At 37.4% G+C, this 72089-nt stretch overlaps 1 protein-coding gene across 2 annotated transcripts; it reads right to left on the reverse strand.

Annotated features, from left to right (window-relative positions):
- Nucleotides 1–1137: 1137 nt before the first annotated feature.
- On the reverse strand, nucleotides 1138–52254 carry SLCO1A2 (solute carrier organic anion transporter family member 1A2). 2 transcript variants are annotated; one of them, XM_043441516.1, is made up of 15 exons: nucleotides 52150–52254; nucleotides 51680–51801; nucleotides 46760–46901; nucleotides 44647–44779; nucleotides 36329–36435; nucleotides 32258–32404; nucleotides 27890–27988; nucleotides 26579–26794; nucleotides 24499–24663; nucleotides 21585–21780; nucleotides 16907–17069; nucleotides 14516–14688; nucleotides 6950–7014; nucleotides 6289–6406; nucleotides 1138–1420 (listed from the first exon to the last, which is right to left on the reverse strand). In XM_043441516.1, exons 2-15 carry the CDS (start codon nucleotides 51737–51739, stop codon nucleotides 1204–1206), a joined length of 2001 nt encoding a protein of 666 aa, XP_043297451.1. In that variant the 5' UTR covers nucleotides 51740–51801; nucleotides 52150–52254; the 3' UTR covers nucleotides 1138–1203. The 2 variants fall into 2 exon arrangements, with proteins under 2 accessions (XP_043297451.1, XP_043297452.1); XM_043441517.1 differs by lacking the exon at nucleotides 52150–52254 and adding an exon at nucleotides 51916–51940.
- Between the last annotated feature and the right edge of the window lie 19835 nt (nucleotides 52255–72089).

Genomic DNA, 72089 nt, shown 5'->3' on the forward strand with positions numbered 1-72089 from the left:
CCTCTTGAAAAATTTTCCACAGTTTGTTGTGGTCCACACAATCAAAGGCTTTGGTATAGTCAATAAAGCAGGACTAGATATTTTTCTGGAACTCTCTTACTTTTTTGATGATCAGTGGATTTTGGCAATTTGATCTCTGGTTCCTCTGCCTTTTCTAAAACCAGCTTGAACATCTGGAAGTTCATGGCTCACATAGCCTGGCTTGGAAAATTTTGAGCATTACTTTGATAGCATGTGAGATGAGTGTAATTGTGCGGTAGTTTGAGCATTCTTTGGCATTGCCTTTCTTAGGGATTGGAATGAAAACTGATCTTTTCCAGTCCTGTGGCCACTGCTGAGTTTACCAAGTTTGCTGGCATATTGAGTGCAGCACTTTCACAGCACCATCTTTTAGGATTTGAAGTAGCTTAAGTGGAATTCCATCATCTCCACTAGCTTTGTTTGTACTGATGCTTCACAAGGCCTGCTTGACTTCACATTCCAGGATGTCTGGCTCTAGGTTGGTGATCACACCATCATGATTATCTGGGTCATGAAGACCTTTTTTGTATAGTTCTTCTGTGTATCCTTGCCACTTCTTCTTAACATCTTCTGCTTCTGTTAGGTCCATACCATTTCTGTCCTTTATTGTGAATAATCTATTTTAAAAGAATCATGTCTGGAATAAATAGGAAGAGTTTAAGAAAAATTCCAAAATAAAATAAAAATATCTAGGCTTCTTTCCCTTAAAGTCTTTGACTTTGTTCATTTCTTTCACTCTGTTCACTTAAATTTGAACAAAATCCTTAGATATTCACATACGAAGACAGGAATTTCAGTCTCCTAATAATCACGATATCAAAGCAGGATTTCAATAGAATTAAGTAGATTTTCATAATAGGAAATTTTTAAAAATCATTTGGAAGATACGTGGGAAATATTTTGCATGAGTTAAAAGAGAAATTGTTGTTTTAACAATTTAACATAAAAATAAAGCTGGTTCTAATGTCCTATTTTATTTATAAATGTCTCTCTGAGGAAAATCTCAAATGCCATTGTTGCCTCAGATATACTATCATGAATTTTTTTTCTCCTTGAGTTAAAAAAAAAAATGTTGAGGTTCTTAAAAATAAGGAAAAGTTATCTGCAGTACCTCTATTGATTTTAAAAATGATTAAGTTGTATTGTGTTCTCCAATGTTGGAAAGCATGATATAAAAGAGCATTATAGCTTTGTTTTCAATTCACCATCATTCAAAACTTTGGCATTTTGATCCATTTCTTTGCCCTCATTTTCCTTCCCTGTAAACTTTGCCACAAGCATAGTTTCTGAAGAGGCATTTTCCTCAGGTAGTCGATACTTCCTCAAAATAAAGAGGATCAAAAAGGCTGGAATATAGCTTGATCCTCTTAGTGCTGCTGGTAATCCAAGGTAGATGTATCTATTTAAAAAAAAAATTAAAACGTATTAAAACTTATGAAGATACTGTGGTGAATAATAACTAGCTTTGCATATTTTTAATTATTAATATTTTACCCCATAAGGACAACAGCAGCTAACTGTTTTGCATGTCAGCCTTACGAATGAATCTCATGAATCTTAGGAATGAACCTCATGAGCTTTCATTCGCTAGCTGATGAATTCTAACTTTTGTTAAAAATTATTTGGGAAATTTTTTATCCAGGAAAATCAAAATTTATTTTCCTCTTTTTAATCTTGTGTTTTTTATTTTATCTTTTTACATTAAATACACTTTCCAACTTAAATTTAATACTGACAGTGATAGCAGTTTTATTTCAATGTTAGCAAGAATGCTTCCAAAGAAGCACCACTAATTGTAATATTTACTCCTGTGTTTCTTTAGATGATCTTCATCAGGTTAAGGAAATTGCTTTTTCTTCTGAGTTTGCTCAACGTTTCAGTTTTGAATTTGTAAAATATCACCAAATCATTTTTCTGTATGTAGTTAGCAGAATAGCCAAGACTATTATTATTATTCTGAACAAACTCTATTTGTTAGTTTTTACACATTAATAGATTCAATTCATTAACTTTTTGTATGCATAACTAAAATCAGCTTGTACTTTTTGCCTTGTACTGAACTTGTCTAATGTCAATATCAAGATTGCATTAGCTTTATAAAATGAACAGGGAAATTTGCCCTCTTCTTCCATGTCTGAGAATAACTTGTATAAAGCAGGGATCATCAGTTCATTGAAGGTTTGTAAAACTTGCCTTCAAAGCCTCTGGACTAGATGCCTTTGGAAGATGAGAATTTGTGACTCATTCACGTTTTTTAATGACTATGAAAATATTCATGTTTTCTATATAGTTATAGTAATATTTAGTAATACATATTTATCTAAAAAACTCTCTATTTAATATGCTTCCAAATTACAATGTTTAAAATTCCTAAGTATCTGTATTTATATGTTTTCCATTTTTAATAGTGCTTATTTGTGCCTCTTCTCTTTATTTGCCTTTCCAGATTGCTATTATTATATTTTAATCTTTTCAAAAGCACAGCTTTTTGGTTACTTCTATGGTCTATAGTCTATTTATGAATTTCTGCTTCTTGTATTTATTTTCCTAGTCCTAAAATTTTCTCTTATTAGGAAACATATTAAGAATGAAGGAAAAAAAGAGCTAAACATACTTATACTCATCACCCAGGTTTTTTAAATGATTAAATTTTGTCACTTTTGTTTCAGACCAATTTAAAAGATATTAATACATTTAATTCCTCTGTGTATTCCTATGATCCTATTAGATGTAACACTATGTTGAATTTTATGGAATTTGTTCCTACTTTATTTCTATAGCTTAACAAATTATGCATGTATCCACTCATACTTTATACAATTATTGCATATATTTTACATTTTAAATAATTGGCATAATGTTATGTTTTTATTCTGAAATTTTTTTCTATCAGTCCACCATTTTAAAACGAGGCTTATACATGTAGTTCTACATTGTTGCTTTTTAACTATTTAACTACATTGCACATATGAACATAAAAGCAATTGTTTTGCCCCTTTTCTGTTACCCATTTCTGTCCCCTGTAACTTTAAAAACCTAATTATAGTAAAGAAATCACTAAACAATTGAAACCAGTTCCTGACTTATGCTTTTTTGAATGTACACCATGTGTTGCCTAACCTGTTGATTCTTTTCCTAGATCAAAAGAGGTACGAACGAAGAATTAAATAGTTAAAAAATGATAAGCTCTATGCCCCCCAACAGCCCTTTCAGCAATCCTGCAGGAAGATCATTCAGGCAAGATAACACCTGAAGAGAGTCAGCCAGCCTGCACTCAGTGGAGAACACAGAACCCACCCTCCTGCCTCGATGATTCACTGAGATCCTTCCCCCCAATATTTTTCCTTTAAAAACAGTCATGACTGAGCAGAATCCTTGGAGTTGGTCTCTGGACATGAGTTCACCTTCTCCCAAGATTGGCAGCTTTTCTGACTCAAGCACCTTTCCTCTCTACCAACACTGCCTCTCAAATTCCTAGCAACCAAACCTGAGTTCGGTAATAGACACACCACAGCTTACTATCCATTTTCCTATTGGACACTTTTGTTCAGATTTTTTTCTAATATTAATAAAACTGCAATAAACCTTGGTTGACATGTCTCCTTGTGCATGTGAGCAAGAGTTTCTCTAAAATATGTCTAAGGATTTTAGAGGATGCAACTTAGTAGAAAGAAAGAAAGTGAAGTCGCTCAGTCATGTCCGACTCTTTGCGACCCCATGGACAGTAGCCTGCACCAGACTCCTCCGTCCATGGGATTTTCTCGGCAAGAGTACTGGAGTGGGTTGCCATTTCTTTCTCCAGGGTATCTTCCTAAGCCAGGGATCGAACCCAGAGTCTCCTACATTGTAGACAGACGCTTTACCATCTGAGCCACAAGGGAAGTAGATATCTTTTGATGCCTGCAACTTAGTAAATATTTCCCAAAGTTCTTTTCAGTAGTTTTTATTCACCACCAGCAGTGTATGAGAGTTCCTGATGCTCACGATTTATGTTCTATCATTCTTCATTGTCTACAGTGTCTTTAATTACAAACAAGTTTTTAGTTTTATACGCAGTCACATTTGCCCATTTCTTGTTCTCTAGTTTGCTTTTTTGTTTCAACTCAAACCAAAGGCAATAAGGATCATAAAGATATTAGGATCTATGGTTGTTAATAATCTATCACTATTGGTCTAATCATATTTCTTTATAAGCCATATGTTTATTTCTCTGGGTTGTGCTTATGTTTTTTTCTCAATTTGAACATTTGTAGTTTCACTTTGATATGTCTATTTAGTTCATCCTACTAGGCATGTAAAGAGCACTTTTGATCTGAAAACGTATGTCTCTATTAAATTCTAGGAAATTCTAAGCCATTAATTCATTAGTTTATCTCTGCTGTTTCTTCTGCTCTCTGTCCTGAAAATCTCTGAGATATATCTTTTAATTGCTAATTGATCTTTAAAATTACTAAGGTGGTTATTTTTTGTTTATGAGTTCAAATCATTAATTTTCATTCCAGATAATTTCTACAATAACCACTTTCAGTTCACCAATTCTCATTTTAACTTATGTGGACTTGAAATTTATTATCTACTTAGAATTCCTTTTATTTCAGTGCTATCCATTTAATCTCTAATATTTCCAAGAGTTCTTATTCATATTCTTATTTCTGCTAGAATTTTTTTTGTTATTTCTTATTCATTTTAATGGGTATTATGCTATCAATTTATTTTTAATCCTATTGAGCTAGTTAAACATCTTATTTTAAAGTTTGTCAGACTCTTACATTAAAGTAAATTTAATCTGGAATGAAGTCATGTTTCAACTGGTAATTTTTGTGCTTGTCATTTTTACTATTGGATTTATTCATGTATTTTAACGTTTTAGTTTACAAGCTCTTTTTGAGTATTTTGTTGTTGTTTGTCTATTTTGGTTTTCTTTGCTTGCTCTGTCTCTCTGTATTTACTTCTCCAAATCTGCTCATTTTCCCTTTGTTTTTCCCGCTTCCCTAGGTTCTTAGGCCTTTCCTAGTTTTTTTCATAGTGATACTAGAAATAATCACAGAGGGAGCAGATCATTTAATCTAGTTCTTGGGTGTATCTGTGTCTTATTCCCTCCTTAGTATCACAGCAATAATATGCAAAAGATTTTTTTAAATCTGTTTTACAATGAGATTTCTATTATTTTCCTATGTTTGCTGATAGTTGGGTTAAAAAAAAATCACTATATATATAGCATAGTCAGATGGTTCAAATCTTCTATATCCTCATGAATTTTTCACCTGTATTTTATATTCACTTGTTGTAAAAGTGTGTTGCAATTTTCCACTCTGTAGATTTCTGCTTGTAATTTTGTGAATTTTGTTTTATATATTTGAAGTTATAATAGATTTATATGGGTTCATGATTATTATATATTTTTGGTAAAGTATTTCTTATATTAAGTGATACCCTTTTTTAACTCTGTGATTTTTTCTTACTTTAAATTCTGTTTGCCTTATAGTCAATATAACTGAGGAAAAGGGAACTGATGAAAACATGAATCTCATTCTGTCTGCTCTCTTCACAGTTCTTGATGTATACATCCTTTTACTGATCAAGAGAAGACCTTAGACTCTTTTAAACAATACCAAATCATTTTTTAGGAATTAAAAGAGTTTTCTTACTGCCCATAGTGAGCAGTTAAGACAAATCTAAACAAAATTCAGGTCTCCAACTGGAAAAGAATCTGAAAATAAAGAGAAAAATGAAGAGTTTTGTTCAAAACAGGTTGATATTCGATGAAGTTTCTTCAAAATCAGATCTATATTTACAAAAAATAAGACTTGAAGAAACATGAAGAATACTGTGTCAGTGAAATTTACCAAGGGAGAAAAAATATTTTAGACATCAGAAGTGGATGGCCAAAGGAAGTAAGGATTTAAGCTAGTAAAATGCTGGAATGATGTAGGATTAAACGAGGATACTTGAGAGTAATATAACTTAGATAGGTAGTTACTGCACAGACATGGCCTTCAATAATACACTGATTGCAACGAATTTAAGGAACAACCTTTTGAAAGCCACCTGTGCTTATATTTATCAAGTGCTTTGAAAATATTGAGGAAATAAAATGAATATGTAAATAAGAAATGGAGATATAGTATCAGTACCTATTTTGTAAATAAAACCAAAAGTAGTCCAGTCACTTGACAAAGAAAGTGTTAGACATGTACCATGGTACCATGTACCATTTTATACATCATCTCTGCTTAGAAAGCAATGTTTTTAAATTACTATCTTTACCTGAAGCTGGTGGAATCATATATCCTGCATGCCCCTGACTCACCACACTTCAAAGTTCCCCAGTGTAAACATGTGGAGTCCACCAAAGCTCCAAAATATATAGGTGCAGGAATTCCAGCTACAATTAAAAAGAAGAAAGAAGAATCCATTAGCAAGGTAAGAAGATATGTTGTTTTGTTTGAAAGTATTAAAATTTTCTCTATTTGTAGAACAGTTTAACAGAATATAAATATACAGCTTTAAATTTTACTTTTAGAAACTAGAAGTTACTTTTACAGTCAAGTTTCTAGATTAAAAAAGGTAAGTAATCAGATGGATAAAGGCAAAATAAAAAATTATCAGTAGAGAAAACCATTGAATTGATGATTATTTATACTTTTTTCTGCAATATTTTGGGTGAACCACAAGCACACTTCGTTTTAAAGCATTGCCTCTTTGCTTTTCAAGTGTATTGATGAAAAGTAGAATGTCAGGTAGGTCTTTTTCAAGTAAAAGAAAGAAGTTTTTCATTTCTTCTTGTTCTTTATTCTCATACTAATTACAAAGTGCTATTTACAAGCAGAAGAGATATTTGCTAAATTGTTACTCTGAGGGAGTGACTTCATTTACTTGGTATTTAACAGTGGTCTGATGTGATATTGGGAAAAATAACTATTTTTACCAAGTATTCGTGTACAGAATGCATGTAATCCCACGCCAAGAGACTTCTCTTCAGGCTTGACACACCTAAAAAATTAATGAATTCATAAATTTAAAAACTACCATAGTTTCTTAAAACAACTGTTTGTATGCTAGTAACGCATTGAGCATTAGCAAATTTTCTTGCATACTCAAGTCTTGACTATTCAAGGCCTAATTATTCCATTCGTAAGTTTCACAGAAGCCCCACCTCTGGTCTTTGGCATTTTTATCCATCACTTTTTGCTCACTCATTTCTACCATAAAGTTATCAGAGAAGAAAACATTTAATATCAATTGATTTCTACCCCAGCATCCTCTTCTCAAAGTAGTTTGTGATTCTAATGGTTACACCTTTAACCTCAAACCAAAAAAGAATGCAATGTTAGGTGTGTTTAAATTACTCATATTAACAAAATACAGAAAAGCCAAGGATTTACATAAGTAAATGTAAACAGAAAAGAAAACAAGAATAAAAGTTTTCCAAGGAAAGTGATTTTACAAATCCAAAGCAAACATATTTTAAGTGTTTTGGTATCTATTTAAAAGCTGCACAGATTCATCCATTCTTTCCAAAAATTCCCCCACCTTTTCACCATTGCCTGAAATTCCTTACATAGACATTGTGTGTGTGTGTGTAAGTCACTCAGTCATGTTCAAGTCTTTGGAACCGCTTGGACTGTAGCCTGCCAGGCTTCTCTGTCCATGGAATTCTCCAGGTAAGAATACCAACTCAGGGATCAAATCCAGGTCTCCTGCATTGCAGGCAGGCAGATTCTTTACCACTGCGCCACCTGGGAAGCCCTTATATGTAGAAATAAAGACTATCATTTCCATTGGCATTTTCTATGCTCCACTCACTTTGGCATTAGCATGGCTTTCTGCTCAATGAATTCACTTAGAGTTTTCCTCTGTATTCCCTTCCCTTCTTTGACTAACCAAAGCTGAGAAAATGTAAGCAAATTTTTACACAAAAGGACACAATATATTTTCAGCAAAACATCATATTATTGGTTTTTACCAATTATCTTACCAATTATCATATTATCTTCTTACCTTGCTAATGGATTCCTCTTTCTCCCTTTTAATTGTAGGGAGAAATTCTCCCTTTAATTTAAACTGGAATTTAAATTTAATTTCTCCCTTTAATTTAATTGGAATTCCTGCACCTAAATATTTTGGAGCTTTAGTGGACTCCACATGTTTACACTAGGGAACTTTGAAGTATGGTGAGTCAGGGGCACGCAGGATATATGATTCTACCAATTGGCAGAATAGGTAAAGATAGTAATTTTTAAAATTTGCTTTCTAAGCAGAGATGATGTATAGTTGACAGAGCTGACTGTGGCTCAGATCGTGAGCTCCTTATTGCCAAATTCAGACTTAAATTTAAGAAAGTAGGGAAAACCAATAGACCGTTCAGGTATGACCTAAAACAAATCCCTTATGATTATACAGTTGAAGTGGCAAATAGATTCAAGGAATTAGATCTGATACAGTGCCTGATGAACTATGGACAGAGGTTCGTGACACTGTACAGGAGAAAATGTCCATTGTACAAAAAATGTACAGAGATCAAGACCATCTCCAAAAAAAGAAATGCAAAAAAGGAAAATGGTTTTCTGAGGAGGCTTTACAAATAGCTGTGAAAAGAAGAGAAGCCAAAGGCAAAGGAAAAAAGGAAAGTTATACCCATTTGAATACAGAGTTCCAAAGAATAACAAGGAGAGATAAGAAAGCCTTCCTCAGTGATCAGTGCAAAGAAATAGAGGAAAACAACAGAATGAGAAAGACTAGAGATCTGTCCAAGAAAATTAGAGATACCAAGGGAACATTTCATGCAAAGATGGGCTCAGTAAAGGACAGATATGGTATGGACCTAAGCAGAAGATATTGAGAAGAGGTGGCAAGAATACAAAGAAGAACTATACAAAAAAGATCTTCATGACCCAGATAATCACAATGTTGTGATCACTCACCTAGAGCCAGACATCCTAGAATGTGAAGTCAAGTGGTCCTAAGGAAGCATCAGTACAAACAGAGCTAGTGGAAGTGATAGAATTTCAATTGAGCTATTTCAAATCCTAAAACACGATGCTGTGAAAGTGCTGCACTCAATATGCCAGCAAATTTGGTAAACTCAGCTGTGGCCACAAGACTGGAAAAGATCAGTTTTCATTCCAATCCCTAAGATAGGCAATGCCAAAGAATGCTTAAACTACTGCACAATTGCACTCATCTCACACGCTAGTAATGCTAGCAATGCTCAAAATTCTCCAAGCCAGACTTCAACTATGTGAACTGTGAACTTCCAGATGTTCAAGCTGGTTTTAGAAAAGGCAGAGGAACCAGAGATCAAATTGCCAAAATCAGCTGGATCATCAAAAAAGCAAGAGAGTTACCAAAACATCTACCTCTGCTTTATTGACTATGCCAAAGTCTTTGAATGTGTGGATCACAACAAACTGTGGAAAATTTTTCAAAAGATGGGAATACCAAACCACCCAACCTGCCTCTTGAGAAATCTGTATGCAGGTCAGGAAGCAACAGTTAGAACTGGACATGGAACAACAGACTGGTTCCAAATAGGAAAAGAAGTACATCAAGTCTGTACACTGTCACCCTGCTTGTTTAACTTCTATGCAGAGTACATCATGAGAAACACTGGGCTGGATGAAACACAAGCTGGAATCAAGATTGCCAGGAGAAATATCAATAACCTCAGATACGCAGATGACACCACCCTTATGGAAGAAAGCAAAGAAGAACTAAAGAATCTCTTGATGAAAGTATAAGAGGAGAGTGAAAAAGTTGGCTTAAAGCTCAACATTCAGAAAACTAAGATCATGGCATCCAGTCCCATCACTTCTAGGGAAATAGATGGGGAAACAGTGGAAACAGTGGCTGACTTTATTTTTTTGGGCTCCAGAATCACTGCAGATGGTGATTGCAGCCGTGAAATCAAAGATACTTGCTCCTTGCAAGAAAAGCTATGACCAACCTAGACAGCATATTGAGAAGCAGAGACATTACTTTGCCAACAAATTATGTCTAGTCAAAGCTATGGTTTTCCCAGTAGTCATGTATGGATATGAGAGTTGGACTATAAAGAAAGCTGAGCACTGAAGAATTGATGCTTTTGAACTGTGGTGTTGGAGAAGACTCTTGAGAGTCCCTTGGACTGCATGGAGATCCAACCAGTCCATCCTAAAGGAGATCAGTCCTGAGTGTTCATTGTAAGGACTGATGCTGAAGCTGAAACTCCAATACTTTGGTAGCTGATCGAAGAGCTGACTCATTGGAAAAGACCCTAGTGCTGGGAAATTTGAAGAGGGGAGGAGAAGGGGATGACAGAGGATGAGATGGTTGGATGGCATCACTGACTCAATGGACATGAGTTTGAGTAAACTCCAGGAGTTAGTAATGGACAGGGAGGCCTGGCGTGCTGCAGTCCATGGCATCGCAAAGAGTTGGACACGACTGAGCGACTGAACTGAACTGAACTGACGGACATTTTCTTGGCATAAGTGTTTTACTATCTTAAAAAAACTCTTCAGCACAATAGAGTGAGATACAGTTGACCAGTTCACTATCTAACACCGGTTATTTAGGCAACATCAATGATTTTACTCAGAAGGAAGTAGTTAAAGTCAGGAGACCTCACATGACCTTCTTGCTCCCATGGTTACCATTTAATATAGAAAATATGGTATTTAGATTTTACTGAAGAGTTTTTCTTTCTCCTCTACCTCTAACATACCGCCTATGATCTCACAAAAGCATGAAATCCTTATAGCTAAGAAGTTACAAAACAGTTAGAAATAAAACTTCATAGAAAAAATTAGCTGAGGTATAGCTAAAGCTATGGAGAAGGCAATGGCACCCCACTCCAGTACTCTTGCCTGGAAAATCCCATGGATGGAGGAGCCTGGTAGGCTGCAGTCCATGGGGTCGCACAGAATCGGACACGACTGAAGCAACTTAGCAGCAGCAGCAGCTAAAGCAGTACTTGGAAGAAAATGCATCATTTTATATCTATTAATCAAAATGAGCAAATTATGTAAGTGTTAAACTCAAATAGTTAGATATAGAACAACAGAAAAAAGCCCCAAAAGAAAAAAATTTTAAATAAGTAAAATAAAAAGCAGAAATAGATGAAATAAAGAGCAAAAAAACTAAAAATTGATTCTTTAAAAAAGAAATTAAAAGCAACCTCTGGCAACAATGATCAAGGAAAAAAAAAGGAAAATGCAATAAACAAAATGCAGAAAAAATGGAAAGCCCTTCAGATATATTAGAGAATATCAGAATGATCAAAGAATATTATAAACAGTTATATAGTAACATCTGATATAAGTGTAAATGGAAAATGTAAATAAACACATTAAATTGAAATGTTATAATGAAATATTTATGAAAATAATAACCAAGTTTCACTGACCAAGTAGTACAAGGAGTTTTATGAGTGAGTTCATAAAACTTTCAACAAATAGATATTTAATGTAAGTAGTTCCAGAAATTGAAAAATAGAAAATTTATCAATTCATTTTGTGGGCCTAGAATGATTCCAAAACAAACAAACAGAATAGAAAATAACTTTTATGTTTTACCAACCAACATAGATACAATAATTTTAAATAAATTATTATTTAAATGTGACTGACTATGGTTTTTCTTAGATGTCCAAACAGTTCAACATAGAAAAATCTATCACTTTTTTCACTACACTAAAAGTACTGAATTGGAAGATTATATGTAAATTTTTTCCTAGAAGAAGAAAAATAGTAGTTTGATACTGATTCTGTGATTAAAAACTCAAAAACTAGATGAAAATTATATACTAAAAATCTATAGCAAGCATCATATTTAATGGAAAAATTTTATATGATTTCCATTAAAAGTAGAAAACAACAAGAATACTTATTATCACCATTACAGTTTAACACAGTTTGGGAGGTCCAAGTTGATGTTAAAAGAAAATTTTAAAAATCTAAGATGTATAAGCTTTAGAAGCAAAGAGATAAAATTCTCCTTGCATGCACATATTTCTATAAAAAAACCTAACAAAGTCAGCATGTTATCAGGATAAGAAAAATTGCTGGATAAATAGTAAATGTTAAAAAATCAACAGCATCTCTCTAAACCAACAATAACCAACTAGAAAAGATAAGAGAAAATAGTACCATATTAAATTACAAATAAGCCCATATTTGTGTGTTTGGATATAAATGGGTACATATGTAGTTGTACATGGTACATTTTCTGTGTTTGTGTGTATATATATACATATATTATATATGTGTGTATGTGTAGTATCTATACAGGAAATTTAAAATAAATGGAAAAATATTTCATGGTCACAAATATTTGAGTTTCTTTAATTAATATATATAATCCATACAATCAAAATTCATATGTAAGTATAAAGATTCATGCATCAATAGTGAAACCAATTTGGGGGGAAGAAAGGAAGAATGAAGGGGAAAGTGACGAGTGGATGAAGAAGAGCTACAGCATGAGATATGAACACATGCAGTGTCACTACTTTGAGAGCAGACAAACCTCTGTAAGCATGAAAACATCCTGTGTTATATAAAAACTTTAAATATGATAAAGATAGCACCATGAATCAGTGGAAATAGGACTTCTTATTTGTGCTGTGATGTTGGGAAAACAATTGTTTGGATAAAAATAACATTGAATATCTCTCTCCCTTTCACCACACATAAAGATAAACTTATGATGATTTAAAGAACTAGGTAAAAGCTATATAACTGGTAGGATAAAATTTAGGGGAATATTTTGATAAATTAGTAATATAAAACCTTTTTGAAATGTGATTCCCCAATACATAAACTCTAAGGCAAGGAAATTGTCAGATTTCAGTACAACAAAAGTTAGGATTGAATTTCACAAAAAAAAAAAAACTATGAAAAAATTTGAAGAAAAGATGAGAGATCAGGAGAAGATAATTGTATCAAGTAAACATATTAGATTAACATGTATATTTACCAGAAAAGTATAGGAATTATCATGAAAATGGACAAAAATAATGTATAAGCGTCTTGAAGTAAAAGTACTAGTAGCTAGAAAAAAGTTTAAGGAAACTCCTAAACTCATTGAATTAGGAAATCACATATTAAAACATCAATGAGCTACCATCTAATACCCATTGGAATAGTAAAAGTCAGAAAGTTCAGTAATTCTAAATATTAGTGATGCTATGAAAGTGAAAATGAAAGTTGCTCAGTCATGTCCAACTCTTTGAGACTCTAGTTCATGGAGATCTCCAGGCCAGAATACTGGCGTGGGTAACCTTTCCCTTCTCCAGGGGATCTTCCCAACCCAGGGATCGAAACCAGATCTCCTGCATTGCAGGCGGACTTTTTACCAGCTGGGCCATAAGGGAAGCTCAAGAATACTGGAGTGTGTAGCCTATCCCTTCTCCAGGGGATCCTCCCAACCCAGGAATTGAACCAAGATCTCCTGCATCGCAGGCGGATTCTTTACCAACTGGGCTATGAGGGAAACCCAATAAGGAGGTATGAGCTGATGGTATGAGAATAACTGATAAATAATAGCAGTATTTGGTGAATTTATGTTTGCATGTGCATTTTGAACCAAAACAAATTTGTAGCACAGTACTGTTTCTGTGAGTATAAAACACAATCCACAACAAACAGTATTTTACAAAGGAAAGCATGTATTTAAGACTCTATGTCTATCATATTAATGTGGATGCCTATGGTGATAGGAAGTGGGAAATGGAATGAAAAAAAAAATAAAGTAAAATAAAATAAGAGAAAAACCTTACCCCACCTAGGATAAACTATGAACTGAGAATTACAATTAATTTAACTCTTCTTCAAGATGAAGAAAACTATGGACTTTGTTTACTAGCTATGTTTAAAATTGCTTATGAGTCATGAAGATGCTGTCATTGAAAAAGCTTGTGTGATAAACTTAAGGTTACAATCTAGCTCTCCAATTTCCTAGCTTTAGTAAGCCGTTCAACATTTGTGTCTCACAAAAGCCTCTTAAAACAGTTGAGCATTTGTTATTATATCCATTTTTTTATTAAAAAAAAGAGCTCAGAAAGATCAATTCACCTGCCTTTGTCCTACTGATAATAACTGGTGAAACTGGGACTTCAAACAGCTTTTAATTCCACTGTCCTAATATAATCAAACTACAGGAAATGAACTATAGGCAACCACTCTTACCTAGGAAAATGACCATTTCATATGGTTTACCCTAAAATATAAATGCATCTCTTTTTCTGGTAAGCCATAAGCATTTGCTAATTTAACTCTAAGTAATAAGGTAGGAAAGATAGGGAGGGAAATACCAGCAGATGAACATTTAAAGTTGCTAACTTAAAAATTTTTGTAAATTTCAGCAGTGCTTATTTGGAAAATCTTAATAAGTGATATAATATATTAGAGCACCAAGTTCTTAGATACTGTGAGCTTCAAGTGAAATTTCATAGAAAAGGCTTCCATACTAAATAACCAGAAATAAATCCAAATAAAGAAAATAATTCTTGTACCTCAGGAGAACCATATATCCAGGTATGGCAGATAAAGAATATAGGAAACTACTGAACACGGACAAGATTAAAAAGTACTGTAGCATCATGGAACAGTCTTTTCCTTTGGCACATAGCCCAAGAACTGCAGATGAATTTCCTGGTGTTCGTATGCAGCTACAATTTTGGAACACCTGTCAAAAATAATATATTACCTTATGTAAGGAAGGAAACTCCTGAACACAAATCTTAAATATTTTCTTTTCCCAGTTAGATCAAGATAGACGTTGTTTACTCCCTTTATTCTCATATACTTTATGATCTGCCTCAGGATTATAGCATGTGACAAAACATAGAAGGGTGGTTTCCAAAAAATGGTACTTCTTTCTAAATTTGTTAAGTAAATTTGCAATAACTCAGCTGTCCTAAAGTCATGCTTTTTACAAACATACACTATTTTGACATATGCTAAATATGACAAATAAAATTTGCTTCAGAATGCCCAACTGAAATATTTAGATACTTACCAATAAACAAAGCTTTGTTTAAAATAAAGTTTATTTCACAAACAGAATAAAGTCAACCCTTTTTGAATTCTTACGTTCCCAGGTTTTAATAAGAATCAAAATTTATATTTTATTTTGATCACCAACCAAGATTTTAAGTGACATTTTTTAAGCAAGAAAACATGCCCAATTCCATCTTCTTAAAAAGCTGTCAGGATGTAAAAAAAAAACACAGAAAGCGCATGTGTATATACACAGAAAGAAGGAAAAAATAGCAAAACAATTGACTGGATAACTGAGATCAAAACTGCCAACTCTATCTCAGTCGATAGTATTATTTTTCAGTCTAGATAGTTTTAAATGAAGTTGAGTAATCATGTCAATTGCTATGAAGCTAAACATCAATGCTCAGGAATGCTAAAGCGTTCAAATAAGATCTAGGAAGTTAAAATGTAAACCAAGTGAACATACACAGTAAGTCCCCTACACACGAACCTTCAAGTGTTGAACTTTCAAAGATGTCAACCTGCATTCACACATCCAATCACGTAAGTTCGTTTCCGTGTGTCTGGCTTACACTGTCTCGTGTGTGTATCACCTACAGGAGGTTGTGCTTTTGCGTCCTTTACTGTGAAAGTGAAAGTCGCTCAACTGTGTCAGACTCTTGGCAACCCCGTGGACTATACTGTCCATGAAATTCTCCAGGCCAGAATACTGGAGTGGGTAGCCTTTCCCTTCTCCAGGAGATCTTCCCAACCCAGGAATCGAACCCATGTCTCACGCATTGCAGGCGGATTCTTTACCAGCTGAGCCACACGGGAAGCCCAATACCACACAGCACAGTACAGAGTACAATAGCGCAGTATCTTTATTTCAAGCACAGCATGTCTGGAAACACGCGTAAGAGCAGCGATGATGTAGCTTGTACCGCTAAGAAGCACCACGCAGTAAAGATAGAAACAAAAGTGAAAATAATTGAGAGAGTGGGGTGAGGTTTAGAGATGGTAGAAGTCACTTGTTCTTATAATATTGAACTCCTTTCTGTGCAACACAAGGAGCTTACTAATAAAGACCTGATAGAACTGGAGGCCCAGAGGAAGGACAGAGACAAGAGGAAGAAGTAACTGAGGAAATGAAAAGATGCACAACCCAGGAAATGGCATGGGCATTTTCTTTATTTGAGGAGACACTGTTAGTTTTTGAGGGACGGAACACAAATGTAGAACATTGCACAATCTAGTGCTACTGTGGCATCTCTGATGGGAAACAAGTGCTACTATCCAGAAGTCACTGGATCCGTTTTTCAAGAGGGTAGATTCCATTGAATCCAGCAAGAAACAGGGGCCTGTGCCCCCAACATCAGGTGTGAGTGAAGTCGCAGCTTGCCCTCCGTCTCCTACCGCTGACGGTCCTTCAGTCTACCATCTCCCACCCCCCCTCCCTCCTCCCATCAGTAACTCTTCTTGATTGTTCGCTCACTGCCAGCCCCTGAATGCCAGCTCTTGTACTGGACTACTGTACTTTTCAAGGTATTGTACTATAAGATTAAAAATGTTTATTTTGTGTGCCTGGTTTTTTTGTATTATTTGTGTGAATGTATTATAAACCTATTACAGTACAGTATTACAGAGCCGATTGTGTTAGTTGGGTATCTAGGCTAAATTTGTTGGATTTACAAACATATTGGATTTACAAACGTGCTCTCAGAATGGAACGCATTTGTATGTAGCAGACTTACTATAGAAAGTATCATTTTTTTCACAAAAGTTTCTAATTTGGTTTTGAGGAAAGACTAATTTTACTTTTGTCAAATATGGACCAAGTTCATAGCTGGAATGTACCAATGCAGTGCATAAGACAAAAGTTGTGTTAAAAAAAAAAGAAAAAGGCCAACAGGATGTTTTACCATTTTTCTTCCTGTGCCAGAGGATATCTCACAACCAGCAAGACAAGCTGACATGTATGACAAGCCATTGTCTCCACACACAGGGTCCCACACTGTAGTTGGACAGTTACAATCCATGTTGCAGTCAGCAAGGAAATTTTCCACATGTAAATCTTGATGCACTCTGAAATGATTTAAAATAATGCCATAGATATTGAAAGAATATTAAAGCTTTTTCTTTTTATCTCAATTCACAAGTCTATTTCTTCTGCTCCCCAAAATAGAAACAGAAATCTTTCTTTTTTTTTTCATTTATTTTTATTAGTTGGAGGCTAATTACTTCACAACATTGCAGTGGGTTTTGTTATACATTGACATGAATCAGCCATGGAGTTACATGTGTTCCCCATCCCGATCCCCCCTCCCACCTCCCTCCCCATCCCATCCCTCTGGGTCTTCCCAGTGCACCAGGCCCGAGCACTTGTCTCATGCATCCAGCCTGGGCTGGTGATCTGTTTCACCATAGATAATATACATGCTGTTCTTTCGAAACATCCCACCCTCACCTTCTCCCACAGAGTCCAAAAGTCTGTTCTGTACTTCTGTGTCTCTTTTTCTGTTTTGCATATAGGGTTATCATTACCATCTTTTTAAATTCCATATATATGCGTTAGTATACTGTATGGGTCTTTATCTTTCTGGCTTACTTCACTCTGTATAATGGGCTCCAGTTTCATCCATCTCATTAGAACTGATTCAAATGAATTCTTTTTAATGGCTGAGTAATATTCCATGGTGTATATGTACCACAGCTTCCTTATCCATTCATCTGCTGATGGGCATCTAAGTTGCTTCCATGTCCTGGCTATTATAAACAGTGCTGTGATGAACATTGGGGTGCACGTGTCTCTTTCAGATCTGGTTTCCTCAGTGTGTATGCCCAGAAGTGGGATTGCTGGGTCATACGGCAGTTCTATTTCCAGTTTTTTAAGATATCTCCACACTGTTCTCCATAGCGGCTGTACTAGTTTGCATTCCCACCAACAGTGTAAGAGGGTTCCCCTTTTCTCCACACCCTCTCCAGCATTTATTGCTTGTAGACTTTTGGATAGCAGCCATCCTGACTGGCGTGTAATGGTACCTCATTGTGGTTTTGATTTGCATTTCTCTGATAATGAGTGATGTTGAGCATCTTTTCATGTGTTCGTTAGCCATCTGTATGTCTTCTTTGGAGAAATGTCAGAAACAGAAATCTTTCAACTGTCAATATATGGCCTGGATATTATAAACAGTGGCCTAACAGATACCTTGCTTTGGTGACTGTAGCCACTTTTTCAATGATTTCTTTCAAGTAAATAAAAGCCAGTAAACAAGCATTAACTCAAAACCTACAATACAGAAAGCATTTTTCCAGGTGTTAATCAGAACTCAAAAATGAAGATAAATAAATCCCTGTGTTTGGTCCATGCATGCATGCTAAGTTGCTTCAGTCATGTTTGAATCCGTGTGACTCTATGGAATGTAGCTCACAAGGCTCCTCTCTGTCCCTGGGATTCTCCAGGCAGGAATACTGGAGCGGATTGCCATGCCCTCCTCCAGGGATCAAACCCATGTCTCTAACATCTCCTGCATTGGCAGGTGGGTTCTTTACCACTGGAGCCACCTCCATATGGTGGCAAAATAACAAGAGAGATTATTGCTTTATAAAAGTGATCCCAAAGGCTCAAAATCTGTAAGTGCAATTTATAATGCAGATAATATATTTAGCTCCAGAAATGTAACTATTTGAGTAAACAAATACAGTCTTCTAGTAAGAAAAGCTGTTCAGTGATGATCAAGAAGGCCAATTCGCAGCAACCCTTAAACAGACTCTGCTGTGAAAATCCCAGAACCCAGCAGTGAGACCAAAGCACCCCCTGAATCACAGAGACCAAGAATGGTGACCTCAGAAGGATAACAGGAGCAGTGAAACTCTGACTGGATGGCTCCTCCCCCAGGTTAGCACAGCACCACGTCAAGAGAGCTCCCCTCTGCTTATGGTTTCTCCAGTGCGAAAAGAGAGCCCAGTGCCCCCAGATTGTGGGAAGCTTCCCAAAAAAGCCCACTGAGGGATCACTGGGGGAATCTGCAGAGTCTGACCCTGAGAATATATAATGTATCAAATCATCAGATTATACCTGATGGTTTTTGTCATTTATGTCTTAATAAAATCAGGGGGAAAGGGCATGACACAGAGAAAGACAAACATTATATGATATAACTTATATGTGGAATCTAAAAAAAATGATACAAATGAGCTTATTTACAAAAACAGAAACAGACTCACAGACATAGGAAACAAATTAATGGTTACCAAAGTGGAAGGAGAGGAGGGATAAAACTAGAAGTTTGGGATTAACTGATATACACTATGAAAATAAATGGAATTGCATAAAAAATAGCTTATGTAAAATAAATAAGAACCTACTATATATCATAGGGAACTATATTCAATATCTTGTAATAACCTATAATGGAAAAGAATCTGAAAAAGAATGTGTGTATGTAACTGAATCACTTTACTGTACAGCTGAAACTAACACATTGTACATCAACTATATTTCAATTTAAAAAGAGGGCTTCCCTGGTAGCTCAGCTGGTAAAGAATCCACCTGCAATGCAGGAGACCCTGGTTCAATTCCTGGGCCAGGAAGATCCACTGGAGAAGGAATAGGCTACCCACTCCAGTATTCTTGGGCTTCCCTGGTAACTCAGCTGGTAAAGAATCTATCTGCAATGTGGGAGACTTCGGTTCAATCTCCAGGTTGTGAAGACCCCCTGGAGAAGGGAACAACTACCCACTCCAGTATTCTGGCCTGGAAAATTCCATGGACTATATAGTCCATGTGGTCACAAAGAGTCAGACCCGACTGAACGACTTTCACTTTCTTTCAATTTAAAAACAGATCTAAAAGTCTAGTTACAATAGTTTTCTTGTGCTTAATGTAATGTGATAAAAAAAAGAACCCTAGCATGGGAGTCTAGAAACTGAATTAAAGTCCTGGCTCATGACTAGATTATGCCCTTTTATACATTTGCTCTGGGAATCAGGATAATTGGACATGGAGATAATCTTTAAGATTTTCAGTTCAGTTCAGTTAAGTCGCTCAGTCGTGTCCAAGGCTCTGCGACGCCATGAACTGCAGCACATCAGACCTCCCTGTCCATCACCAACTCCCAGAGTTTACTCAAGCTCATGTCCATTGAGTCGGTGATGCCATCCAACCATCTCATCCTCTGTCATCCCTTCTCTTCCTGCCTTCAATCTTGCCCAGCATCAGGGTCTTTTCCACTGAGTCAGTTCTTCACTTCAGGTGGCCAAAGTATTAGAGTTTCAGCTTCAGCATCAGCCCTTCCAATGAATATTCAGGACTGATTTCCTTTAGAATGGACTGGTTGGATCTCCTTGCTGTCCAAGGGACTCTCAAGAGTCTTCCACAACACCACAGTTCAAAAGCATCAATTCTTCAGCATTCAGCTTTCTTTATAGTCCATCTCTCACTTCCATACATGACTACTGGAAAAACCATAGCTTTGACTATACAGACTTTGTTGACAAAGTAATGTCTCTGCTTTTCAATATGCTAAGTTGGTCATAGCTTTTCTTCCAAGGAACAAACATCTTTTAATTTCATGACTGCAGTCACCCACCATCTGCAGTGATTTTGGAGCCCCCAAAAATAAAGTCTGTCACTGTGTCCATTGTTTCCCCATCTATTTGGCATGAAGTGATGGGACCAGATGCCATGATCTTAGTTTTCTGAAAGTTGAGCTTTAAGCCAACTTTTTCACTCTCCTCTTTCACTTTCATCAAGAGGCTCTTTAATTCTTCTTCACTTTCTGCCATAAGGGTGGTGTCATCTGCATATCTGAGGTTATTGATATTTCTCCCTCAATCTTAATTCTAGCTTGTGCTTTGTCCATCCCAGCATTTTGCATGATATACTCTGATTACATTTGTGTGATGTAATCTAATAAATACTCATATTATGTATTTGACATGATTCTAATCATATAGTCCTTGATAATTTTAAAGGAACCATTTTATGATTCTCTTAATTTCGTCTTAACTAATTACTCCTTTATCTAGATATGTCCTATAAATGAATTTTAAAAATTCACATCAGTATGCAAAATCTTCCTGTGAACCCAGGTAACCCTCAAAATGTGAATCTAAAACCATTCAATGATATAGATATATATATTCAAATAAAATATATAAATGTATAAAAGCATTGCTATACATGTGTTAGGATTCAGTTAAGCTAAATTTAAGCCCATCAAGGAAAGATATAAAGGTGATTGAGACTATATATATATATATATATATAGAGAGAGAGAGAGAGAGAGAGAGAAAGAGAGAGTCAACTCTTAATTTTACCTATTTATGGTTGTATAAAATGTATGCATAACGCATCCTAATACAACCTAAAACCATAGGTAGTTTCTATGATCTTCATTTTACTGTCTACTAGGATATCACAAAGACACACAAACACAATCATAAGTTCACTCACTCTGTGATATATTCCCAACCTTTTTAATAAGATGAAGAAAGACCACAGATTAACTCCAATAGGCAACTAATCTGGTCATGGATAGTCATTGCGGAAAATATTAACAGTTGAAAGAGCATAATATTCATTAGAAAACAACATACCCTTCATAAGATGTGGTGATGCCAGCAACTGAAGAACTATCACAGATCATGAAAAAACACAAAAAATAGAAAAGATACTCAGTAAAAGATAACCAACATCCTATGTGGGCAGCTTGTATGACAGTAATCTTGAACTTCTTCATAATTAAACCGCCAACTATATATCCAATGCATATTGGAGGGAAGTTATAAATACCTATAAATGCAATTAGAATATTATATACAAAGTGACATAGCGAAGGAACAAATATTATAACACATTGATCTACTATGTCTTACGTAAAAAATCATTTAGGTCCAACTTATAGTGAAGAAGTTTAATTTAAACTTATTCCCACTTAGTTACATATTACATACAGGGAGATTTTTAAATGCCCCACAACATCAAAGTAATATTGGAAGACTGTTATTATTATCATGTATTTTTTTTTGGATTTTTTTTTTTTTTATTAGTTGGAGGCTAATTACTTCACAACATTGCAGTGGGTTTTGTCATACATTGACATGAATCAGCCATGGAGTTACATGTATTCCCCATCCCGATCCCCCCTCCCACCTCCCTCTCCCACCCGATTCCTCTGGGGTCTTCCCAGTGCACCAGGCCCGAGCACTTGTCTCATGCATCCCACCTGGGCTGGTGATCTGTTTCACTATAGATAATATACATGCTGTTCTTTCGAAACATCCCACCCTCACCTTCTCCCACAGAGTTCAAAAGTCTGTTCTGTACTTCTGTATCATGTATTTAATTAATAGAAGAAGAATGTAAATTTCTTGTCTGAAAGGGTTATGTTCTATATCTCTTTTCTTAGGATGCAGGTAGAAGTGACAAATCAAAGTCAACCAGCCATTTACTACTTTCTGTTCTTTGGGTGGGATTATATATATAATGATTTGTATTTAATGTATATTGTTAAATCATAAATAGTAATAGTAAATCATAAATAGTATGATTTGTATGATTCTACAGCTGTTTATTCCAACTCTGATTGTTAAGAATTTGGCTCAGCTCAAGGTATTTTAAAGGTATTTTGCTGAGCCTGTAATTGTCAAGTGTCTTTACATTCCATGCCTTACTGCTACTGACTAGCATTCTCCCTCCCCTAATCCCCTAATAAAGGAAAGAAAAAAGGGGGAGAAAGACAGCCCTAGGTTACATCCTTACAATACCAAGGTCTGTCTACTGAATCACATTCTTGGAAGAGCTTAATATCCATTCTTGAGTCCCATACCAGAGAGTCCAATTTAGTATGTTTGAGATGGGTCCTAGGTATATGGACTTTTAACACTCTAGGTGATGTGGATACATGTAATCTGGAAATTCTCCTTTCAAAACAGTAAAAAGATCTCAGGAAAAACTCAAGGTGGAGTAGAACTATGGAGTTGAGAAATAGACTGCTTCCTGCCATAACAGTAAATAAAGGACAGCACAGTCATCAGCAATTGCAGCCACCACAGATGGCGATCTGGTGAGCCCTGAAGGAGCTCAGGAAAGAAAGAATACATGACATCTAGCAGCCATCAGACTGCAGCCAGTCCCTGTGGTGAGCCCTGAGGACGTGAAACTCAGGATGTTAAAACACCCAGAACAGGCCCCAGATAGCTGAGATGTATTTCAAAGGAATGATTTCAGTGAGCCCAGACTCTTGTATCTTTCCATACATAGAAAAGTGCTAAATTCCTTAACTTGCCATATCTGGTTTCTTTTAATTAGCAATCATCTTTTGATGTTCTGACTACCTGCCCTTTGTTGAGAAACTTTATAACCTAGCTCCTCACTCCCTTACCTCTTAGAAGCAGTTCTCTCAGGGGGTTACTTGAGATGCTATTTCCCAGGCTAAAAGTCCTAAAAATTTCTCCTGAATAAGCCATAATTCAGCTTTTAGGTTGTGAATATTTTTTAAGTCCACAGAGATTAGTGTGGTAGCAGGAAATCAGAATATATGCACAGCAGAGATATCTCAAAATACCAGAAGAGGGGCTTCCCTGGTGGCTCAGTGGTAAAGAATATGCCTGCTGATGCAGGAGACATGGGTTATATCCTGGAGGATCCCACATGCCATGGGGAAACTTAACTCTGGTGCCACAAATAGCTTGCGCTCTAGAGCATGGGAGCTGCAACTACTGAGCCCACATGCTTTTCAACTAACTGAAGCCCACACACTCAAGAGCCCCTGCTCCTCAACTAGAAAGTAGCCCCTACTCACCACAACTAGAATAAAGCTAGGACATAGTCGCAAAGATCCAGCACGGCCAAAAATGCATAAATAAATAAATAAAGTCAGAGGAGCTGAGGAGCTAAGTGAGAAACCAAGGAATTAATGGATTGGAGCCAGAAAAGCAAAATCTGGAAGTGAAATACAACTCCTGATGAGTTAACGGTCTTACTTTTTACATGAACAAATTACCAATGTGAAAATTTTATCACACGTGCATTCCCCAAGATTTCTACAAACATTTCAAATTTGCATTCTGACTAGAGAAAGAACTAAGTGTGTTAGTCACTCAGTTATGTCCAATTCTGAGATCTCATGGACTGTAGCCCACCAGGCTCCACTGTCCATAGAATTCTCCAGGCAAGAATACTGGAGTGGGTTGCTATTTCTTTTTCCAGGGGATCTTCTCAACCTAGAGACTGAACCTAGATCTCCTGCATTGTGGGCAGATTCTTTACCTTCTGAGCCACCAGGGAAGCCCAGAGAAAGACCCAAAGAGAAAAAGAAAATCAGGATTCTCTGCCTTCTCCCCTTCCCTACCCTCTCATGATTTCCCTGGAAGCAGAAGGGGGAGAGTACCAGAGGCAAAAATATCCCAACAGATTTCAATTGAGGAGTTTCCTAGATTCATTATCACACTGTTCAGCATTTCATGGGGAAAAAAAGTGAGCTACGAATACAGAGAAGAACAAACATACCCATGAGAAAGATTGCCTCTGAAGTTGATTTTCCATAGTGCTGTTCCATATATTTAGGCATGAAGGAAATCATACAGACAAATGCGTTGAACTGCAGCACACTTATCAGTATGAAAAGCATGTAAATTGGGTTGAATAAAAGACTTTTCATGAAGGGTAAAAAATCTGAAAGGAAAGAATGGCAAAGGTGTCAAACTCACTTGGCTTTGCATTTTATGACTGACTTTTTCTGAAATATCAACCTCCCCTCTAAATTGTGTTTTCCTGTTTTGTAATGCACACTACAAAATGTGCATTACAAAATGATTGATTTTGATTCTTTTTACCCTTTGAAACGTAAAGTTGTATCATTGTTTTGGTAGCTTCTGCAAGTCAGTGAGACTGCTGACTGGACACGGATCAGAACACAAACATTTACCTTCTCTAAGTTACTATCGCACCTTCAGGAAAAAGCGTAACATGAGTAAAATATTGTTCGAGTTCACACCATTTCCTTTTTTATCCTTCTTTTTTCCTCTACTACTATCCTCTCTTCTCTAGATATCGTCTAGCATGAGAGATACTTGTTCTCTTGTTCTGTTCTCTGAAGTCAGGAAGGAAATTAATTTGATAGAGAGCTTCACATTTGATATTATCATTCCTGAGCATTTAAAATGAAGACACATGTGGAAATTCACAGCATAAAAATTTTCTCAAGTACTAGGTTCTCTGCTTCTGCAGTACAATTTTGGTGGTTCTGCTTATGGTTCACAAATAATCTCTTAAAATAGGTCTCATGCCTGAGATCCTGATTCATTTGGTATATACTAAGAATATACCATGCAAATCATTTGGTATATAATAAAGATACACTGTACATACTGTGTAAATGCTTTAACCAAAACATTTTCCTGTTTGTATGGACTAAGAAAGCTCAGAGTCAAATTTGTGGCCTAACCCTGGCAAAGATTCTGGGTCATGCTGCCTGCATTTGGGGTCAAAGTGTCACGGTTTCTTTTTACTTCTATCTTCACGTTCTTCATCTTGATTTCCTTGCTTATCATATACTATCTTAGTTTGCTTCATAAACTGCCTAATAACCAATCTAGAACAAAGGATCAATAAATAAACTGGAAGAGAAGGAAAGAAATGAATCTAGTTGTAGGATTCATATTTGCGAATAAAGTCATGGCCGGGGAGAAACTTGTGTTGGAGCTCTTTGAAGCTTCTTAAGTTACCCATGTTTGTTGACATTCTGTTATAATAGATGAGTCTCAGTAGTTTCTATTTATTTTCTAGATTTCTTATACTGAGTTAAGTCCTTGTTATCCTTTCCTCTATCAAATATAGAGAATTACATGACCTGTCATTTTTCTTTTTCTGCCTTAGCTTCCAAGAAGCTCACAGATAAGCTAGTATTTTTGTCTCAGAACTATATAGTACTTATTTTGATTAACATGTATCTTTCCTCTTTTTATCCTTGGTTTGAATTTCTTTTTTAATTAGATCTATGCTCTCTATCGGAGAAGGCAATGGTAAATCCACTCCAGTACTCTTGCCTGGAAAATCTCATGGACGGAGGAGCCTGGTAGGCTACAGTCCATTGGGTCGCTAAGAGTCATACACGACTGAGTGACTTCACTTTCACTTTTCATTTTCATGCATTGGAAAAGGAAATGGCAACCCACTCCAGTGTTCTTGCCTGGAGAATCCCAGGGATGGGGGAGCCTGGGGTGCCATCTATGGGGTCGCACAAAGTCAGACACGACTGAAGCGACTTAGCAGCAGCAGCAGCAGCATGCTCTATATAAAATAGTTTTTTAAGGCAAATGGGGACAGATTTATTTACTTACTTATTTGAATGCCCAGGTTGACATAAAATTTTATATAAATGCTGATCTGAGATAATTCAGCTTCTAAATAATATCGCTTATTTTCATGTAGTAGCATGTGAAGAATCAGACTAGCTAGAAATTGACTGCTGTCTGTTAATATCAAATTGTCTTCATGTAGCCTAGCACACTGTAATGTTAGACTAAAATACAGACACAATTATAGAAAATAAAAGGAAATTATATAGACTTGAAATGTTTATATTTGCCTTTAGTGATTCCATCCCTTTCCTTCTTGACGTCTCCTTGTTTCTCTTTGTCATTTTTAATGGTCTCAGCATTATCCTCTAGTCCTTCCTTTGGAAGCGTTTTGGGCAAAAAGAAAAAAGGAATGGCAGTGAGCACATTCACTCCTGCACAAATCAAAAAGCCAATCCACCATGCACCAACCCAACGAGTATCAGTGGGAGTTATGGTCAGATCGTCTGTAAAGAGATATACACATTTTTTTATTAGCTTAAGTCATCATTTCCTGTACAAGCTATAGAAAATTATTACCATTACAACTGTCAAGTTCTAGCCAAGTATAGAATTTGCATAAAATTCAGACACTGATAAAACTTGTCTGAAAACATATGGTATTACAATATTGCCTAGCAGTAAACTAGTTTGACTATTTGTCCTACCAGGTAAGGAATTAATAAATAGGTACAAGGGCTTCTCAGGTGGTAAAGAATTCCCCTGCCAATGCAGGAGATGCCAGAGACTCGGGTGTGATCCCTGGGTCAGGAAAATTCCCTGGAGTAGGAAATGGCAACCCACTCCAATATTCTTGCTTGGGAAATCCCATGGATAGAAGACTAGTGGGCTACAGTCCACGGGGTTGCAAAGAGTCAGACACAACTGAGCACACACAAAATATATATATAAATATGTACATATTAATTAGCTATAAGGGGACTTCCCTTATAGCTCAGTTGGTAAAGAATCCACCTGCAATCCGGTTTGATTCCTGGGTCACTAAGATCCACTGGAGAAGGGATAGATTACCAACCCCAGTATACTTGGGCTTCCCTTGTGGCTCAGCTGGTAAAGAGTCCGCCTGCAATGCGGGAGACCTGGGTTTGATCCCTGGGTTGGGAAGATCCCCTGAAGAAGGGAAAGGCTACCCACTCCAGTATTCTGGCCTGGAGAATTCCATGGACTGTATAATCCATGGGGTCGCAAAGAGTCAGACACAACTGAGTGACTTTCACTTTCACTTTCTACTTTGTTATCCACAAATGATTGCTTGATTTTAAAAAATTCAAACCTCTGTGCTTAAATCTCCTGAAAAAAAGAAATATGACTCATGTGATAGAATGAGCATTGGATTCTGTGTTACAACATCAGCATTTTATCATGCTCTCCTGTTCACTGGTTTGAAATACTTGAAAAATTATTTAAACTCCTCAACCTCAACTTGGTCACCTGAAAAGTGGAGATTCTATCTGAGGGTCAAGTAAGCAAAATTTAAATGTGATGACATACTAGATGATGCTTTGTGTATTATAGACATTGTATAGATTTTATGGAATTACCTGTGTTCACCGATTCAGTGTCAACATAAACATTTGCACAGAATGACGCTAATGAAAGACCAATCAAAGGACCAATGATAGCTCCTGTTTCGATTAACCCTAAAAATGAAGGTAAACATAAAGTTATGGTAAAGTACTACACCCACATAAAGAGGTCTAATCCCATGAAGAGTCTGAGGATTGAATTGTTTTTACCGCAGATATTTTTGCCTTACGTATTCAATCTGTTGGAAACTTAAACTTGGTTTACAATAAGTAGCACAGTTGTTTCTTTAAATGTTGAAAAAGGAATCTCATAATTTGACACCACTTTTCTAGGCCTCCAAATTCTCTTTCATGCCAGGTTACAAGTAAAGACTTGTGGTTAGAAGTGACTGGCTGCAGCAGGATAAGGATATTGTATGCAAACTCCCTTCTCCAAGATGAAAATATCCCTTTTCAGTTATGAAAGACTAACTTACTTAAAATGATCAGAGTGTTTGTATGACTCCATTCCTTAATAGTAATTTTGAAATGAAACTAAGGAAATGCGAATCTTTAAATGCTATGGCATCAGATTCCACAATCTCAAATTGACCTGGTAAATTGATAAGACAAAGATTAGATTAGTAGACCGTCTATATTATGATTCAAAACCATTTTCTCTTGTGGTTGGTTCTCTTGTAGGTTGGTTAAAGTGATGGCCTTTTATGGCGAATTCTGTTGTGTTTTGTGAGTAAACCAATAATGTGTCCCATATTGGGATAGAATTTTCAATACTGTATCATGGGTGGATATTTTGATTACAGCTGAGATCTTGCTATTGAAAAAGTCACAATATAGAGAAAAATCCTTTTGATGTTTTCCACAGTCATATTTTTGAATGAATTTTAAAGCAATATCAGGTTATGATAAATTTCTTGTGGCATATTTTCAGAAAAATTTCATTCCCAAATCAACAACTTGATAATGTCCTTAAATGCACAAACTTTTAAATTTTGATAAAGTCTTTATCTATTTTTTTCTCTTGTTGCTTGTGCTTTTGGTTTCATGTCTAAAAACTGTTGTCTAATTCAAAGTCATGAAGATTTACACCTGTGTTTCCATCTAAGAGTTTCATCAGTTTACCTCTTACATTTAGGACTTTTATCTATCTTGAGTTAAATTTTTGTACATGGCACCAGGTAGGAACCCAAATTCATACTTTGGCACCTGGATAGCCAGTTCCCTTTCACCATTTGCTGAAAATAATCTTCTCTCATTGAATGATCTTAACATCTATCTTAAAGTCAATTAACCATAGAGGTTAATAATAGACTAGCACTTCTATTCTATTGACCTATATATCTACCCTTGTGCCAGAATCACAATGATATTATTATAATTTTGTAGCAAATCTTGAAATCAGAAGTGTAAGTCTGTTGTTTTGTGGGGGTTTTTTTTTAAATTTTTTTTATTCATTCATTTATTTATTTATTTATTCATTTATTTTTGACTGTGCTGGGTCTTCATTGCTACACGGGCTTTTCTCAAGTTGTGGTGAATGGAGGCTACTCTTGTTGCAGAGCACAGGCTCTAGGGCACACAGGCTCAGCAGCGGTGGTACATGGGTTTAGTTGCCACAGGCATGTGGGATCTTCCTGGACCAGAGATCAAATCTGTGTCCCCTGCACTGGCAGATGAATTCCCAACCACTAGCCCACCAGGGAAGTCCATTGTTATTTTTTAAGGATGTTTTGGCTGCCCAGTGCCCCTTGCATTTCCATTTGCATTTTAAGATCAGCTTGTCCATTTCTCCAAAAATAAAAAGCAACTGGTATTATAATTTTCCTAGGCATGCACACTGAATATGTAGATCAATTTGGGGAATACTCTCACGTTAGAACACTTGAACTTTTTCTGGTTCTATCCTCACTTTTAATGATACTTCTCTTCCGTCTTACTATCATATCCTTTCTTATCCTCCACATCCCCCTTCATCCTCACTTGACTTTTTACCCATCTGGATTGTTATCATCAGCTATCTCATGACTTGTCTATAATTCTGAGTCTATAGTGATCCTTCCCTGCTTCCATTAAAAATCAAGCCATGAGCTTCTTCAACTTTCTTCCTCTTTACTTCAAAATAGATCTTCACTTATTGCCTATGCCTTCTCCATAGTGCTATGGGTTAGTCCACCCTGTGCACACCTGACTTCCTGATGCTAACCCTGTCTGTCTTCTCTGATGTCTTGTTCAACCAAACACTCTCTCTTGTGCATCTGTTCAATCTCCCTCATCCACTGATTTCTGCAATATATCAAATTCACACTGATTTCTTTCCTGTCATTACACTCTGCATCTACTTCCTCACCACTCACTCTACTCAAATGCTATCACTTTCTACTCAAAACACTCTCAGTGATCTCTTTGCCACTTATCTATGTTAGTTGCTCAGCCACTTACCTAATGTCCTTTTTATGGTCTTCATCTTCTCATTCGCCAGCTTTCTTTTGGCGCTCTTCTTCTTAAGACTCAGAAATCTATACATTCATCTATTGTTCTACTTTTTCCCTTATGACTACCCCTTTTTAAAATTTTCTTCCTTCTACTACCTTCCTTCCTTCTACTTCCTTCCTTCCTTCCTTCTACTCTACAAATAAGAATGTTGCTTAGTGTATTATCCTGGGACCTTTCACTATATAGCATGAGTCATCCTATCATAATCTTATTTCTCCCTCTTGATTTTATTTTTGTCTCTGTATAGATGATTCTCAAATTTTATGTCTAGCTTTTATATTCTTTCCTAAACTCCAGAGACACACATGGAAATTTTTTTCTTGGTATGTAGCTAGTTAAATTATACCTGGCCATATTTATTTCACTTTCCCCTAAGTTCAATGTAATTTTTCAAATTTAATTATATACATATTTATCAAATTTCATTTATTTATAATTATGTAGTTATTTGGTTTCCCAGGTGGCTCAGTGATAAGGAATCTAACTGCAGGAGACACAGCAGATGAGGGTTCAATCCCTGGGTCAGGAAGAGTCCCTTGAGGAGAGCATGGCAACCCACTCCAGTATTCTTGCCTAGAAAATCTTGTGGACAGAGGAGACCAGTGGGCAACAGTCCAGAGGGTCACAAAGAGCTAGACACAACTTAGCAACTGAGCACATGCAGTTATTTATATACTAAATTTTATGTGGACAATGTCTTACTCATCTTAATACATCTAGAGATTATCAGTTGTTTCTATGTATTATATACTCTAATATTTGTTGAAGAAAGAAATACATATTGTAACAAGATATTTGTTAATTTATTGCAGGTGAGCATTTTGTATTCTTCCAATATAAGTATGTAGAGGGATTTGAAAGGATTGAATAAAAAGACACTGAAAAAGATTATTGCAAAATCAATAGGTCATCAAAAATCTCCCAAAGTTGCTTCAAATAATGGTTCCTAAATATTTTAACTCCTCATTATATGTAGCTCTGTTCCTGCTTTCTCTCACCCTCTTTGATTTTTCTGGTTTTAAGAAGCTATTTCAACATTAATAGCAAAATATCCCAGTATTCAAAGTTATGATTTTACAACTAACAACAGATGGAGTAACTAAGAAATATAAACAAATTATGCACAATAAATAAAGACTCTTTAGAAGATTGTAAGGCAACATACGAAGGTAGATGTTAAGTTGCCTATTGTGGGAAGTACTGATAGAATTTAGAAAAGGAAATTTCAGGAAACATAACCAAAGGTCTGAAGACAGATATTTATGAAAAATATTGTAGAGAGGTTGTGATATCATAGAGAGATTGTAATAAAGAGAAACTACATAAGAAACTAAATAGATAAATTGTGGGCAGAGCTAGGAATAAGTGGAGGGCTCATATTTAATAAAGAGTCAGCATGCTTCATTAACATGAGAGAGAAGACATTTAATATATTTGAGAAAAATTATACTGCAAAAATTTTTATAAGAAACTGATTTTAACTACTACAGATCAAGTGAACAATATCAAAGCTAACAAAGACCTGAACAAAAATAGAAGTAATGAAAATAGTGAGAAAGATTTTGAATAAATGACATTTTAGAGAAAACATTGCTAAATTTCTTCACAGATTGGGTATATAGTGGTGCCAAGAAAATGGAGAAGGCAAATAGAACTCCAGGGGAGCTAGATTATTGGTATTTTCAATAGTAAAAAGCAGTTTTAGCAAAGTGGCTTACTTGGAGGTAGCTTATAATTGCTTTATTCAACAAACTTTAATTGATGGCCTATTGCGCCAAAGCACTCTGTTCAACATTCTGGAAATGCCTAAGCATCTAAATAAATAACTCATATCCATGCTCAAGGAAATTACTGTCCTGAAAAGAGGCTAAGGTAGATTTTCCAACTCACCAATATACAAAGGAGAGTTTTCAGATTTGGCAAAATCTTCTATGTAGGAAATACCCAAAGGCATGATGGGAGTTTCACCAATTCCACGTATAATATTTCCAACCAGTACATACACCCACATTAATGATTTAACTTCCTTCACACACTCTGCATTAAAAGAAAAAAGGCATTGCATTAGTGTTTGAGTAGTGAAATATTAGCAATATTTAACTCTGCGATTTTGGTAAGCATGTCACAGTTCTTATGTGACCCCAGCACTTGCCAACAGTTTACTATGCCAGAGTCTGTATGGGAGGGGAGTTTGGGGGAAATGGACACATGTACATGTACGGCTGAGTCCCTTTGCTGTCCACCTAAAAGTATCTCAACATTGTTAATCAGCCATTTTGTTGTTGTCATTTCGTTGCTGCATCATGTCTGATTCTTTGTGACCCCAGGGACTGTAGCCAGCCAGGCTTCTCTGTCCGTGGAATTCTCCAGGCAAGAATACTGGAGTGGGTTGCCATTTCCTTCTCCAGGGGATCATCCCAACCCAGGGATCAAACTCATATCTCCTGCATTTCAGGCAGATTCTTTAGCACTGAGCCACCCCCAGGGAAGCCCATTAATCAACTCTTTCATTGCTGCTGCTTAGTTGCTAAGTTGTGCTCGATCCTCTGAGACCCCCTGGACTGTAGTCCACCAGGCTCCTCTTTCCATGGGATTTTCTAGGCAAGAGTACTAGAGCAGGTTCATTTCCTTCTCCAGGCGATCTCTCTGACTCCAATATAAAACAAAAAGTTATTAAAAATATATATATATATTGAATTCAAAGCAATATTGCATAAAGTGAAAAAAATTTACTATGCCATCAAAGACTCATTGGGCCATCTGTTTTGCGTTTTCTAACAGATACTTAGGTATGGCCAACAATAAGTGGTATCCTGGAGCCGGTTCCTACTGGGTTAGGAGACATGAGTATACACATCTCTTCCCAATTCAGTATTTAGCAACAGTTTGGTGAGAGTATTTACACCACAGAAATTTACAAACACTAAAAGTCATAACCTTTTTTTCCCCTCCAGAGACTTAATTTACTAGCAATTACTAAACTTAACTAACTGCTATAACTGCTACCCAATTTATATACTAACTTTGGGGAGAGGAAAAAACACAAGTATCTCTTTCTAGAATTGTTACTATATTTATAAGATTTAAGAGTTTAAGTTCTCTACAGTTATAATTATTTTATAGAAACTAAAAATATTTAACTGCGTAGTAATATAGAGTCCACTATGTACTTGACCCCCAAATAACTTTTTTTAAAATTGAAGTATAGTGACTTACAATACTATATTAGTTTCAGGTGTACAACATAGTAATTCAATATTTTTATAGATTATACTCTATATAAGGCTACTATAAAATATTGGCTACTTTCCTTGTGCTGTACAATATGTCCTTTTGTCTGATTTATTTTATACCTAGTAATTTGTATCTCTTAATTCCCTTCTCCTGTTTTCCCCTCTCCTATCCTTCTCCCCACTGGTAATCACTAGTTTGTTCTCTGTATTTATGAGCCTGTTTTGGATTTGATATATTCATTCATTTGTTTCATTTTTTAGATTCCACATATAAGTCAAAACAGACAGTGTTTCTCTTTTTCTGACTTATTTCACCAAGCATACCCTCCATGTTGTTGTAAATGGCAAAATTTCATTGTTCTTTGTGGCTAACATATTCCATTGTGTATATACCACATCTTCTTTATTCATTCATCTGTTGATGGATACTTAGCTTGCTTCCATATCTTGGCTATTGTAAATAATGTAACTGTGAACATTGAGATGCCTGTATCTCTATGAATTAATATTTTTGTTATATATATACAGGAGTAGAATTGCTGAATCCTAAGGAAATTGCTACCCACTCCAGTGTTCTTGCCTGGGAAATCCCATGGACAGAAGAGCCTGGCAGGCTGTAGTCCATGGGGTCACAAAGACTCAAACACGACATAGCAACTGAACAGCAATATGTTAGCTCTATTTTTAATCTTTTGAGGGACTTCCATACTGTTTTTCACAGTGGCTACACAAATTTACATTCCCATCAGGGGCCTGCAAGAGTTCCCTTTTCTCCATATCATCACCAACATTTGTTACTTGTCATCTTTTTGAGGACAGCTATTCTGGCAGGTGTAGGGACTTCCCTCGTGGCTCAGAGGGTAAAGCGTCTGCCTTCAATGCAGGAGACCTGGGTTTGATCCCTGGGTGGGGAAGATCCCCTGGAGAAGGAAATGGCAACCCACTCCAGTATTCTTGCCTGGAAAACCCCATGGATGGAGAAGTCTGGTGGGCTATAGTCCATGGAGTCACAAGAGTCAGACGCGACTGAGTGACTTCACTCACTTTATTCTGGCAGGTGTAAGATGGTATCTCATTGTGGTTTTTGATTTGCATTTTCCCAATGAGTAGTAAACTGTGCCACCTGCAGAAGCGAGGGTCCTGAACACATCTGGATCTTGAAATTTCTTGTGAGGCTATCTGTCAGTCATGTCCAGTCCAGAAAATCATAATCTCCATTTCTTGGTATTCATATTTTATCTTTGACGAGCATAAAGATTTATGTCTATAGGTATAAAGCAAACTCTAGGTTTCCTCTGAGGCAAAAATGAATATACCAAAGAATCAAGGAATCAACACACTCTCCTGGAGGCACACCATATTGGGAAGGCTTTGTTTATCTGCTACAAAGCACATGAAGAAAAATAGGAAATAGGACCTGAATCATTCTTTGGTAAAAACCAGCTGAAGGGGAACACAGGCTACTGCTGATGTCACCGTTTCCCTTTGTTTCCCCAGGGGGTTCCTTTAGCTTAGAGTTTCTGAGACAGCTATTCTTAAACTCCTTTGAACTATTTTGAATAAGGACCCACTAGATAATAGCACAGGAAACTCTACTCAATACTTAATAATGGCCTATATGGGAAAAGAATCTAAAAAAGAATGGATATATGTATACGTATAACATTCACTCTGCTGTACATCTGAAACTAACACAACATTTTAAATCAAGTATACATCAATGAAAATTTAAAGAAAAATAAACTATTTTGCTTCCCTCTTATTCCATGCTGGTAGTGAAATTTCCAACCTAGGGGACCACCATAACTTTCACTAATATGAATCCAGCATGAAAATGTCCCCATCACAGGAAAAGAAGTTCTGGTCTGAGGCAAGTCTGTAGGGTCACCTCTTTGCTATAGAATATCAATTGTTTGTTATTCAGTCGCTCAGTCATGTCTGACTCTTTGTGACCCCATGGACTGCAGCACATCAGGCTTTCCTGTCCCTTCACTATCACCTGGAGTTTGCTCAAACTCATGTCCATTGAGTCAGTGATGCCATCCAACCATCTCTACCTCTATCATCCCCTTCTCCTCCTTCCCTCAATCTTTCTCAACATCAGGGTCCTTTTCAGTGAGTCAGTTCTTTGCATAAGGTGGCCAATAATATAACACAAATCTTAAGATTTTTCTTTCTACCTCTGTTTCCTATTTAGAAAATTGTATAGACCAAATCGTCAGTATAAACCTATCCTTCTAAGATGCTTTCCACAATGGAATTAACTCTACAGCGGCCCTTGGGAGGGTATATTTGACTTTTTTTTTTTAATATCTGTTTATTTATTTGGCTGCAACAGTTCTTAGTTGTGGCAGGTGGGATCTTTTTAGTTGCAGCATGCGAACCCTTAGTTGTGGTATATGGGATCTAGCTCCCTGACCAGGGATTGAACCCAGGGCCCCTGCATTGGGAATGCAGTCTTAGCCACTAGATTACCAGGGAAGTCCCTGACTTTTTTTTAAATAACCATTTTAAAGAATAGACAAGGCAGGCTTAGTAAGTATATGCAAATATAAGAGGACTAACATTCTCTGTTCTCCATTCCTATTCTCTGTGATCCTCTCAAAACTCTTGGGGGGAAATATCTTTTTGTTCATTTACCTTACTTAACCAAACCCAATAACTCATTCAAAGCCCCTCCATAGAAAGTGTTCAGTTACAAATTAACCAAAGTAATGAAATTTATAACCTGATGGGTCTTCTGTTGGTTTGAAAATCTGGGTTCCATTTTCCATACACAAGAAACTGTTTGAGGACAAATTGCCGGAAATTGAAACTGTAGATTCATATTCATATCTGTATGAACACAAAACACGCTTGTGTTATGGAGTCGATGAGGACAATGTGAGCATTGTGAAGATGTTCATGCTTCATTTAAGAGACAACATCCAACCCAGGAAATGAGGTGTCCTTTTACTTTTGACACCTAGTCATCCTGGATTGATGTTGTCAAAAAGAACTTGCCACTCTTGTAAATGTGCGATTCACTCACAGTTAGCTTTTGATTATCTGCATCTCTACACTTTAGATTACCTAACATCAACCTTTTGTGATTTTTTTAGGTGATCATTCCCTGGAAATATTACTGTGGGATAAGGAACAAAAACTAAGAAAAATAATAGACTCTACAAAGTATAATTAGGAAAATAAAGGCTTGTGGGGGGAGAGGAACAACATAATGAAACAAGTCTCCCACGTTGTTTTCTCTAAGGTTGGCTCATAAAATACATATTCGCACTTTCTGAGAATTCAGACAATAATCTTTTCATGCATTCACCAAGCTCCAAGAAAAACAACACATTTGCCCATCATAATGAAAGACCTTTGGATATTCAAATACTGTGACAGTGCAGTGTAATGACATTTTCTCTTCTCATAAGCACATAATGGTTAATAGATTGTGAACGTATATCTTATGTACCATAGGCAAATTACCACAAGAATCCTAGGCCCTTTCTCAAAAACTAAATTATTTTTTAATTAATTTTTCTTGGAGTATAGTTGATTTATAATGTTATGTTAGTTTCTGTTGTACAGCAAGATGAATCAGTCACACATATACATATATCTACTACTGAGGGCAGGAATCCCTTAGAAGAAATGGTGTAGCCATCATAACCAACAAAAGAGTCTGAAATGCAGTACTTGGATGCAATCTCATAAACAACAGAATGATCTCTGTTCGTTTCCAAGGCAAACCATTCAATATCACGGTAATTCAAGTCTATGCCCCGACCAGTGACACTGAAGAAGCTGAAGTTGAACAGTTCTATGAAGACCTACAAGACCTTCTAGAACTAACACTCAAAAAGGATGTCCTTTTCATTATAGGGGACTGGAATGCAAAAGTAGGAAGTCAAGAAACACATGGAGTAACAGGAAAATTTGGCCTTGGAGTACAGAATGAAGCAGGGCAAAGACTAGTAGAGTTCTGCCAAGAGAACGCACTGGTCATAACAAATACCCTCTTCACCAACACAAGAGAAGACTTTACACATGGACATCACCAGATGGTTGACACCAAAATCAGATTGATTATATTCTTTGCAGCTAAAGATGGAGAAGCTCTATACAGTCAGCAAAAACAAGACCAGGAGCTGACTGTGGCTCAGATCATGAACTCCTTATTGCCAAATTCAGACTGAAATTGAAGAAAGTGGAGAAAACCACTAGACCATTCAGGTATGACCTAAATCAAACCCCTTATGATTATACAGTGGAAGTGAGAAATAGATTTAAAGGACTAGATCTGATAAACAGAGTGCCTGAGAACTCTGGGTGGAGGTTCATGACATTGTATAGGAGACAGGAATCAAGATCATCCCCAAGAAAAAGAAATGCAAAAAATCAAAATGGCTGTCTGAGAAGGCCTTACAAATAGCTGTGAAAAGAAGGGAAGCAAAAAGCAAAGGAGAAAAGGAAAGATATATCCATTTGAATTCAGAGTTTCAAAGAATAGCAAGGAGAGATAAGAAAGCCTTCCTCAGTGATCAATGCAAAGAAATAGAGGAAAACAATATAATGGGAAAGACTAGAGATCTCGTCAAGAAAATTAGAGATACCAAGGGAACATTTCATGCAAAGATTGGCTCAATAAAGGACAGAAATGGTATGGACCTAACAGAAGCAGAAGATATTAAGAAGAGGTGGCAAGAATACACAGAAGATCTGTACAAAAAAGATCTCCATGACCCAGATAATCATGATGGTGTGATCACTCACCTCGAGACAGACAGCCTAAAATATGAAATCAAGTGGGCCTTAGGAAGCATCACTATGAACAAAGCTAGTGGAGGTGATGGAATTCCAGTTGAACTATCAAATCCTGAAAGATGATGCTGTGAAAGTGCTGCACTCAATATGCCAGCAAATTTGGAAAACTTCGTGGTGGCCAGAGGACTGGAAAAAGTCAGTTTTCATTCCAATCCCAAAGAAAGGCAATCCCGAAGAATGCTTAAACTACCGCACAATTGCACTCATCTTACACTCTAGTAAAGTGATGCTTAAAATTCTCCAAGCCAGGCTTCAACAGTACATGAACCGTGAGCTTCCAGATGTTCAAGGTGGTTTTAGGAAAGGCAGAGGAACCAGAGATCAAATTGCCAATATCTGCTGGATCATCGAAAAAGCAACAGAGTTCCAAAAAATCATCTGTTTCTGCTTTATTAACTATGCCAAAGCCTTTGGATGTGTGGATCACAACAAACTGTGGAAAATTCTTCAAGAGATGGGAATGCCAGACCATCTGACCTGCCTCCCCTCTATGCAGGTCAGGAAGCAACAGTTAGAACTGGACATGGAACAACAGACTGGTTCCAAATAGGAAAAGGAGTACATCAAGGCTGTATATTGTCACCGTGTTTATTTAACTTATATGCAGAGTACATCATGAGAAATGCTGGGCTGGAAGAAGCACAAGCTGGAATCAAGATTGCTGGGAGAAATATCAATAACCTCAGATATGTAGATGACACCACCCTTATGGCAGACAGTGAAGAAGAACTAAAGAGCCTCCTGATGAAAGTGTAAGAGGAGAGTGAAAAAGTTGGCTTAAAGCTCAACATTCAGAAAACTAAGATCATGGCATCCAGTCCCATCACTTCATGGGAAAAAGATGGGGAAACAGTGGCTGACTTCATCTTTCTGGGCTCCAAAATCACTGCAGATGGTGATTGCAGCCTTGAAATTAAAAGACATTTACTCCTTAGAAGAAAAGGTATGACCAATCTAGACAGCATATTAGAAAGCAGAGACATTACTTTGCCAACAAAGGTCCTTCTAGTCAAGGCTATCATTTTTCCAGTAGTCATGTATGGATGTGAGAGTTGGACTATAAAGAAAGCTGAGCACCGAAGAATTGATGCTTTTGAACTGTGGTGTTGGAGAAGACTCTTGAGAGTCCTTTGGACTGCAAGGAGATCCAGCCAGTCCATTCTAAAGGAAATCAGTCCTGGGTGTTCATTGGAAGGACTGACACTGAAGCTGAAACTCCAATACTTTGGCCACCTAATGTGAAGAGCTGACTCATTTGAAAATACTCTGACAATGGGAATGATTGAGGGCAGTAGGAGAAGGGGACAACAGAGGACGAGTTGGTTGATTGGCATACCGACTCAATGGGCACGGGTTTGGGTGGACTCCAGGAGTTGGTGATGGACAGGGAGGCCTGGCGTGCTGTGGTTCATGGGGTAGCAGAGAGTTGGACACTGCTGAGTGACTGAACTGAGACTGATACATATATCCACTCTTTTTTAGATTCTTTTCCCTTATCAGTCCTTATGGAGCATTGAGTAGATTTCCCTGTGCCATACATCAAGTATAATAAGAACATACAAGTTCTTATTAGTTATCTATTTTAAATATCATAGTGTGTATACGTCAAGATCCCCATGCCCTTTCTCTGAAAGTAAATTATAAGCTGCAATAATGGAAGAAAATATCTCCAGCTAAGTCTCTCTTTGTTAGAATTTTTTGCTGGACTAGTTTCTATATTTCTACTAGACAAGAAAAAGCCAAAATAAATATATAAATAGACTTTCCCTTCTGAATAACAAATAAGCTAAAGAGTTTTATACTAGGAAGTACTGATAAGTCTAGTTTCTATGCTATTGAACATAATAAAAAAGGTCAATATAACTTCCCCTTAGAACAATTGTCCAGTCATGGCCACAGAGCTTGGCTGTGAACTGTGGACAAAGGCTTTTGTCACCACACCCATGATCCCATGATCATGCCAGCTTCAGACAAAAAACTAGCACCTTTAGCAGAGGGTAGAAATAAATGCAAATAATATCTGAATATTACTTGATGTTGTCTGGGACAGGATAGAAAATAAAAGGATAATAAAAACTTTTTGCCTGAAAACTCTTGATCCCTTCAGAAATGCCTGAGAAGATGTCATATCATTTTCATTTATGTGATCCATGTAACTCATCAAAATAATTCATTCCAAGTCTGTTCATCCCAAAAACTTCAGCAAAATAACAGCTGATGGATTATAAAATGGCAAAGGAAATATAATGTCACAAAGGTAAAGAGAATGGAAGATTGACAAGAAGAAAGAGAATTTGAAATTTTGACAAGAAGGTAAGATTTGGAAAATGGGAAAATCAATAAGTGGGTGGTCACTGAACTAAAAAAATATGAGAAGCACAGGCCTGAGGAAGTGCCTGCTGGGGAGCAACCAAACATGAGCCACACATCCTTAGAAATTTCAGACAGGATACTAGATCAAGGTGGGAGTGGATATGATCCCAAAAATCAGAGGATTGATTTAAAATGTGTATAAGAGCAGTTAAACCTTTATAGGCATTGTCCACCAGCCCAAAAAAATGGCCTTTGACTGCAGACAGTCAGAACAGGCACTTTGAGGATAGCTTGTGGTTATTATTTAGTCCCTAAGTCATATAAGAGGCCACACTAAAAACTAGGGATATTAAGTAAAAGAAGAATCTATGTACTGAAAAGTGAGACAACCACGCGCACCTGGCTGGTAGCCACGTTGCACCATGTCTCAGACAGCAGACTGGAGAACCCCTGCCTAGATTAACTGACAGGTTATGGGCAGTTCTGAGCCAGCTCTGAACCATCTAGTCCCTGTGCTGTGAAGAAGTCCTCCCACCACCATGTCATACACATGGACACAGAACTTCCAATTAGTTCGTTGTTGTTATCCCTGTTTCTTAAGTATGAATAGCTAACCAAGGACCACCAGATGTATGAGACCTGTAACATAAGAACAGAGACAAAGCAAATAAAAAACTGTACACTTGAAGGAGACAGAGACAAGAAGACAGATGAAGAAAATGTAGATGGAAAAAGACATTGCATGCTTAAAATAAGAGCAAGATGTTTCTTAAAAAGATACCTTCAAAGAACAACAAACAATACCTTGAAAGTTGAAAATATGAGAGCAAAAGTTAGAAATGCACTCAAATGTTTGGAAGATAAAAGAAATCTCCCCTGAAAGTAATGAGAAGACAAAGAGATAGAAAATTGGAGAGAAAAGATGAGAAAACTGTAGGTTAACTCAGAGTGTAACAATATTCAGGAATGAATGGAAGTTTTATAAAGAGAAGTGGAGGAGTGAAAGTTCCAAAACACGTGTGTTCAGTCATGTTGCAAGAATACTGGAGTCGGTCGCCATTCTTCAGTTGGTAAAGAATCTGCCTGCCGGGCAGGAGACCTGGGTTGGATCCCTGGGTCAGGAAGATCCCCTGGAGAAGGAAATGATGATCCACTCTTGTATTTTTGCCTGGAAAATCCCATGGACAGAGGAGCCTGGTGGGCTGCAGTCCATGGGGTCCCAGAGTCAGACACGACCAAGCACACACACCATTCCATAGGGGAATGAAAGTGGGTGGGAGGGGATGTTATCCAAGAAACAATACAAATAATTTTTATAAATGTCCAGATTGAAGGCACCTAGAACAATAAAGGAAAAACACTTATACCAAGGCAATTACCATGAATTCAAACTCTGGAGTTTAAAGGAAAATCCCAATAACTCCAAAGAGAAGAAACTGGTCACAGGGTTTAAAATGGTACAGGATTCTCGAGAAAAACATTGAAAATTATGTTTTCAACATCCCTAGGGAGAAAACCTCAAACCAGGATTTTATACCAGGTAAACTGTCAACCAGGTATGAAAGGAAAATAGGAATATTTTCAGATGTCCAAGGTCTTAAAATTGTTACATCCCTTACACTTTCTCAGCAACCTATTAGATAATGTTTTCCACAAAGAGTAAGAATGAAAAGGAAAGCGGGAGATATGATACCCAGGAAGTAAGTAATTGAATGGAAGAAAGAAGCAAAACAAGTTCCCAAGGAGAATAGTGAGTGAAAATTTCAAGGAAGCAGCCATGCAGCAGACATGGAGAGTTCCTAGTTCAGATTGCAGGTGGAGAATCAACGGTGACAGGGGACGCAGCTCAAAGACAAAAATGAAACCCTCTGATGTGTATGAGTATATTCAGAAGACATCGCCCTACTGGTAGAGAATTTGCTGATGATTCAAGGGAAATGAAAACGAATCAAATATAGAATGAGGGGGATTTCCCTGTTGGTCCTGTGGTTAAGATTCCACCTTCTAATGCAGGGGACACAGGTTCAATCCCTGGTCAGGGAACTAAGATCCCACATGCTGTAAGGCAACTAAGCCCATGGGCCACAACTACTGAACCCATGCACTGCAACTAAGACCTGATGCAACCAAAAATAAGTCAATTAATATTTTTAATATACATAAAATGAGGCAATTATTTAATCTAGGAAAAATTAAAAGTGATGTAAAAAAGGAAAAATAGCATGGTTCAGCTGAAATATAAAAAATATTTACATAGTCACAGGAATAATGACTATGATTTTACAGTAGGAAGGCAATATGCATATTACATAACACTAAAGTATTAAAAACTAAAAGGATAAACATTTACTTAGAAATATGGAAGCAAAGAGCAAGAGCAAAACGAGTTGGGAGTGGCCACCTCTGAGGAGCAGTAACATGAGCAATGTTGAAGGGGTGGAGGACAACACTTTCTCAAAATAATTTTACTTTTTGCAACTTTGTACTCATTAATGTGGTAAAAGTTAAAATAAAAATCAACCTGAAGACTAGTCTATCTCTTGGTGACCTATAATTAAACAAAAACTATAACTGTACAGAATAACTTGTAATTAAACAGAAATAACTGGAAAAAAAAATTGTCCCTAGAAAGGAGTAATCCCAAATTTTTCCAGGTCCTAAGAAATTCCATCAATTTCTAACATAATTCCACAATAAGGGAACAGACTGTGTGATCTTAGGCCATGAAATTTTTGCACCTTGTTTGATGTCCCTGGCTACATTCCAGTGTCCCCCAGTTTACAGCCTATGGAAATTTGAATAGAGTTTGTTTCCTACTATTGTGTGGAAACAGTGTCAGACTTTATTTTTCTGGGCTCCAAAATCACTGCGGATGGTGATTGCAGCCTTGAAATTAAAAGACGCTTACTCCTTGGAAGGAAAGTTATGACCAACCTAGACAGCATTTTAAAAAGCAGAGACATTACTTTGCCAACAAAGGTCCGTCTAGTCAAGGCTATGGTTTTTCCAGTAGTCATGTATGGACGTGAGAGTTGGACTGCAAAGAAAGCTGAGCACCAAAGAATTGATGCTTTTGAACTGTGGTGTTGGAGAAGACTCTTGAGAGTCCCTTGGACTGCAAGGAGATCCAACCAGTCCATCCTAAAGGAGATCAGTCCTGAGTGTTCATTGGAAGGACTGATGTTGAAGCTGAAACTCCAATACTTCGGCCACCTCATGGGAAGAGTTGACTCATTGGAAAAGACCCTGCTGCTGGGAGGGATTGGGGGCAGAAGGAGAAGGGGACGACAGAGGATGAGATGACTGGATGGCATCACCGACTCGATGGGCATGAGTTTGAGTAAACTCCGGGAGTTGGTGATGGACAGGAAGGCCTGGCGTGCTGCGATTCCTGGGGTCGCAAAGAGTCGGACCCGACTGAATGAATGAACTGAACTGATTGTGTGAAAATTGTATAAATTTAATTATGTTGAATTGGTTCACTATATCCTTCTACTTCTCTGTATATTCATTCTATTAATTTTTGAGACTTTGATATTGAAACTCCAACAAAAATCTCAATTTATCTACTTAAAAAAATAATTGTAATATATAGTAACCTCATTCTGTATTTTCCAAGTCTCTGATAAATGTGTTATCATAGTTTGATAATTTAAAAAATTAAAATTAAAAAAAGAATCTTCATCAGACTCAACTCTGTCCCAAATCTCTGCTTCATAAATTGACATGTTAAATGGAAGTCAGACAGCCAAGAGCATAGAAGAGGCAAGTAGGACAGAATCTGCACCTAAAGTTCTTCTTGTAGTTCTTATGACAGTTCTCTGTGCCTTTAGGAAGCATTATTCCTAGAAAGGAAATCCAAGCTTATTTCCTGCAGCTGAAAATTGCACCTAAAAAATCGTCGGAAGCTGCAATACTTACCGGCCCATGAGGAAGTGAGGTAGTGATTGTAAGAAACACCCTAGGCCCATAACCACACATCCAACACCAATCATTATTGGTCTATGCAGTTTTGGTCCAAAATAACTCACGAATATAATCAACAAAAGATTTCCTAGAAAAAAAATTGATGTGAGAAATGAATATTTCAATAATTATGAACAAAGTCTGAATTAACAGCCTCACCCAATCATTAACTATCTAGCATTCATTGTATAATAAATATCTCAAATACTGGAATTGGTGCTAGAGGTGCACAAAATAATAAGTGATTAAAACACAACTCCTGCCATGAAGGAGGGCTCTGTTTTACAATGTGTTTCAACAGAGGTTCTTGACCTACAATCTATAAATCCTGAAATAGTCCATGAATAGAAATCAGGTGTTCCATGAACTTGAGTGACAAAAATAAAATTGCATCTTTATTTTCACTAAATTAACTAAACATTAGTATTTCCTTTGACAATGAAAGCAGATGCAAACTACAGTAGTATTGGAAGCATGTACAATTTTGTCACCAACTATCACCAACAGAAGTTACAGGTATTTGCATATGACATTACAGTTGATGCAGATGCCTCAAAATATTATTGACACTGATGATTACTTCAAAACTGGAGTAGATATTGTTATCTAATGTGTTGGTAAAAAATGCAAATATATTTTATTTTTAATATTTTGATAATTTTATTTCAATATAATTGGCTTCCTTTGTACTCTTGTAATTTTTAATTTATTCAATTAAAATGTTATTCTGAGAACATTTGGCATCAGATTGCCAAAGAGGTCCTTGACACAGAAATATTAATAACCCTAGCCAATTTCTTAGTGACTCTCTGTTACCTAGAGGGTAAAAGATAAGTTTTGTAGTGAGCATACAAAGCTCTCCAGTAGCTCATTTCTCACTCCTGCCCATTTCTCCAGATTTATAATCTAGTAATTCCCACCTGAAGCTTGGCCAGTTGATAATATTGGGCTTAATGTTGCTCCACACATGAGCTACCATACTGCTTCATCCTTATGCTGCTTCTTCTACAGGAATTTTCTTCAAACTTATCAACCCTGTTTCTTCATCTGGAAAACCTTGACGTCAAGAGCCTATCTTCCTTAAGGGAGGTTGTGTCCCTTCTCTGTGTTCCTATAGGAACTGTCATATACCTATGTCACCAAACTTACTGCATCAGTTAAATTATTTTGCATCTATGCCCTTCATTAGACTGTGAGCTGGGTTTTCAAAGGGCCTATAGAAGGAGTGACTTCTGGCTCTGCGGCCAGGATCTGTTACATGTGTGATGCTGAATGAGGTCTGACAGGACGGAAGACTAGGAGACAAGATCAAGCATCACTGGTTTCAGTTTTGCCTCTCTCCAATTCTAACTTTTCTGTCAGATACTGATTAAAAGTATTAAAGGCACCTTTCCTCTTAAAGGAAGTAAAACCCACTCTAAAACTAAAGGAGTGGCATTTGTAGTTCCCTGCCACTTTGTTCACAGGAGAAATATTTCCCTTCCTCATTCTTTCTCTCTGGCCTCACATCTTCCCAATCAGCCACAAATATCAGAGCCCAAGAATAGACTTTATGCTTCCCTACAGGCTGTTTCTAAAATAAAGTCAATGAGACACAAAAACTGTTTCTTCTTTCCACTTAGAAAAGAGAATTGTCAACCTCCCAGAAACAACAGGAGAAGAAAAATATTTGCTTTAAAAAAAAAATGAATTCCCTTTTTCCCCTTGATATCTTCTAAACATGAAGATAAAGCCCTAAAGGTCATTAAATGATACATTAAATATTAGTACTCTAAACACTCTGCTGCTCATGCTAGCTGACCAAAAGACTGTTAGATTTTTAAAAATTTAACCATTAGAATAAAAAGCCCTGTGATTGGATATGTGGCAATGTTTAAGTGTTATTTGGGGATAATATTTAAATGAATTCTTTCTAAATATATTCCAAAGTGAGCCAGGTTATTTAAGCCATTTTAGAAAATACATGCAGTCAGACTGAATGACGTAAAGCAGAAAATAAGGAAAGTAAAATTCAGACTAGCTCCATAGACAATACACACAAAGAAGCAATGCAAAAATAATTCATTACCAATCTCAAAACTTCCATTAATAAATCCAACTAGAGATGTTGGGATGTTGAATTGTCTTTCTATTTGTGTGAGCATGGTATTCATATAAGATCCGGATAGTGTTTTGGATACAAATGCACATGTTATTGCCAACAGAAACATCTAGGAAGAAAAAAAGTACAAGAAAACATGAAAATTTTATTTTTAAATTGTATATTTGCCACTTGTTGATAAAATATCTTCTACCAAAATACTGGTTGTTTTCAGTTCAAGTAACTCTTATGTTTGAGAGAACCTTTTAAAGTGAACTGTTCTTGTTTTCTATGCTATGTTCTCACTTTAAAAATTCAAAGTTGAACTAATTGATTAGTATATTGAATTTTGTAGGTCATTGGTATCCTCATTATTTTATGGAAATGTCTTATACATACATAGAAACAAGTTATCATTCTAAATAAGACATAGCAAATGATTTAAATAGATTTTCAGCATTACAATGCTATCGTAGAACAAAAGAATACATGCATGTTAATTTTTTTAAAAGAATGTAACATTACACAAAGGCATTATTTCTGTAGCAAATTTGCTTAAGTTCTCTTTTATGCAAAGCTATATGCAATGTATACAGCAGTATTTTGCTATTTACTGCCAGTTAATTTATTTAAAGCAATATTTTAATTATAAACAATAACAGAAATATTTCTGAACTGAACAGATACTTTCTAAGATAAACAAATATGAATACAATATTCCACATATTGAATCACATTTCCTATGTATTAGTATAACTCCAGACAGCTGTCAGGCTGACATAATCCATAACAAAAATCAAGGACAACTTAACAGATAGAATCATTGTGATCAGTAGGAACGAGAATGGTTAAATATGAAAGGTTAACATTTTGATAGTTTTACTAAATCAGAAGGGAAAAGATTTAGATCTTAGAAAGGGATTTGAAAAAGGAGCATTGTATACTGGGTAATCATAAGTTAGGTAGATTAATTACTGCTTCAAAATCAACAAATTATGGATAAATAGGTTTATGTCAACCTGAATGGTGGTCTCCAATCTTATACCATGGGGCTTTTTCCTTGACCTCCTTAAAAGTATTTCCTGATGACACTTCCATCCTGAAAGACCATTCAATTCACTGTCCAGCTAGTACACTCATACACTAAAATCCTTACCCCTCCAATTTCTCAATCTTGAACCAACCCCATAATTTATACACTCCTTTCAAGAGGGAGGGCTCCAACTCAGCCATGTGCTCCTCTTGATCAGAAAATGGTCTCAGCATCTTCACCTTCAAATTTACCTCTCCCTGCCACTCTAATTTTCCTTCCACTTTTAAAAGGATGGATCCCTCCCCCTATATAAGAAAATCTCTCCATCCATGCTCTGGAACCCATTCCTTCCATTGCTGAAATCCTAATTCATCAATTACTAACCGCCTCCTCTATTTTCAACCTCATACTCTTTACTACCTCCCTCTCTACTAACTTATAAATATATGCAAGATATTTCTGTCCTAAAAAATATTCTTTCTGCCCTGGTGCAGGTACTATCAAGCTGTTTGGAAGAATAGTCTAGATTCATTGCCTACACAAACCTTCCCCTCGCCCTTCAGTCTACTACAGTCTGGCTCCTCCTGAAGCTACTCTGTAAAAGGTCATTAACTTCCTGATTTCCACATCCAATGGACACTTCTCGGTCCTCAGCTAACTTGATGACTCAGAGTCATTTAGCATCATCAATCTCTCTTTCCTTCCTAAAATTTCCTCTCCCAATGCATATTTATGTCTCTGCCTACCTGCTAGACTCTGTATTCAGTCATCTCTTCTTTGGCCAACTTCTTCAGGCATTTGTCTCATACCCTCTAGTTTTCGCCTGATATCTTCTTTCTAGTAATTCTCATATTTCTATAGCTTTAACTACCACCCAGATGCCCAAATCTCTCAAATTGATGCACAGTTTAGCTTAGACAATTGCAATCATTTTTTTTGTCTCCTCTACTCTTTCCGACTTCCAATCTCCCTTCTACCTGCCACCACCACTAACTTGGAGCATGATAATTATTCATCTAATTAATGAATAAAATTCATAATTAGCATGTGATTCCACTTCATGAAACTTTTTAGTGGCTTCCAATTAACAAAAACCCCTACTTTTTACATGCAAACAAAGCCTCATTTATATCTCACTATCATCTCCTGCCCCTTGTCGCCAAGCATAATATTCTACTTATAGTTCTTTTAATTCATCATGCTACTTTAAATCTCAGTGACTTTTACATGTGGTCCTCCACTTGTAGTGTTTTCTTCACTTTGTGCATCTGTTAAATGTATGCTCAATATTTAAAATTCACTATACCATTATTTCTATTGTGTAGTCTTCCTTTGTCTTTCTACTTCCCAGGTATCCTCCTTATCTTCCCACTCTGCTGTGTTCCTGCCTCTATTACAGCCCTCAGCACAGTGCACTTTATTATTTTTAAGGGACTTTATTTTTCTATTGGCCATGCCACATGGCACAAGAATCTTAGTCCCCTGCAATGGAAGCCAGAGTCCTAACCACTTAACTTCCAGGGAATTCCCCACAGTACACTTTACTTATGTGTTTGGATGCCTATAACCTCTTATTTCACTATCCTGCGAGCATCTCAATGATAGGAGCCATATGTTATTTACCTTTGTATCTTCAGTCTCACAAACAATAGGTTCTCAGTGCAATTTATTGAATAAATGACAGAATCAGTATTCAAAAACATCTTGAAAAAGTAGTCAGATCTGAAAGTAAGCTGACTATAGATGAAATTCAATAGGATTAACTACATCTAAGCCAAAAGTTACCTCACCAATTAATTTGGGGAAATCTGAATATAAATATATGTGGAAAAGACTTGGAAAATTTAAATATCAAGTTCAATATAAGTCAAAATGCATATTGTCATATGACTGACTAGATAGCATAGTTATATCTCTAGCTATTTATCCTTTTATAATAAATCCCATTTATAAAAACCATGTTTGGCATCTCCTTGTAAATCTTTGCAGAGCACACTGTAAATACTTTCACATGATTTTATAATTCAGATTTTGTATTTAAAAACAAGCAAAGCCAACCAAGCACAGTACAAATCATATTTTAAAGAATAATTTCTTTTATTTAACATTTTAAGAAAGGAAACTCAATAAATCATGATCCCACTTTCCTTTTCCCGAAACATCTAGGTAGGCTGTCTAACTAGTGGCTATTCCTACCCGTGTCTAGTACAAAATAACTTTGATATTTATAAAGCTAGTCCTATCAGCTTTCAATAATGCCCCAGTTTCAATAATACCTTTGAAGCAAACTTGTTGAAGAGAGTCCTTTATTACTTTCGAAAAATGCTTGCTTAATGAGCAGATTTCTAAGGTCAGAGAATCAGAGCAACCCAGACGACTTATGAAGCAACTGTCTTTTACCTGATAAACTTGTGCTTGCAATACGTGGTTGTCACATTCAGATCAATATCTAATCCTGCCAAACTCCAACGTTATAAAAAATTAAAAGCCAATTGTTAATATATAATTCTTGACTCTTATCCACAAATGCTATTAATAATAACCAGTATTTATTGAAAGCTTACAATATTCCAGTCATTGTTCAGAGCATGTAAAAGGAAAAAAAAATTCTATGAGATAAGAGTAAATTGTCATTATCTCTTTCAGAGGAGAAAACTGGACCACAAAGAGGTGAAGCAACTTATCCAAGGGCAATTGCAAACCAGCAGTTGAACTCAGCACAAATCTAGGAAGCCTGGTCCTCAAGCTTTATTTTTAAACCCTCGGTTTTAGGAGATGGACATCAGAATTAAGGAACAATTTAAGGGGATTTTTAAAATACATAATTAATGTAGCATTTCAGGCAAAAGTGGTTTTCTAGCTCTATATCATGATTCTCAACTTTCCTGTATATGTAGATTTTTCCTCTACACATATAAAGAGAAAACAAACTTTCAATAGGAAGAAAATTGGTGGCAGTGTCATAGTTTGATAACCACTTACAGGCACTAGCTGTAGAATCAGGACAAGTATCCAGATCTTCTAGTTTATTCAAATTTTGCTTGAAGGCAAAATGGTTTTATGGTTATGCAAAAAGGATTGCTCTGAAATAGTTAAGAATACCCAAAACAGCTAGCAAAATGGGCATTTTTCTTATAGAGAATGACTGGTATGTTGCCAAAGCTTGAAGTAAGCATTTGTTTTAGTGGGTCATTGTGAAGTCATCACTGAATAGAGATTAAAAAAGCTTTTCTGTCCAATGTACTATTTTCCAGGAGAGAGCTCCATACTTCTCTCACCAGAAGGGTGAACGTTAAATAGGCCTTTGATCCAGGAAAGTTCGGAGAAGGCAATGGCACCCCACTCCAGTACTCTTGCCTAGAAAATCCCATGGACGGAGGAGCCTGGTGGGCTGCAGTTCATGGGGTCACTCCAAGTCGGACACGATTGAGTGACTTCACTTTCACTTTTCACTTTCTTGCATTGGAGAAGGAAATGGCAACCCACTCTAGTGTTCTTGCCTGGAGAATCCCAGGGACAGCGGAGCCTTGGTGGACTGCCGTCTATGGGGTCTCACAGAGTCGGACACGACTGAAGCGACTTAGCAGCAGTAGCCAGGAAAGTAAATCGTACTGTATTATGTGTGCTTGAAAATGTTTAAGATCCTCATTTAAATCCTTCAAAGCTATTCTGATTAAATTTCCTGAATCAATAATCCTATTTAGACACACTCTCAGTTACAAACCAATTTCATTAAAGCAAGAAATTATCAATATATCAGGTGGTATGATGTTACTATCAGATTAGTGCATGAAGATATAAACAACTTTACAAGATCTAGGTTTAAAAAGAAAATACAGTACATATACATATATCCACACAAAGCAAGTCCATACCTTCAACTTGGAAAGACATCTTATTCTATGAGTTTCCATTCTTTCCTCAGTTTCTCCCATGTTGTTCTTCTGAATAGTCCAAGATATTTATGTTCTCAATCTTGATATTTCTTAATTCTAGTCTTTTAAGAAGACAAAAATCTATTAAATTACTGACAGTCATAAAGCATCATTCTTGTGAAGAAAACGGTGAATCTGAGTAACAGAATCAAGAATCCACTGTGTAACAAAAATACCTAGGAAGCTTCTGATTCAGATCCAGAAAGTAATGACCTTAGAGAAGATTTAGTTGTTAACAAGTTTTCCATTGAAAAAGTTACATCAAATCATTTCAGTTACTCTTTAGTGAGATTAAAGATTAAAATAATTTGTTATGTTCTCCTTGTAAAATAATAATCACATGGTTAAAACAAAACTTTTCACTTCTTTAGCCAAAATAAATAAAACCACAATGAGCTCCCTGGACTTACATGAAAATGCTGCTTTTAGGAACACACGGACTTTGATTTGTGTGCTAAGTATCTGGTTTAGCAAGCCTACAAAGACTCAAAAATCTCGTTTGGCCAGGCTCCCTCTTCAAGTTCTTTGGATTCCAAGACTTCCCTGGAGTCTCAAGACGGGAAACACTTTCTGGGGCACTGCTGATTCACGGAAACCTGGGGAGACATGGAATTTTAATCATGGAAATAGCCTAAGTAAAAACAACAAATAATTCTTTGATCTGGAAAGGAATCTTACAGCTGCCAGTTAAGAAGTGAGGTCTAGGAGAAGACCAAACAAAGGTGGTGATCTATACATATACATATATATTAAATACAGATATATGTGTGTCTAAGTATATATACACAGTATATAGATAGATGCTTTTATATGTAAAATAAAAAAATGGCATAGTCTTTTAAATTCTACTAATGCATTGTCAAAGATTTTGCCTATTTCCTTTCTTGAAACCAGGGCAATATTTTGTACCAAAACCAAACTATTTCACTCTGACAATATTTATTCTAGTAAATTTACTTCAAGTTGTCAGATGCTATCATAACAGTATCCCCAGGATTAATTGACTAAAATCTTCTGAAACATATCCATTTAACAATATCCAGACTGGCCTTAATTTTTAAAAACCTGTATCTAATTCCCTACACACATTAAGGCAATAGCCACTGAAAAATTATATATGAATTTAATTATCTTTAGTCCTTCTTTTATGAAAACAACAAATATGTATCAAAAGCCTACTCTATGCCAATCATTGTGTTAAGCATAGGATTCCAGCTGTGAACAGGACAGATAAGTTGCCCTAAAGACAATAAATATATATCACTAGAGAAGAATAAGGTTCTGTGGATGGTACTTGAACCCAGACCCCAAGGAACTTATATTTCTCTTGGGAAAGGTAAAACTCTTCAGTAAAACATATTGGAATAGAACTGGACAGTGTGTGATCAAATACAAAATGTTTGGTATGTGAGTGGTAAAAAAAATTCATAGGTCACAAGTGAAAAGTATTAGAGACCAACCTTAGCAATTCTGAATGACAATACAAATGAATTCACACTGAAATCCCTCCCATAAAATTCCAAATCACCTTAAGTACAGTGCAAGTACATGACACTAGCTTTAGAAAAACCCATAGACAGGGATGATTTATCAAATGACTGGGAACTCCTCTTCTTTGGTCTTCATCTATGCGGATGCAATGCAGGAGATGCAAGAGACCCAGGCTCTATCCTGGATTGGGAAGATCCCCTGGAGAAGGAAATGGCAACCCACTCACTCCAATATTCTTGCCTGGAGAATCCCACGGACAGAGGAGACTGGCGGGCTCAAAGAGTCAGACTGAGCGACTGAGCACACACAGTCCTTATCTGGTTTTATCATAAACTTCTTACCTGCCCTCATTTTTTCCTTCTCATCCATTTCTAAATCCCTCTCTCCTATGCTTTTTTTCCCTTTTTTCCCCACACTTGCTTGCTTATATTTCAAAGTATTAGAGCTCAATATAACCACCCAACTTAACAATAAGAGGAAGAGAACTTATTCCTCTTGGCATCAAAGTTGTACTCTTGCATCTTGGTGGCTAAAATCATGACTATTCTAGATGCCCATTTTCCCCATATTGCTGCAGAGGCATAGAAGTTGGAGTTGGTAAGAGAAAATCCCTACCCTGGGAAATTCTGTGTTTCCTTATAAGCACTGTGATACTGTGCAGGTTTTATAATCACGCCTCAAGGATTTGTTACAAAATATGTTTCCAGCCTTGAAAGAAGTTTTTAAACAATTGTCTTAACTGGGACAAAATGCAATGTTTAAAGCTAAGGATTTGGAAAGAATTAAATGTGATTCAATTAGCACTAGTGTTAACCCTCAGTCGTGTCCGACTCTCTGAGATCTCATGGACTGTAGCCCACCAGGCTCCTCTGTCCGTGGAATTCTCCAGGCAACAATACTGGAGTGGGTAGCCATTCCCTTCTCCAGGGGATCTTCCCCACCCGGGGATCAAACCCATGTCTCCTGCATTGCCAGGCAGATTCTTTATCATCTTAGCCACCAGAGAAGCCCTCAGTTAGCACTAAACTTTCCCAAATTTGCCAACTTATACAGTGAAAACATTTTAGCTTTTCAGACACTTTGGAAAAATTTTAGTGGAAATAAATAAATACGTTCTATTCTTCTTACTTAACAAAATTAATTAATGTCACCATCACTGCTGAGCACTTTGGCCCTAAATCAGAGACTACACATGTTTTTTCCTTCATATCCTGTAGACCAGACTAGAGCCAGCCTTATGAACCCTTTTGTCATCACAGCTCTGTCCACATGGTGATTTCTGCTCCTAGGACTGCAGCATCACTGACCCAATCCCCATCAATCATCACTGCTGATGAAAATGCCTTGTGGCAGTTTTATTAAGTAGAGAATCACTTTATTTCTCTAACTCCTTCTGAGCATTCAAATGGCAGCAAGTAATTGTGCAGCATGAACGTAGTTGAATTTTTTCCATGTCTACTGGTCACAACTCTGCCTTTTGTGTCTTCTTTTTGTTTTCGTTCTAATTGTGGTAAAATCACATTACAGAATTGTTCACTCCAGAACAATTGGCACGTGTTTGGTTAGTGGATTTCTAGAAATTTTTCATCTTATGTGGTTGAAAGTCTATACCCATGAAACAGCAACACTCTGGGGTTTTTGACACCCCTTGGTATCCAGCCCATAATGATGCATCTCAACCATAAAAGAAAACAATTTTTTATAAAACAAGTAAGTGGTCTTATTGAGCTCTTTTCCCAATGATAAATACACAAACATAGCTTCTATTGTTACAAACTTCCTGGGGAAATACATACATTTAATTTTATATTATTCTACACTATTGAATTAACATAATAAAAGCTTTACTTTATCATGACAAAACTAATAGTACATACATGAAGAAGATTTAGGAGAACATCCTTTCCCTGGGAAAAAAGACAGGGTCACACCAGCAAAAATCTTACAAAACTTGTTTATTTCCAGAATCTTCAAATGGGTCCTTGCTCTGCAAAAAAGAGAACAGCCTCCTGGTGGTATCAGCTGAAATCATATTAGCGAATACCAAGCCAGGCAAGTACATGACAAAGAAGCACAAGGAGAGTCAACAACAGCTCTTTGTTTGATGCCTACCAAATTATCTTGCTTCTATTAGTTCCTTTTCATCAGAAATCAAAGAATAAGACAATGGATTCTGCAAATCAGCCTTACAAATAGAGGCATTATTTTAAGTGCAAACTCAGAGGAGGTATCAGGAATGCATCACTCTGCTAACACTAAGGGAAAAATTTAATCAGGCCATAGTCTTGCACATATGATTTTACTATGCAAAGCAAGGGATGGAACACTCAGAAATATAAGTAAAAACCATCATCAGTAGTCCAGCAATAAACATACCTACCCCAGTTACTTTGGATACCCAGTTACTTTACTGTCTAGCGCTAGATAATATGGTCTTCCCAGGTGGTGCTAGTGGTGAAGAAACCATGTGCCAAAGCAGGAGACACCAGAGATGCAGATTAAATCCCTGGGTTGGGACGATCCCCTGGAGGAGGGCATGGCAACCCACTCCAGTATTCTTGCCTGGAGAATCCCAAGGACAGAGGAGCCTGGAAGGCTACAGTCCATGGGGTTGCAAAAAGTCAGACACAACTGAAGTGACTTAGCATGCACAATCATTGGATAATAAACCAAGACCTGAAAAAGTAAAGCTAAAATCTGTCTTCTACATCTTTAGGGGAGCTGGTTGTGAATATCATCAGTGTTACATTTCATGACAAGTAACTCTAGAGAATGATTAGATAATTATGGGAGTAGCCAATGTTTTTTTACATCAGCAACTTGAACTGTTTCGTTTTCATATTTTTATCCCAATTTCTCTTTCTCTTGCCTTCATAGGCATAGTTTTAGATTCAAAAATTCACACTAACGGAAGCAGCCAGATATAATCAGACTTTAATTCTAGTTTAGTTGTGAATTGTTTAAACTCCTTTTTCTCATAGAGATAAGACTTCATCTGTTTATGAAGCTCCTCTAAAAACTGTAAATCCAATAATATGCTTAGATTTTTTTTCCAACCCAATTATTTACACATTTGTTTATTCACATAAACGGAAGCAGCCAGATATAATCAGACTTTAGTTCTAGTTTAGTTGTGAATTGTTTAAACTCTGAGTCTATTTTCCCTTATCTATGATGCTGGAATACTTATGCCTACCTTGCAAGCTTGTTATGAAAATTGAGTTATAAAATTTATGTAAGACTCCTAGCTGACTTACTAGAATGAATAATCACTCTGTAAACAGTAGTGATTATTATTCATTCATTCCACAAATATTTATTAAGGCTCTACTACATTCCAATCACAGTAGTTGGTGCTAGGAGTACAAAGTTAAATACAATAAGTGCTTACTCTTAAGCAGTATCACAAGCTAAAGGGAGAGATAGACAGTTAAATATTAATAATAGTTGTTTAGTGCTATCATGCAGACAATTTGAGCCAAGTAATAAAAATAAGCAATGCATGAAAATTGTTTATTTGAACATTCATTCAGAATATCCTTTGCATACAGCATAGTCATTTTACTTGGGCTTTGAAATGAAGCACAACTGGTCTGAAAGACTGTTTTTAAGCTAGCTGTGTGATGTTGTACAAGTCGCTTAATCCACCCATACAATGAAGATAATCTCTATCTTTTTATCAGTCAAGGTACAGACAAAAGAAAAGAACCCATGACAGGTAACTTAATAGAGGATTTAATTATGGGAAATTAGTTGTACAAGCATCAGAAGAGATAAAAAGCCAAACTTGGAAGAAAGTAGGCAACCCAGAGACTTATGTTAATGGCAAGTGTCTCTCACTCCTGAGACTATATCAGAAAGGGAAAAAGGCTGAGCTGCCAGGGATAGACAGACACTGCCAGAGGCACCAGTTAACACAGGCAGCAAGGAGCAGAAGAAAGGTCTTTCCCCTCTACAACTCCAGTCTCACTCCAGTACCTCCCATTGACAGCCTAACTGGAAATCAGACACAAGAGAACCTGGAAATTTTATCCAAAAAATTCACGCTCCTTCTTAGTTTAATAATTTAAAGTAAAATTAAGCTTCATAATGTACTTGCCAGGACTTCCCTGGTGGTCTAGTGATTGAGAGTCTGTTTGCCAATACAACAGATATGGGTTCGAGCCCTGGTTCAGGAAGATTCCACATGCCTCACAGTCACTGAGCCCATGTGCCACAACTCTGAAACCCATGCACCTAGAGCCCATGCTCCACAACAAGAGAAGCCACTGCAATGAGAAGCCCATGCACTACAACTAGAGAGGAGTCCCCGTTCGCTGCAACTAGAGGAAACTCATGTTTAGCAATGAAGACCCAGCACAGCCATAAATTAATAAATAAAGTTTTTTAGAAAGTACTTGCCACATTTTTAATTATTATCCATGGATGACAAGTGTCTCTATTTGCAGTTGCCTTGTGATTTGCTCAAGCCTATCTGTTTTTTGTTTTTTTGTTTTGTTTTGGTTTGGTTTTTTTCATTTATTTTTATTAGTTGGAGGCTAATTACTTCACAACATTGCAGTGGGTTTTGTCATACATTGACATGAATCAGCCATGGAGTTACATGTATTCCCCATCCCGATCCCCCCTCCCACCACCCTCTCCACCCAATTCCTCTGGGTCTTCCCAGTGCACCAGGCCCGAGCACTTGTCTCATGCATCCTACCTGGGCTGGTGATCTGTTTCACTATAGATAATATACATGCTGTTCTCTCGAAACATCCCACCCTCGCCTTCTCCCACAGAGTCCTGTCCTGTTCCTGTTCTGTACTTCTGTGTCTCTTTTTCTGTTTTGCATATAGGGTTATTGTTACCATCTTTCTAAATTCCATATATAGGTGTTAGTATGCTGTAATGTTCTTTATCTTTCTGGCTTACTTCACTCTGTATAATCTGTTTTGAGCACCCTTTGGCCTCTGGCTAATTGCCTCTGTGTTCAAACAATGGGAAATCTATACTGTACTTTTCTTTGGTTGCTGTTGATTTACAGTGTTGTGTTGTTTGGTTTGGTTTTGGATTTTTTTCATTTGTTTTGTAAGTTTTTATATTTTCTTATTTGCTTTTTGCTAGAACACTAATTTTAGACTGGATCTCAGACATTCTCTTTCTATTCAGTAGAATCGTGAAATCTGTTATAATTTTTCCTCCTACAATTAAACACTCTGCCCAGAGATAGCAATTAATAGCTGTACTGTTTAACCCTTGCTCACTTACTGTTGAGCTTGGTACACATTTGTACAATCTTTATATGTTCATGTAGATATTCTTGGCATGAGGAAGGATATGTGGGGTGCCTTAGAGAAAGCAAAGTTGTTAAAACCTGAGGAAATTCTGAGGTAAGAGGAAGTTGAAAGAATATGTGTAGAATGACTCCTACATTCTCACCAGAGAGGCAGAGCATCAAGGATGTGGTAGAAGACCTCAATAGAATGAAAAAAGTCAAAATAGTCATCATGGATATTAAAACAGGAAGTCAAATGGAAATGATTAAAAAGATTGGTAAATAGCATTGCTTCCTAGGCTGAGTCAGATTGGATCATATGAAATATACAGATCATCAACATCATCATGATTTTTATGCCAGAAATATTCAATTTGAAAGACAGAAAAAAAGAGGGAGATACATAGATGCATGTATTCACTCGGAATTTAGGATTGGTTGTTTTGATTCAGCAATGGGTTGAGAGAGTAAATGAATCTAAGAGACAAGTAAGTATAGATTTGAAATCATGGGCCACGAGGTTATTTTGAATATACAGAAGAAAGAAAGAATGAAGGAAGTGACAGATTAAAACCCCAGGGAATGTTGTGTTATGAGTAATATGATACAGGTCAAAAGTTGACTAATTGAAAGGTTAGAGAGTTAGACAAATCAAACATTACTGGTTAAAGAAAAAAATATTGAAATGCATTTTCTAGTGGAAGATATCAGATAAGAAGTAAGTTTTTGAGGGGACTAGGCCACAGAACAGCCAGGTATGTGGGTTGTTGACTAAGGTTGGAAGTGAAAATAACTGTAATAGAAGAACACCCAGAAAGGCAAGGTCAGGGTTTGAATAGTTCACTCAAAGGGTGTGAAATTTTCTCAGACTAAGCAAAAGGCTTTCAAATACATTGTTCCTGAAAATTTTCTGATACATTTATAATTATCATTTGGCAAGACTATGAGTTCTTCTGCCTTTAAAAAAAAAAAATCCCCATAGCCAACATTTCAAGACAATCTATAACTGTTTTTCTCTTCCTTTTATGACACACCCCTTACATATAAAGTTTCTTCAAGGTTTAATATTTGTCAAAGGTTAGGCAAGCATTCCTCTAGACTGTCTCTTGGAAACTTAGAAAACTGGTAGCACACAGCAAGTGAAGTAGAAATTCCGGAACTTCCATAGGAGATGATGGGAGAAGGGATCAAAAAGATCAAAGTGAGCAGGCTAGAGTAGACATATCACATAAGGCCAAAACCCCCACCAGTCGTCTGTATTTCATAGGAGAGTCCAAAGGACGCTGTGTTCACCCAGCAACATGGAATTCATTGGTGGCATTGTTGAGAACCTCAGGGGTGGCTGCCCTCTGCAGGCTAGTGCTAACATTAAGGGATGCTATTAAAGAATAGGGCTCTCTCAGAATTCCCTGGAGGTCCAGTGGTTAGGGCTCGACACTTTCACAGCAAAGGCTCAGGTTTGATCCTTGCTCAGGGATCTAAGATCCCACAAGCTGCAAAGCACAGCTGAAAAGAAAAAGAAACGGGAGAAATAACAGAGTTCTCTGAGAGCAGAGAGGAAAAGAAGATAAAAATCACAAAATAACAGAAGTCAGCTGGTAGCATTTAAAGATCAGAAGCAAAACAGGTACACTTATTGCAATGAGCATCAAGGCTGAGGTGGTAACCAACGATATCTGAACTACAGAAAGTTAAAGTGAAAGAAAGTGAAAGTGAAGTCGCTCAGTTGTGTCCGACTCTTTGCGACCCCATGGACTGGGCTCCCCCGTCCATGGGATTTTCTGGGCAAGGGTACTGGAGTGGGTTGCCATTTTCTTCTCCAGAGGATCTTCCCAACTCAGGGATCGAACCCAGGTGTCCTGCATTGCAGGCAGACGCTTTACCCTCTGAGCTACTAGGGAAGCCCTACAGAAAGTTATGGGAATGGTTAATAGAACATGACAACCCTAGGTGCAAGATAGGTAGATGACCAACAAGGACATAGCTCAACCTACACAACCAAAAGTAAACAAGGGTGGATAATCAGGAGGCTGAGAGATGCCATCTCTAATAAAATGTTACAATATCTTATTTAGTTACCCTACTCGAGCTGTTTTTCAAGTTGGAAACCATTGACTGAAGGAGAGGACATGTCTGAGCAACTGAGCACTCATATAGGAAAGAGTAGAAATTTACAAAGATAGCTAGAAGGGGAAAAGACAGTGTGAAGAATATGGCAAACCTCAGTATAAGAATCACAAAAGAAACCCCCCGGATTTCTAAATCAAGGCTGCAGCCTCCAGGTGCTGGAAATGATGGAGTGACTGCTCAGGGCACATCAAGTGACCGTGTGGCCAGAGCTGCCCATGATGAGCTGGGTTCTGTCAGATTCACTAAGCAGGAAAGGAGCTAGGTGCTGAGCCTCCTTTAAACAAAGACCTTTGTTCTAAGAACAAAGTGATACCTTCAGCATCAGACATAAGCGGGTTCAGAGGGCAAGAGCAAGCAGATCAGACTCCACATCATCCACCAGTGTTCCACCTGCATCTCCCCATCAAGTTACACCTATAATATCAGCAAAGTTCCTTAAAATCAGCTGACAGACAAGGCAGAGAAAGACTGAGTTTGGTTTACAGATGGGTGATTTCACTATGTGGAGGTAAACTGGAAATGAATCACTGCTGAACTAGAGCCCCTCTGGGGAGTGGCCGTAAACCCAGAGACGACAGGCAGTCCTCCCAGTTAGCAGACCTTCAGGCAGCACACGTGATCCTCCGCTTTGTGTGGTGAGAGAAACGGCCCACTGTGAACATGCATCCAAACTTGGGGGCAATTTTGCTTTGAGAATTCTGCCTAACAAACAGCCACAATATCTTAATGGCCTAAAACAATAGATACTTATCTTCATGCTAATGCATCTGCTGACCAGTCATTTTGTCTAAATGAAAGAAACTAGTTGGCATGGTTTTCATCTTCTCAGAAGTCTTTATATAGACCATACTTCTACTCTTCAGCTGTACCTAGAGAATACTTCTGGGATATGATTTTTGTCCTGAGGATATGCCTTAACTGGGCTTCCCTGAAGGTTCAGTGGTAAATAATCTGCCTGCAGTGCAGGAGACACAGGAGACTTGGGTTTGATCCCTGGGTTGGGAAGATCCCCTGGAGGAGGGCATGGCAACCCACTCCACTATTCTTGCCTGGAGAATTCCATGGACAGAGGAGTTTGGCCGACTACAGTCCATGGGGTTGTAAAGAGTCAGACACAACTGAAGTGACTTTGCATGCACGCATGCACGTACATCTTAATCACCAAGATATCATCAATGTGATAAGAAACGATTTTATTTTGAAATCCACAGCTAGAGAGTTTTCTTTTATGGAAGCACTCATTGTCTTTTTATATATTCCATAGGCATAGAGTTTACCAAGTTGATCATGTGGGTTTAATCTGCAGCTTGTGCAGCTGCTGGAAAGGTTTTTGATCCTCTTCCTTAGTTCCTCTGTCCCTGGAGGTCAGTTGTGGTTTTACCCCCACTTCTGCTTGTGGGTCATCCACAGGAGTCTGCTCTAAGGCTGCCCTGGAGGACTTGGGTCTGCCTCTGTGAGGACAGCGCACGGCTGCATGGAGACAGAGACCCCAGTGACACCACATGAGCAGGAAAGCCAACAGCCATGGTCACAAGAGATATGGCACTATTAAGAGTCTTTTGTGGGCTTCCCTGCTGGCTCAGACAGTAAAGAATCCACCTGCAATGCAGGAGACCCAGGTTTGATCCCTGGGTTGGGAAGATCCCCTGGAGAAGGGCGTGGCAACCCACTCCAGCATTCTTGCCCAGAGAATCCCCATGGAAAGGGGAGCCTGGTGGGCTACCGTCCATGGAGTTGCAAAGAGTCAGACACGACTGAGCGACTAAGTACTGGACAGCCACAGCACAGGAGTCTTTTCTAGTCTCTGACAAGACATTCAAAGGGCAAATCTGGCTCGTCCTATTGCCCAGCTGTCGGTACCGGCATGTGGGGAAAGAGAAGTTACAGCGGTGACGCCCCTCCTCCCCAGTATGTGACTCAACAGTAGCACCCTGCTTCCTTGGCCACCTGATTTTCCCCTAAAGGCATTCCTTATTATGGAACCTTATTATCTCCTCCCTCCCATTTCCTCACACCATCTCCCTGCAATCAACAGTAGTCCTCACTTTGGGAACACTCTCTTAATTTTTTTTTTTAATGTTGAGCAGCCTAAAAGTCATAGTTCATTATATCTGAAGAAAGTTCATAATCAAAGACAACCAAACTGTACATTTTGCAATCACATTCTACTTGTAAACTGTTAAAAAACCACTGACTTCTTTTGTATCTTAGGACACAAACAGAATTAAGACAAAAAAATGATGCCAAATACGGTACTGTCAAAATTTTTACCTTTGTTTAGTCTCTCTTCTTTGACTAAGCAAGCATTATGTCACCTGTGTTATAGAGTTTTTGTATTCCCCCAAAAAAGAGATGAAAGAAATCTTTAAAGAAATCTAAAGAAAGAAATCTTTAAAAATGGTGTAACTCATTAGTTTGCAACATTTAAAATTGTTCTTTATACAACGAACAATTCCATAAGAACAATACCTTGGTTACAGCATGCACAGTTAATGATTTTAGCTTTAGGGCACAACAGCTCCAGCTCCCAGCACCCGTGTGCACAGGTGGACAAACATGCCTGTCCAGGTTACATACAGCCACAGCACAGATTGTCTATGTGGTTCTCACTCTATTCAGATTGTCACAGATCAGCTGTTTCACCCTCCTCCGACAGTCTCAAATGCTTCCCTTCTGCCCCAACCGCTTTCCCCAGATGTGGAGTCTCTCCCCTGCTTCAGCTCCCCAACCCCTGGGTGGAGGTCCACTCCTGCTCGCTTTCCTCCTCCTTCTCCCTTCTTTCTTTCATCCTACCCAGTTATTTGTGGATCTGCATAATCCTTTCTGGTGGTCAAGGACTCCTGCTAGTATTCAGTTGGCATTCTATTGCATCTGTAGATGTTTTCTTGACGTATCCATGGAGCAAGAGGCACTCCACATCCACCTACCTGCCGTCTTGGCTCCTCCTCCGAAACTAATTTCTACCTGTCCACATTATCTACATATATCTGGATCTTGGGGCCATCTGCTTCTCCCTTTGACAAAGCTAAAAATAGAAAACATAATAAAGGTTAAGGAATGGGCTATGCCTTGTCTTTTCGGTTTAGGCAGCTGCCTCTGCCTATTATTTCACCTTCATGAAACTCATACCAGGACAAATGAGGTAGATAAAAATACCAGTTGTCATTTTTGTTGTTCAGTCGCTAAGTCCTGTCGACGGTTTTACCAGGCACATACCTTAACTTAGAGATCTGCCACCCAGGAGGGGAGGAAATCAGTAAGTATTTGGAGTCATCTTGTTTATTTAACATTTTTATTCTCCCTCCTAAGTAACCTTTGATTCAATTATTTTTTCCTCTCTTTGCCACCATCCTAGTCCAATTCACCATCTTGTCTCATGTGGTTTCAGTGGTACACTATCATTTTATTTAATAAGGGAAAAATAATTCTTTTATTTGATCACATATTTCTCCCCATTCTTCCTGTATGTAACAGATTTGCTCAATAAGCACATTTGCTGTTGTCTAATTGCTGTCATGTCTGACCCTTTGCGACCCCATGGACTGTAGCCCTTCAGGCTCCTCTGTCCATGGAATTTCCCAGGTAAGAATACTGGAGTGGGTTGCCATTTCCTTCCCCAGGGGATCTTCCTGACCCAGGGATTAAACCCTCATTTCTTGCATTGGCAGGTGGATTCTTTATCACAGAGTGACTGGGAAGCCCTCAGTGAACATATATTATATGTACTTAATACATACAGAACAGTCTTACAGGTGCTTGTAGGACAGGTAGCTTTAGAAGGTGTGATTTCTATTTATATGAAGCTATCACAGTACTCTTGCCTGGAAAATCCCATGGATGGAGGAGCCTGGTGGGTTACAGACCATGGGGTCGCAAAGAGTTGGACATGACTGAGCAACTTCACTTTCTTTCTTTCTATCACCTGATAAAATATCTACAGCAGAAACTATCATTCAAAGTCATGTAACGCCAATGCCTAGGCTAAGGAATAAGGGGTCTTGGAGCCAGATCATCTTGGTTTTGATCCTGGTACATAACTTTCTCCCTATGTTTCCTTGGAAAAATTATCTAACCTCAGCTGTCTCTTCAGTAAAATCCACTCAATAGGAGAACTTGCCTCCCTGGTTTCTTGTGAGAATCAAATGAATTAATATATGTGGAGATCTTAACATCATGCCTGGAACATAGAAAGTACTCAAAAATGTTAGTTACTATTATTAAGGAAGAAAGGTTTCATGAATTAGGTGACTCTCAAGTTGAACTTAAAAGGTAGAGTTTAGGTAGACAAAGTGAGGGGTGAAGCCATTCTAGACAGGAGATTAAAAGAACAAGGTCAGCACAAAAGTAGCAGGGCTCTCTCAAGAACCTCTGCATTTCTATCACGGGCACTCAGGCAAAAATAGAAGGTGGGCAATTGCTAAGGAGTAGGACTAAATGTCTGATGATTGTTTCTCTTCTGGTCCTTGCCTACCATTCTTCTCTGCTATTTCCTTGCTATTTCTGATGTTTTCTTTGTATAGAAAGATGGGAATGAATTAGATGATTATATCCTTTTTCAGATGGGGAAACTGAAACCAAAAACACTGAGATTTGCTCAAGGTAACATCTTAGATATTTGCAGGAGTGAGCCATCATCTGCTGACTCCCAAAGCAGTTCTCTCACCTGTGCTTTCATCTCCCCAACTCTGTCCTTTTATACCCAACACACACACACACACACACCCCTTATTTTCCACCTAGTTGCAGGCAGTTGTATGCTAAGGTGAGTGCCTAGAGGTAACGACCCCCATTTTCTCTATACTAACCCAAAGGAGAGACTGGTTTCAAACCAAACAGAAGAAATAGCCCTGTAGCTTGTGGCTATGTACATTTTATCTGTTTGTTTATTAATTTTTGAGTAACAGAACCACAAAGAACTCCTTCATGTAACCTGGTTGTAGCTAATGCTATTGTGTATAAAGGAGAAAGTGGGGCTGATAAAAATCTAGTCTGCACCCCAAAATGATGTAACTATGTCAGGCACAAAAACTGTTGTTTAATGCTAGAGAAAGCAGAGTAAAAAAAAAAAAATTTAATTACTTCTGAAATATTCAAACTAGCTCTCTGCATCTTAAGTTAGTGGATACTTGCCAATTTGACCCTTACTTGGAACTACATAGAATGGACATCAGTACCTCCAGTGATCAAAGTATTATTTAAAGTTAGCCAAGCAACTTTCTAAGCAACTCCGTTAGTGACATTATTATTTAAGATAGATGAAACCCTTTTGAGTTTATCTAATCATCTGAGTTGCTGGCAGATTAGCTGTGCTACACCAAGGGCTATGATTAATACAACTTACAGAAAGAAAGGCAATGTAGGTTGTAGCACAAAGCCTCCATTTTCTCAAGTTTTCATAAAAGGTCATTAATTATGATTCATCAATCACTGGCTTTTGTAACTAGATAACATTTTACTTTCATTACTTACCAAGCCATAATTCTGAGTTTGTGGAAATATGCCTGTCTTCCAATTCATCATACGAGGGTAATAGGTTCTTGGTTAGCAGAACAGCTAATAGGTGTAATTTACTAACATGTTTTTTGTTTAAAATATCATTGGCCCTACCAATATGGAGAGAGTTAATTAAACATCTGTTGGTGGCTTGTTAACTCTTTCCTTTCAACTGAGCCAGAATAAATGGTTGCCTACCCAATGTCACTTAAAAACAATTTTTCTTTTAAACTTTTTGACCATGCAGAACTGAATGTGAGATCTTAGCTCCCTGACCATGGATCAAATGTGCACCCCCTGCATTGGAAGTTGGGAGTCTTAACCACTGGACTGCCAGGGAAGTCCCCTGATGGGATTTTAAGTAAACTAATTCCAAAATATCATTCTCAAGAGGTTGCAATTTCCGTCACTCCTTCGTAATAAAGTCTTGAAAAATCTGTTAAAAATTTTTCATGTGTAAAAGAGGCTCAATAAATATGTGTAGATTGGCTAATTTTTTATCAGCCACTATCAGATTGCCTTATGCATAGTGAAATATTTGGTCAATAGATATGGTTGATAAAGCTTGTAGTTGCACCACATGCCTCCAAAAAGCTAAAGCACCTATGAAAAACCCACATGCACATGTGCACCCACATGACCCACATGTGTCATCTCCAGAGAGTAAACTGCCCTTTTCATTTTTTTCTCTTTAATCAGTCAAAGTCGGGCTAAGCTTCAAAAAAATATGAAAACATATTTTTCAGGCCTTTCCCATAGACTCCCTTTTCCCTACACTCCCTTTCCCCTAACTCTTTAGATATAATCCTTGACTGCTTCATTTTACTACTTTCCAATATAACATCTGCTCACCTAAGACACCATTCTGATTAGGAAGTAGCTTATCCTTTTCCTCTTTCCCAGATAAAAAGAAATGCATGTTTGTAAAACACAGGAAAAAGTTTTCACTTCAATTATCTCATGCAAGGAATAAGTTTCCATTGGCAGGGGCATGGGATGGAATAGCACAAAATATTGCAGTCAGTCAATCAGTTCAGTTACTCAGTCATGTCCAACTCTTTGCGACCCATGAATCGCAGCATGCCAGGCCTCCCTCTCCAAAACCAACTCCCGGAGTTTACTCAAACTCATGCCCATCAAATCAGTGATGCCATCCAGCCATCTCATCCTCTATCGTCCCCTTCTCCTCTTGCCCCCAATCCCTCCCAGCATCAGGGCCTTTTCCAATGAGTCAACTCTTTGCATGAGGTGGCCAAAGTGTTGGAGTTTCAGCTTCAGCGTCAGTCCTTCCAATGAACACCCAGGACTGATCTCCTTCAGGATGGACTGGTTGGATCTCCTTGCAGTCCAAGGGACTCTCAAGAGTCTTCTCCAACACCACAGTTCAAAAGCATCAATTCTTCAGCACTCAGCCTTCTTCACAGTCCAACTCTCACATCCATACATAACCACTGGAAAAACCATAGCCTTGACTAGATGGACCTTTGTTGGCAAAGTAATGTCTCTGCTTTTTAATATGCTATCTAGGTTGGTCAGAACTTTCCTTCCAAGGAGCAAGGGTCTTTTAATTTCATGGCTGCAATCACCATCTGCAGTGATTTTGGAGCTCCAAAAAATAAAGTCTGACACTGTTTCCCCATCTATTTCTCATGAAGTGATGGGACCAGATGCCATGATCTTAGTTTTCTGAATGTTGAGCTTTAAGCCAACTCTTTCACTCTCTTCTTTCACTTTCATCAAGAGGCTTTTTAGTTCCTCTTCACTTTCTGTCATAAAGGTGGTGTCATCTGCATATTTGAGGTTATTGATATTTCTCCCGGCAATCTTGATTCCAGCTTGTGCTTCTTCCAGCCCAGCATTTCTCAAGATGTACTCTGTATAGAAGTTAAATAAGCAGGGTGACAATATACAGCCTTGATGTACTCCTTTTCCTATTTGGAACCAGTCTGTTTGGTTCCATGTCCAGTTCTAACTGTTGCTTCCTGACCTGCATAGAGGTTTCTCAAGAGGCAGGTCAGGTGGTCTGGTATTCCCATCTCTTTCAGAATTTTCCACAGTTTATTGTGATCCACACAGTCAAAGGCTTTGGCATAGTCAATAAAGCAGAAATAGATGTTTTTCTGGAACTCTCTTGCTTTTTCGATGATCCAGCAGATGATGGCAATTTGATCTCTGGTTCCTCTGTCTTTTCTAAAACCAGCTTGAACATCTGGAAGTTCATGGTTCATGTATTGCTGAAGCATGGCTTGAAGAATTTTGAGCATTACTTTATTAGTGTGTGAGATGAGTGCAATTGTGTGGTAGCTTGAGCATTCTTTGGGATTGGAATGAAAACTGACCTTTTCCAGTCCTGTGGCCTGGAAAACTCACTGCTGAGTTTTCCACATTTGCTGGCATATTGAGTGCAGCACTTTCACAGCATCATCTTTCAGGATTTGAAATAGCTCAACTGGAATTCCATCACCGCAACTAGCTTTGCTCATAGTGATGCTTTCTAAGGCCCACTTGACTTCACATTCCAGGATGTCTGGCTCTAGGTGAGTGATCACACCATCGTGATTATCTGGGTCGTGAAGATCTTTTTTGTATAATTCTTCTGTGTATTCTTGCCACCTCTTCTTAATATCTTCTGCTTCTTGTAGGTTCATACCATTTAAATCACATCCACTACAAGGCCACTAACTATGTCTACACAAAGTCAAGATACAGATATATGTATGAGTATGGCTGATTCATGTCAAGGTTTGACATAAAACAACAAAATTCTGTAAAGCAATTATCCTTCAATTAAAAAAACAAGTAAGTTTTTTAAAAAGATACAGATAAGGTGTGAGAATTGACTGAAAAAACCAAAAGGATGATATGGGCCAGACTTTTTTTTCTTTTGATGATGGCAGTTTTGATAAAAGTACTGCTAAGCAGTGAAAACTGGCACTTCCATAACTGAATTTATATATCTTTTTTAAAAAAGAGATAAATCTAATTTATTGACTGAGAGCAGCAATAATGTTAGGGGTTTAACAGTTCTATGTGCTGTCTTTTAGAACATCTAGCATGAGAGAGCCATTTAGCTTTGTAGAAAGCTTGACAGAAGACACAATCCAAGGAGTATCTCTTCCCCTTAACCACCATACCACAAGCCAACAGTATACCCTACATTTGGCCTCTCAGAGGTATAAATTATAGTGCTTCACCTGACTCATTGTCCACAGTGTTTTATGCCCTGGTTCTAGTCTCTTCCAGTTGCTATGAAACTAATCACGTTAATAAATTCATATTGATATATTACCACCTTTTAATTTTGAGTTTAATATGCTCCTTCCAGGCAGATACATATTTTAATAGAGATGGCTCAGACTGTGAAAAATCTGCCTTCGATGCAGGAGACCCAGGTTTGATCCCTGGGTCAGGAAGGAGGAGGGCATGGCAACCCATTCCAGTATTCTTGGTGGGAAACTCCATAGACAGAGGAGCCTGGTAGGCTAAAGTTCATCGGGTTGCAAAGAGTCGGACATGACTGAGTACACACTCAAGGAAAAAAAAAAGCCTCAGAGGAACCATGGATCAAGGGAGTATATGAAATGTACCAATACCAGGCTGTTATGTCCCCAAACAACTGAAATCAGACAAATAGCATGGAAGCCCTTGGGTCTTTGGGTCTTAGTTTATACTGATTTGAAATTGGCCTTAGGCCATTTCCTCCTGGATTTCAAAGAAAGTTTATGACCTCAACAAAATCTTGGGACATATCTGTAGAATAGATTTAGAAGTATTCAAGATGCCTTCAGATCCCTATATAGTTATAGAAAATGTCAGGCCTCCAAATTGCCACCAACCTCTTAAGCCCTTGCTGGGGTTTTTTGTTTGGTTTGGTTTTGTCTTGGTTTTAGCTGTCTACATTTTAGTTTTATTTTATTTCCATATTGTTTTTTTGTTGTTGTTTTTATTGTTGTAAGAACACTTAACACGAGATCTACCATCTTAAATGTCTAAGGACACAATACAGTATTGTTAACGTAAGTGCAATGTTATACAACAGATCTCTAGAACTTATTCATCTTGTGTAACTGGAACTTTATACCTGTTGAACAGTAGCTCTCCATTTCCCCCTGCTCCCAGCCCCAGAAAACTACCATTTGGCTCTGTTTCTAAAAGTTCAACTATTTTAGGTACTTCATATAAGTGGAATCACTCAGTATTTGTCCTTCTGTGGCTGGCTGATTATTTCCTGTAGCATAACCTCCTCCTTGGGCTTCCCAGTGGCTCAGTGATAAAGAATCCACCTGCCAATGCAAGAGGTAAGGATTCAGTCTCTGGGCTGGGAAGATCCCCTGGAGAAGGAAATGGCAATCCACTCCAGTATTCTTGCCTGGGAAATCCCATGGACAGAGAAACCTGGGTCCCTGGGGTCAATAAGAGTTGGAGATGACTTAGCGACTAAACAACAACAAACCTCCTCCATTGTATGTGGGCTTCAATGACTCAAACCCTTAATTGGTACCAGCCATCCCTCCTTGTCTTTCCTTCCTTTGTATTTCAGGACAGTCTTTAAGAGGAAGGTTGTCAGGGGAAGTTCAACTTTAAGGGATCCAATATGTTGCATTTTCTTCCTTTGTGTGCCGTTTCTCAAGGACTCTCTGTTCCTTATGAGTTCCTGGAATACAGGAACGAGCAGAGCTGCACACAGTTCTCAGGACTGAGATCATGAGAAAGAGCAGCTGCTTGCATTCCCTTCAGAGACTCCCTTCAGTGACCTTCTACTTACAGGACTATCCATTTTGTTGCAACTGAGGGAATTTCATTCTTAATGGCTGAGTAATCATTTTATTGAAGATATGTAAGCATGTGTTTCTGCAAATAAAGTACCCTTGTTTCACTCGAGACTTGGGTCCCCCATGTCCTTCTTTTCTTCACCTTCCTTTCATCAACTCCAGTCCCCAGGTCCCAGTCTGTAAAGACCATAACAAGTGGCACCCGAACAGGGACCTTGGCAAGCAGATGGAGTGATTGTGGACCTACGGAGGTCAGTAACTGCAGGGATATGGGACAAACGGCTGGGAAGCCCCACCACTTTTCTACTTTACTTCATCATTTATTTAAAGTTCAAGGACTTTCGGTTTCACATCAACGAATAGAGGCTTATCTCCAAACAGTGGTTGAACATAATCCCTGGTTCACCATTGAAGACAGTTTCAATTTAAAAATTTGGAACCAGATTTTTAAAAATGTTAAACGAGCCTCAAGATGGGGAAAAAATATTCCAATAGATTTCTGGCCCTTATGGGCTCTTATTAAAGCTGTGATTCTGCCATTTCAAGGTAATTCTAGCCCTCCCCCCCACACACACACCCGATATTTGACAACTGGTTAAACACTTGTTATATGTATATGAATTAGATGATGAAATTTTACAAAAGGCTCAATTACGACAACATAAAATATTTCAAAATTTTTCCACCAGCCCTGCCCCAAATGCTCCTTCTCCTCCTCTTACAATGAACACAAAACCAAAAGTCCCCTCAATTCAAAAACAAGATGACCGTGACAATGATTCTTCCAAGGCTCTTTTTGACACTAAGGCTGACAATACTTTTTTCTAGATGACAATGATAAGCCTTTGGCACACACTCGTATTTATAAAAAAAATACTATCCACTCATTCTCCTTCATGATGAAGGCTTTCTGAGTTACTGGCTTTGCAGTCTTGAATCTCTGAGGCCAGTGGTTTCTCTGCTTTTCCTGTTTGAAAAATACTAACGCCCAAGGACAAATAATACCTCAATACAAAGACATTGATTTTTCTCACATGCAACAAATGAAAAAAGCTGTAACTATGTATGGCCCTCATTTGCTTTTTACTAAAAAGCTTCTAAATGCTATGGCATCTTCTATTAGAAATTTTGTTCCTCATGATTGGTGACTTTTGATAAGGGCTCTTCTTAAACCAAGAGAATATCTTCAATGGACAATGTGGTT

The sequence above is a fragment of the Cervus canadensis genome, chromosome 21, assembly GCF_019320065.1.
Source record: "Cervus canadensis isolate Bull #8, Minnesota chromosome 21, ASM1932006v1, whole genome shotgun sequence".
Lineage (NCBI taxonomy): Eukaryota > Metazoa > Chordata > Mammalia > Artiodactyla > Cervidae > Cervus > Cervus canadensis.

What these genes read in the sequence shown, in the direction of transcription:
- SLCO1A2 (XM_043441516.1), bottom strand. Translation starts at nt 51,739, where the DNA reads ATGGGAGAAACTGAGGAAAGAATGGAAACTCATAGAATAAGATGTCTT. An exon ending in CACTGAATCGGTGAACACAG is followed by an intron (nt 26,795 to 27,889) that starts GTAATTCCATAA and finishes ATCTCTTTACAG; the next exon opens with ACGATCTGACCATAACTCCC. An exon ending in ATCACCACATCTTATGAAGG is followed by an intron (nt 17,070 to 21,584) that starts GTATGTTGTTTT and finishes AAATCATTTCAG; the next exon opens with AGTGCATCAAGATTTACATG.